The sequence below is a fragment of the Watersipora subatra genome, chromosome 3 (assembly GCF_963576615.1).
Source record: "Watersipora subatra chromosome 3, tzWatSuba1.1, whole genome shotgun sequence".
In the NCBI taxonomy this organism is placed as follows: domain Eukaryota; kingdom Metazoa; phylum Bryozoa; class Gymnolaemata; order Cheilostomatida; family Watersiporidae; genus Watersipora; species Watersipora subatra.
This window is the reverse complement of record NC_088710.1, coordinates 36,288,906-36,360,994: the sequence shown is the minus strand read 5'-3', so window position 1 is coordinate 36,360,994 and position 72,089 is coordinate 36,288,906. Positions and strand designations below refer to the sequence as shown.

General features: G+C 37.4%; 3 protein-coding genes and 1 long non-coding RNA gene across 5 annotated transcripts; 1 reads left to right on the top strand and 3 right to left on the bottom strand.

The window, feature by feature from the left end:
- Positions 1-16,171: 16,171 nt before the first annotated feature.
- LOC137390564 (uncharacterized) lies at positions 16,172-17,233 on the bottom strand. Its single transcript, XM_068076893.1, has one exon. The coding sequence runs from the start codon at positions 17,231-17,233 to the stop codon at positions 16,172-16,174; it is 1,062 nt and encodes a 353-aa protein (XP_067932994.1).
- Positions 17,234-26,616: 9,383 nt separating this feature from the next.
- Positions 26,617-28,802, bottom strand: LOC137391617 (uncharacterized). Its single transcript, XR_010978137.1, has 3 exons — positions 28,216-28,802; positions 27,554-27,725; positions 26,617-27,359 (listed from the first exon to the last, which is right to left on the bottom strand). It is a non-coding gene; the product is annotated as an uncharacterized lncRNA (long non-coding RNA).
- Positions 28,803-32,043: 3,241 nt separating this feature from the next.
- On the top strand, positions 32,044-71,889 carry LOC137391498 (3-keto-steroid reductase/17-beta-hydroxysteroid dehydrogenase 7-like). 2 transcript variants are annotated; one of them, XM_068077996.1, is made up of 13 exons: positions 32,044-32,146; positions 33,941-34,003; positions 34,429-34,553; positions 36,523-36,601; positions 40,286-40,381; positions 41,636-41,750; positions 60,297-60,412; positions 61,239-61,314; positions 61,836-61,940; positions 64,032-64,088; positions 68,323-68,421; positions 70,339-70,469; positions 71,452-71,889. In XM_068077996.1, exons 2-12 carry the CDS (start codon positions 33,966-33,968, stop codon positions 70,438-70,440), a joined length of 1,008 nt encoding a protein of 335 aa, XP_067934097.1. In that variant the 5' UTR covers positions 32,044-32,146; positions 33,941-33,965; the 3' UTR covers positions 70,441-70,469; positions 71,452-71,889. The 2 variants fall into 2 exon arrangements, with proteins under 2 accessions (XP_067934097.1, XP_067934098.1); XM_068077997.1 differs by lacking the exon at positions 32,044-32,146 and adding an exon at positions 32,289-32,354.
- On the bottom strand, positions 45,826-55,295 carry LOC137391401 (melanocortin receptor 5-like). The gene is made up of 4 exons (XM_068077863.1): positions 55,081-55,295; positions 53,769-54,042; positions 50,235-50,474; positions 45,826-47,380 (listed from the first exon to the last, which is right to left on the bottom strand). The coding sequence occupies exons 1-4, from the start codon at positions 55,188-55,190 to the stop codon at positions 46,709-46,711; spliced, it is 1,296 nt and encodes a 431-aa protein (XP_067933964.1). The 5' UTR covers positions 55,191-55,295; the 3' UTR covers positions 45,826-46,708.
- Positions 71,890-72,089: the final 200 nt, after the last annotated feature.

Below are 72,089 nucleotides of genomic sequence, written 5' to 3'. Positions count from 1 at the left end.
TTTTGTTGCAAGTCAACTTTTAAACTAGTAACTTGAGCCAGTCTATATATTTACTATAGTAAGAGCCATGAAGCCAGCTTGACGTAGTGTGTTATGATCGCAATCAAACAGGATCTTTAAGCGAGGTAGTAGTAGCCAATAATATTTTCAGAACTTAATGACGCTCTTGTTATAGTAAGTTAAATTACTAGCTTATAATTTAATTATAGCTAGCTTAAGTTACTAGCTTATGTTACTCAAATTTATTGTATAATTATTTTATTCCCGGTGGTGTAATGCCGGGTATTCAGCAAGTCTGTGATAAAGTAGACACAGATTTTGTGAGCTTTTAACAGGAGGTAAGCCGGTGGCACAACGCGAGTAATGTACTTACAGTCGTGGGTCAAATGGGTTGTCATAGAAAATAGTAGTCTTAGAACTGGTAAAGTAAAAAGGCGGACAGGCATTGGCAGGTGCTGAGCTCAGAGGTCGTCGAATGACCTTATCTTCGTCTGTTTGGCATATGCCTTTTCCCTGGTTAATAAATCACAGTAGTCTGAGCTGAAGCCTCTAAACTGCTGCAGGTGTACCAAATAGGCTATATACACGTATGACTGAACATTTCAAACAAGGAAACATTTGTAACAACTGTCATAAAAAGAGCCACTTACGATGCCATGGTTGACTCTATCAAAGTTTGATAGGTCTCGGAAACTTGTACATGGGTTTATTAATCTGTAAATGAATCACACCCAGCTGCATGTAGTATTTCGTGAAAGGACTACATTATTAATTGTTTTTATTGCGGAAGTCGAAAAACAAAATCGTATGCATGTGAAGCGACACAAGAGCCTTGGGTTACATAAACAGTTTCAGTGTGCACACCTTTAAATTGTAGCAGAAACATTTGACCTGCATGCTGTGAAAGACAAATTGACATCCACGTACAAGTGATGAGGAATGCGAGTAATGCACCAAGCCACGTAGATGTTTAGATTCAAAAGCTAACAGGACACCAAATATTTTGCTTTTATTAAAAGCAAAAATATAGTTATGAAACTTACTCAATACCAAACAGTAAATACAAACAATAATTATGCCTTTGCATATTGCACCTGGAAAGATTGTTTTGATGAACTGTTTTGGAAAAATCTCACATCATGTTCTCAAGTAATTATAAGGCCCTTTCAGACTTTTTGAGCCTACGCGGTGCTGAGCCTACATTTACATTCAGCTTTCACTAAGATAAACTAACATGAAAATCCTTCTTTATTGATAATTTCTTTATTAGTTTACTTTTTCTCACACCATTTAGTTTTCAGATTTTTTTTCTTGTAGTTATAATAAAAGCATTCATTCAAATACTATGTGTACTTTATCAAAACATTAGTTTAAGTTTTTGGGCTGTAGAACAGATAATACAAAACATTTACAGTGCGCTATTAGTATGACAGTTTTGAAATATGATACAGATCTCAGACCTGATTGACCGCGTATGCAGATGTTTGACTGTATTTAGCGACTATTAAATGACTGGAGATGTTTTTCAAATCGTTATACAAAATGAAACAAAATAATGATAGTATGCATATAATTTTGGGCAAAATATAAAGTTTTGATAATTTACTCATTAAGAAGTTTAAAACTACCTGTCAGTGTGTAGCGAATCGTCCAATAACTCTGATGTCTCCTCGATATGCAAGTCAGTATTTTCGTTAGCAGAGAGATTCCCGAAAGCATCAGCAAACACTGATGAGTCAAATCTCTTGGCAACATCATCCGTCATGAGCCAGATTCGGCCACAGATATATTGAAACTCATCGCAGTCTGTAGATGACCAGAGCGTCGATGCATAGAATGACAGAACCAACTTGGCTCTATCTAGATGGTTGATAATCATTTAACCTGTAGAGAAAAAGCATATTAGACAAACATCTCACAGAGTAGCAAATAATGTTTGGAACAAATGGATTCGTGTGTGCTATTTCTCATACTGCTGAATCTGCAATACCAATTGAATTACTAATATTTGAGAGTTTTCTATCATACATACCAGCAAAGATGGTAGAAGATAGCCAAAATTATGCATTACTAGCTGAATGCCCGGCGTTGCACGAGTAGTAACAAAAAGTTTTATACATGAAATTTACTTATAATCATCATATACAACATTTATCATTCTATCTTTTAATTGAAGGTGTTTGTTTATTTCTGTTTACTGTGTTTATTTCTGTGTATTGTGTTTATTTCTGTGTAATTCATACTGTACCAGCTGCAGTACAGTGCACTTCAGGATACGATTTTAATCCATTCCTGGGCTGGCATCGTATGGTGAAAAATCGTATGGAGAGGTATAGAAATCATAGTAATTATATAATGCATACATTCCCTGGGAAAAATCATTGTAAGTTTATAGAAGTACTGTATATATGAAAAAGTAGTAAAAAAATACTATGTTAACTTTAATAACGATAATTACCTACAGTAACTGCAGTATATTTAGTGTATTTTTTGGTTATGAACTGTATTAAAATGTAATGTTGCAATGTGCAGTACGTACCAGAGAGAGTTCTAACCGTCATGACAGACGTACAGTATAACATAAACTTTGAATTTACTTTAAATAAGTTTAGCTTACTAACACACACACTTAAAGCTCAATTTTAGCACATACTTTTAACTATTTCACTGAATTTCAATTATTTATCATTGAAATTTTATCACCTATTAGGTTCTGGCTTCGTTTTTAATATAATTTTAGCCGCTCTCATTAAAATCTTTTTCAACATAATTTGGCAAGAAAGCCGGAATTATGCTGTTTTTGTAATGAAGTGGATGTTCATTAGCAGATTAAGGAACGTTGTCTGACCACTTACCTTCTGTTTGAAGGAATTGCAACTCCAACTTTGCTACTGGTTTTAAGGGGAAAATATTACCGTTTTACACATGAGAATTGCTGAGCTGAGAGAAATTAGCCATCGTGTCTCTTTCAGGCATTGTGAAAATGTTTTCGGCAAACATTATTTCGGCGCCTTTGTTACTTTGATGTACGTAACAAGCACACCGACTGCCAAATTTGAATTCAAGTGAAAATTTTGTTGCATGCGTATGTTGAAATAAGATTCGTATGATGAGGTGAAAAAATTATCTTATTTCACTTAATAAAATCAAAAAATCATATATCAGGGCAGTCGTATCCTGAGGGTGCACTGTACCTACTACAGCTCTATACTGATTGATAGAGTATACCATACTCTAACAATATACCATACCATATAGAGAAACCTCTGATTATGTGTGAAACCATACTCTATCAATGAGGTATGGTTTCACGCATAATGCTAATTGAAGCCATGACAGATTGGCAGGTGTATTAACTGTGTGCACAATTTATCCATAGTATAGCCAGTTGGACAGTGTAGTGTATTGGATAAATTAATGTTTGTAGGACAGGAGGTTCAAGTTCAAATCCAGTAGAAAGTGAATTTTAATTTCCTAAAACTTCATCACTATAACTGGACACGCAGACAGACAGACACAGAGATTTATATAGATTATAATTATTATTATGAAGTTAGGTGACATATTTTATGAAAGAAAAATGTGCATTAAAAATTATTTATAATAAAATGTTGAGCAACAACGGAAAGATTATACGAGGAAGTTACAAGAGAAAGTTTCGACGCACTCCTAGATGAACCGTCTGTCCTAGATGAACTTTTGTCTGTTATTTCAAGTATTTTGGTAATGATGAAAACATTACATTTAATCGGATTATTATATCTCCAAAAAACTTCTTTTGAAAGTAGGTTTGCACAGTTTTACACCACAAAAACTAAAAACTAGTTCATACTGTGGGAGATCTCAAGTTTTATCGAACTGAGAATTTTTACAAGTTCACTTTTATGTTCATGATATGATAAAATTACTTATTGACCGTTATTAACTCTTTGCTACTGAAAAACTATGAATAATTGTAGAAAATTGAAGCAGCTTTCCCGTCACGCTAATAACATCTACAACAGCATGCGAACAACCATTAAATTCTATGAGATTAAAAAGAAAGCCTGAATGTACATTCAGCGAAAATAATAAAATATGGTATAAAGCTTGATGATGCCTCACAGTTTTATCAAGGCTTGTCAGTTTAATTTATTTAAGGTTGATAACTCGAACACATTGAATGCAAGTTAAAAAATTTAAATACAACTAAAAAGTTAGCATGTTACTGATATCAACTAAATTCTTGTCACATCATGAGAGAGTTGGAAAGTTAAAAAGTAAGAGTCAATTAGAATTAGAGTCAACTAATGTCGAGGGATGTATGAATGATCACTAGGTTATATTTCCTACAGTATTGTATTAATTACATGTTATTTTATTGTAACTTGAGTTAACAAGACTTTAATTTCATGACCATAAATACAGTGCTGGACAAGTCTGAGATATATAGAAAACTAGATTTTGACCTCCAAGTTTGAATTGTGGCTACTTTATTGTCTTGAAGTTGTCAAAACTATATATCATTAGAACCAGAATTTTATGGGTTTTCCACTGAAATATGTATTACTTGCATTCTTCTGTCACACAGGAAACTTAAGGCAAAATAACTGTATAGTGAGCTACACCAGAGTTTGCTAATCTTAGAGTTTGTGAACAACAACTTTTGGTATAGTTTAGTGGCCATAAAAAGGGCTGTTTGGGTTGTTTAAAGTGTTAGTATCTGATGGAGCCTCATTTTGTCTTGATCACTAGGTTACATCGTCTTGGCATGTTACATGTCAGTTGTTTCTTCATCACAGTGTGGTTCCAGGCTTTGGTGATTCCCTCTATGAGTTGAGTTTTTGTGCTTGGCTTGTATTTGACTAGATTCTGGCTGATTTCTTGCCAAAGATTTTCAATCAGGCTGTGTTCGAGGCTCTGAGTTGGCCAATCTAGTTGCTCAACTTTATTTGTCATGTGCCAATCTTTTACAATCTTTGCTCGGTAGCATGGAGCATTGGCATCCTAAAAGAACCATCATCGCTGATCTGGAGCAGATCTCTAACACTTGGCAGTATTTATTCTTCTAGACTTAGCTCTTGCAAGGAAAAAATGCTGACGAGCATTTTAATGTACTAGCATTTTAATGTACTTTGTTCCATTCATCATTCCTTGATAAACTTCTAGCCCTCAACACTATCTGCAGCCATGCAGCCCCATACCATTACGGAGGTGGGGTGCTTGACCATGAGCTGCAGGCATTCCGGTTTGAATTCCTCTACAAGTCATCTTCCGACATAGGAGCTAACAGAGTGATCGTGAGTCTTGAAGGTCGACTAATTCGAGAAAAGAACTCGTCTCTACTGTGCGTTGGACTAGAACTGGCGTTCCTTGGCCTACTTTAATCTTTTCTCCTTGTGCACTTCTGTCAGCAGCAGTTTTTTGCGCGCTCAGCATCCTCGCAGCCCATTCTCTAGCAGCCTCCTCCTGGTTGTCCTTGAATGCACTTCAGTTTGAGTGCTTTCTTTCCACTTCTTGTTGGGGTTTGGACTAGTTGAATGCCTGTTGGTGAGTGAGATTCTAACCATGGTGCGGTCAGCACGAACAGATGATTTTCGCGATCTCTCACTCCTAAGCCTGGCGTTGAATCAACTGGTCTCCTGGTACCTCCTCTCTACTGCATAGACTCCAGTCAGACTCACACCCACTTCCTTTGCGATCTCAGTGACATATTTGCCCTTTTGGTGAAGGTGAACAATCACTTCTTGCTTGTGTTTAGGAATTAGTTTGCCCATTTCACCTATGACGCAGCTGATGACAAGCTCAACTTCACATCAAATTTTATGTCATAACACAGTGCCTGACATGTCTCAAATCCAGTCACTGATTTCCGACACTAATGAACTTTCTTTAACATGTTACAGAATTGCTCTACTCGCTTCAAATGGGTTTTACAGCTGATTGCATTATAGCCTGGATTTGCTTCATCTCTGAATTAACTAAGCCTAAACAATTATAGCTGCCATTAATCCCATTATATAAATCTCATCATAATGCAGCATCAATAGGTTGGTAGATAACATTGTAAGCTTTTTATTGATACAACATTTGACCATGAAGGTATCATGAAGGGATAAAGGACAGCATGCGTGAACATCAGCAGCTGAGTGTTTACATGTTAAGTGTAACACACTTTTCTGGTCAGGTTGTTAGGTCAAGCCAGTTTTTCGAGGTTTGTCCTAAACTGCATTGCCAGGAATTTCGGCTAACCTTCTCACCTCATTAGTGTTAATGTTGTGAGAGGTGTGGCCCTGTTCAACTTGTGCCAACCCCTGGTTAACCCATTAGTGGGTTAAACTGCATAGCATTTAACCCACAAGTGAGTGAGCACAAGTTGAGCGAAAACTCTGTTGAACATTTTTTTGCAGTGTGTCCTAGCATTGTCCAGCTGGCCCGTTAGGTCCTGCTGCAAAGATGATTAGCCGATTGTAGGGCGATTTTGATGTATTGAGTTTACCTTTCAACTTTAGCTGATGTTTGAATACATTAAAACCATCACTTACAATCACCTCCACATACAAAATTATCCATGCACATGAAATTTGTGTAAATTCATTTATCGTATGAAGTAATTTTAAACATACAATGTCAGACATTTTTTACAACACTAGACATTATCACAGTAATAATTTAGTTTATATATATACACCGTTAAACCTCTATTTGAGCTCTATCTTTATCTGACCTCTACCTATAATAAAATAACACTATATAGAAAAGTTGAAAAATAGAGCATAACCTTCCAATTCAATGCCACCTCTCCTAGACCACGACTTTAGCATTCTTTATATGCTCTTTATGAACAGTAAAAAGCGATCAGTGGAAAGTTACCTTCAACACGGTACTAATAATGACTAGATTACATCGATATTAATTAATTCTTTCATTGCCATTGTTTTTGTTGCTGTGGCTTTAGTATGGAGCCTTACAGTGCTTCGCATTCCATGTTCTCAAACCGAGTTGTTGAACTTGGGTTGCTGTTCAAAGAACTCGGGCTGGGTTTTTAATGAACTCGAGTTGTGTTACGCATAACTAACCCAGTTTTGTAAACAAAAGTGAAGTGAGTAATTGGGGTGTCTCATTTACAGAACCACATTTGTGCATATTATATAAAATTTAATAATTAATTAATAATAATAACTTAAATATATATACATATTCAAGTTATATACATTGGCGATATTTGGGCGTATTTATATGAATATAAAAAGGCAAAAAAAATTGTAGAATGTACAACGCAAACTAAAAAAACAATTTATGTGGGGGCCGGGCCACTTCTTTTTCAAATGAAAAAAGGAATTCTCTTTCTAGAACCTGACAAGAAACTGAATGAACACCAGAAATGAACAAACATAAAAACTATATCAAGGACGTTTCATGATGCACCAAAAGAAATTCCATATAAAAATATTGCTAGAGAAAATGAAATGATGAGAAATGATGAGTTGTTTAGAGCGAGTTGGATCATTGCCAACTCGGAAACAGTAACTCGGGTGTTACAACTTGCTTTCGAGCAGATTTTCCCGGTTTGCAGAAGCCAAGTTTTTCAAAATTAGTTTATAACTCGTGCGTTGTAAACTCGAGTTCCTGGTAAAAGCAATAAGTTTTAGTTTTACAGTACATACATGCATAGTTTAATTTCTATTAGCTAACAGGTGCTTATTGATGTACCATTGTTAATATAACCAGATCTACGGTTTTTATGGTAATTTTACAAACTCGAGTTTGTAAATATAACTCGGTTTATCAACTCGGGTTGCGAACTCGGGGCACTCTAATCCGCCATACTTTAGTGATGAGTGTGCTTGAGAAGATCGATAGTCAGTATCATCATATTATAACTACACTCTGATTCAAAGTCACTAAGGTTTAAATTTGACCACATATTTTCAAATTTGTCCATAACGTGGTTTACAACCTGATCTGAATACTTTAGAATGGTCAGATCAGGGCTTCTTGAAAAGCGGTGCTTGTGCCCTAAAGGGATTGAAGTGTTGTTCACAGAGGTGCAAGAATCAACTTGTTTAACCCAGCCTGATACTTCGATGTACATGAAAAAATGTTTAAAAAAATTCTGAAGCCAGCAACATTAAGATCGGGCGCCCATTAAAGAGTGCAAAACATAGAGAACATAAATCTCATTTCATTTTTCAAAGAGTTAAATTTATCATTCCACAATTCTGACCATTTACTCGAAAAACAGAGAGCCCATCCTCTAATCAAACCCTGCCTCTAATAGATGGCCAGGGGAAAGGTTTAAAATAGAGCACTGTGGTTGTCAAATAGAGGTTTTACAGTGAGTGAAGTTAGTCCATTTAGCTTTTTATATAATTTTAAATATGTTTTAATTTATTTATCAGTTTTTGGAATAATTAAAAAAACTATATATTTTTATATGAGTGTTTGCACCAACATACCAGCTTCAACATACAATGCATGCACCTGATGTCTATCGTAATCTATTTGTTGTGACACTTAGTAGTTGGCTTGTCCTGCTCATCTAGTTGGCTCTTTCTTTGGAAACCAGAATTATTTAAAATATATTTAACCTCTGCGTAAACCATTTGGCTGAGATCATAGGCAATGATGATATGGCAATGATGTGATAGATTTTAGTGCTAGCTGGTAAGGCATGAAAGTTGAGCCATCCTGAGCGTAACCGTGCTAGCTTTTACATACTATCAGAAGTGAGATACGATAGCAAACAGAAAATTGAGCAAAATTTTGATTATGGGAATACCATTATTGAGCTGAGAAAGAGAGCGGAGAAAAGATCCAAAGAGAGCGGAGAAAAGAAGCAGACATCTAAGAGCAAATTTGGCATGGAAAAGAAAAAAGTTTAAAGCAAAGAAAACTGGAAGCAAGACACGCTTGTACTGTAAAGAAAGAGCTCTGAAATATTCTAGAGTAGACAATTTCTATACAAAAATTTGTTTCAGTGCCCCAGCTTGCTGGAGAAGAGAACATGAACAATTTGGTCAATTAAGTAACTGTGATTTTGGTGAAATGAAAAAGGTTCACTGCCAGTTTGCATTAGTTCTTTTGTAAATTAATGAATATAACTTTGAGAGAAAATAGAGAAAAGTTGATCTACAGTTGAGAATAATTATCAAGGCTGCTTAAAGCAAGGTCTACTGCTAATAGGGCTTTTGAAACTTTTGCATGAAGATCTACATGTAGCAGCATGCTGAAGGTTAGGAAAAAGTATAAGAAACTTTACTAGCATAACTTGCGCTGCACTGATACTAATAATTTGTTTAGTATTACAAGCTGGTAGCCTCTGATAATCAGACGCTTTAAAAAATATGTTAAGCTATGAAGCTCTTAATTATGAGGGCGACTATAAAAGTTATAGCAAAACATCTAACGGAAACAGCTCAAAGCATTGTAGCGACAATTTTCGTTCATTAAGGAGCAAGAAAAAATTCAATGTGTATAAAGTTATTAATAAAGTCAGTAGTTGATTGACTTCAAGATATTTATTTAATTGGTAAACTAATTACAGTCGAAACACTAATGTCAGCACGTGCTAGAAAAAACGTCCGTGCACAATAGCCAAGTGACCACATCACTTCCGGTCAAGTTAAAAACTAAAAACAAAAACACACAACTCCAATATTGGTAACACAACTAAGTATAACTATTTTGTTCAGTCCATTACATCTCCCTTTTCTCTTTGTGATCTATTCTTCTCTCCAGCTCGTCACCATCTAAAATCATAATCCTTATGCCAGATTGGTTTCTTATGAACTCGCATTGGTTTAGCCTCATGTGACTCGCCTGCAGGCATGGCAGGTACAGTTGGAGCCGCTTGCTCAATATTACAGTTCATGGCTGAAGTATCTTCTGGTTCAATATTTGTGAGTAAGTCATTGGGATTGTCACTAGAGTTTGAAGGTGTATCAGTGATACTGTCTCTCACTCCTAACCCTATGATAGATCTAGTAGGTTTGTCTTTCACCTGTGACTCACGCAGATCTTTGCGATTACGTCTTAACTTAAATGCCCCAGCATCAATCTCATAAGACCTTTCACCCAGGATTTTGGCAATCACCCCTGGTCTCCACCTCCCTTGGGCAGCCTTGTAATAGACCTGTTGGCCTGGTTTGAGCACTGTCTTCAGTGGGCCGGCATGCGAGTCATGGTAATGTTTGTTGGAACTTTTTATAGCACCTAACTTTTCTCTTATGTGTTCCAAAGAATAACCAGTAACTTGATATCGGTCTCTACATACCGGGAGACTGTCTCTTATATATCTGCCCTGCAAAAGCTCAGCCGGGGAGGGTAGACTACTGGCTATAGGGGTATTTCGTAGAGTGGTCAAGCCGGTTAGCCAGCTTGATCCATCTTCTATACATTTCTTCATCATACCTTTCACTGTCCCAATGGCCCGCTCCACCTGACCATTCCCCGAAGGGTGGAGTGGTGAACTTGTATTATGTACTATACCAAGCAAAGAACAGAACCGCTTGAACTCTTGCGAAGAAAACTGAGGACCATTGTCCGACACTATTGACTCAGGCTGGCCAAAATCAGAGAACACTTCACGTAAACACTCAATCACCACAGCACTACCAGTACCAGAGCCTAGCTGTTTCACCACAGGCCATTTTGTAAGATAATCGACCATCATGAGATACGATTTCCCACCTATTGCAAACAAGTCAACTCCTAATGTCTGAAATGGATAAGCAGGAATAGCAAACGGAATCAATGGTTCCTTTCTTTCATTTCTCTCCACAGACATGCATGGTTCACAAGAACGACATTTCTCTTCCAGCCGATGACGAAGGCCAGGCCAAAAAACTGAATTTGAGGCACGTTGGAGAGTCTTAGTCACCCCTTGGTGGGCACAATGTAATGTATCAACAACTTCACTTTGTAAGGACACTGGTACAACTAGTCGTCTACCATAAAATACTACATCATTCACAATACTTAGGCTATGTCGTAAATTGAAATATCGGAGAGCTCTCGATGCACATGATTTCTTATGACTAGGCCATCCCTCCTGAATATATCTCATGACTACCTGAAGCTCTTCATCAGCTAATGTAGCTTTCTGATATTTGGTCATGACATCAGCGCTACGGATGACTACTGAACAAACTGACAACAGAGGATCTGACCCCAGGTCATCCTCTTGGCTCATTTTTGCTGGACAGGATCGTGAGAGGGTATCTGCTAACACCATCTCTGAACCTGGACAGTATTTGAGTGCAATTGGATACGGCAGCAACTCAAGTCTCATAGCTGCAAGTCGAGGAGACAGTTCATTAATCGGTTTGTTCATCAAGCCTAGAAGTGGAAGATGGTCTGTCTCCACCTCAATAGTTTTTTGCCCAAGACAATAATATTTGAAGCGCTTGCAAGCAAAGAGAGATGCTAACAACTCCTTCTCTATTTGACTATAGCGGTTCTGACAATCTGTCAGCGCTTTGGCTGCGAATTCTATAGGGCGGCCGTCTTGAAGAATGACAGCTCCGAGACTACTCTTAGAGCTGTCCGCTGAAAGATAGACAGGTTTTTCAGGATCATATAGCTTAAGAGTTGGGGCTTCTACTATCAGGTTACGAATGGTTTCAAAAGCCTCAGATTGAGCAGGTCCCCAATAGAATTGAACATTTTTCTTCATTACTTCTCGCAGAGGTAGTGTGTGGTCGGCGAGGTTGGGAATAAATTTAGCTAGATATGTCACAAATCCCAGGAACCGCTGAACTGCCTTCTTGTCCTGAGGTTGAACCATATGCTGTATGGCTTCTACTTTTGAGTGGCACGGGGCAATGCCTTTACCCGAAAGCTCATGTCCTAGGTAACCAACTGATTGTTTCGCAAACACCACTTTGGCTGGATTTAGAGTAAGACCAACCTGTTTGAAACGATCCAACACTTTCCTAAGACGAATATCATGTTCTTCACGAGTGGCAGCATGAATTAAAACATCATCAATGTACACCTCAACACCTTGAAGATCTTCAACTGCATCAGCCATCCTCTGATGAAAAATCTCAGGGGCATTACATATGCCCATTGGTAATCGTTTATAACGAAACTTACCATACGGTGTGAGGAAGCTAGTAAGCATGCTTGACGTCTCTGTCAAGGGAATTTGGTGGAAAGATTGATTTGCATCGAGGGTGGTGAAATACTTAGAGCCAGACACTTTGGAAAATATCTCCGTAGTGGTAGGTATTGCACACTGAGCACGAATAAGATTTTGGTTCAAATTGTGGGGGTCTAGGCACAAGCGGACATCACCGTTGGGTTTGTTAACTATTACTAGAGGAGACATCCACTGTGAGGGGTTTGTGTCTCTTACTATCACACCAAGCTTAACCAACTTATCCAGCTCCCGCTTCAGGGGTTTCCTCAATTTATGCGGTACTAACCTGGATGGTACAGTTTTTGGCTCAGCAGTAGATTTGAGCTCTAACTCTACTGGCTTTCCAAACCTACCAAGTCCTGAAAAAACTATATCATACTCAGCTATAAGTTGCGACAGCTCTGCTGGCATCTCAAGACTATTTGATGTAACCTGATTTACTTTGCTGCCTTTTACTCTGATCAATTGTAACTCATCAATTGCAGGGGCCCCAATCAGAGTTTCATTATCATCATCTGTTACATAAAATTTTACCACGCTTTCTTTCCCACTTGGATCTACCACGGGTAGCTTTACCCTTCCTATGACAGATATATGGCTCCCACCATACCCTGTCAGTTTAGCCTTAGTACGAGTCACACGAGTACATCCAATGCTAAGGAAAGTAGGCTTAGACATAGTACTAACAGCTGCAGCTGTATCTATTCTTGCATTAATAGTTTTACCTTGTATAGTAATTGGAATGACATACCTATCATTTAGACAAGTGGTGTTGCTGACTGCCTGAACATGGAAATAATCATCATCTCCAGAATTAGAGGCCTGGTCATGTTCAAGAGAAATGCTACACTGGTTATAGCCTCTATCCGATTTAGCATGACCTGATTCACATACTCTTTCAAAATGACCCATCCTGCGGCAGTTTTTGCAACGCTTACCATAGGCAGGGCAACGACCACGCACATGACTGCTCCCACAATATCGACAACTATCAATCATTTGACCAGACTTTCGACCACTTGTCCTAGTTTCTACTGATTTTGATTGATGCTGATACTTAGCTGGTGGTGATGTCTTTGGCCTAGTGCTGCGTACTGCCATCACCATGTGGTCGTCCTGCTCCGCTTTCTGATTGGCTAATATTATCTCCTTTGTTCTTAGTTGCTGCTGTATCTGTTGGAGTGTGATATTTGCATTCAGTTGCAATTCACGACTCAGGTCTTTGTCTCTCATGCCTGCTAAAATGCGAGTCCGTATCATATCATCTCTGTGATTTTGGTCCCAGCCAGTGCATTTTGCTGCCATTTCATGTAGGCTACGAATAAACTGATCATTTGACTCCTCTGGAGCTTGCATACGAGAGCCAAAAAGCACTGCATAATGCAGATGATTATCTCTAGGATTGAAATATGTATCAAAAGCTTCCACAGTTCGATCAAATAGGGTTTCATCGGCATCCTCCGCAGGTATATTGTTGTCTTCATCTGCTTCCTGTGGAGGTCGAACTTGTAGGTGTGGAATGATAGACTCAGCCTCCTCACCCATACAATATATTAGCATGTCAACTTGTTGCTGTGCAGGCTTTTCTGATAAACCTGAAGCACTACGATATCGTAAGAACCTGCGCTTGTACTCAGGCCAGGCCTTTTGTGTATTTGAAAAATCTAGTCCCTTCGGTATTTCAAGTCCACCTGGCATCTTGTAGTCTGGAAGTAATTTGTCTGGAGATTGTTTGAATGCAAATCTCAACACTTCAATCGATCACTGTGCACCGGCAGCTTCCAATAGTAGCGATAGGAACCAAATTAACTACAGGATTGTCCAATAGTATTTTATACAATCTAATGTCATTGACATTAGATCCTGCCTACGACGCCATAATAAAGTCAGTAGTTGATTGACTTCAAGATATTTATTTAATTGGTAAACTAATTACAGTCGAAACACTAATGTCAGCACGTGCTAGAAAAAACGTCCGTGCACAATAGCCAAGTGACCACATCACTTCCGGTCAAGTTAAAAACTAAAAACAAAAACACACAACTCCAATATTGGTAACACAACTAAGTATAACTATTTTGTTCAGTCCATTACAGTTATAAGAAAAAATCAAAACTTGATAACTTACAAATTGATAGGTTGTGATGTTAACTTACCGGCTTTAGTACAACAGAAAAAGTTATAGTTTTTGCATAAAAGACTTGAACAGCTTTTTAAAAAGGGTAAAAATTTATTTTAATCATGTTGTGGTTGTGTTGCTACTTGTTGGAATTAGTAGCTTACACACATTAGCTTTTAAACCAAATCGATATTCGCAACATCGTGCTACTCACGACGCGGTTCCTATAGTACAGGGTTCCTTATCTGACTCTGCTCAACAACGCGACTAAACTATCGGCCTCCGTTTTCAAGTGAGTCCACAGACTAAGCAACAAATGCACGTGTTCGTAGTTCCATTAGACTTGGTATACGAATCGCTCCATTTGATTAAAATAGTACTGTATTTTACGTGAAATAACTAATTTAGTTACATCTTGTGTGTTTGGCAAATCTGAATTTTATTTCAAATGCATAGTAAATGCGAAAACCACTAGGAAATACAAATTACAAGTCGCTTGTATCGTCATCATTATTAACATTATTGATAGGCCAGTGAAGTAGATTTTGGTTAGCAGGCTGTGATGTGTGGTATTTAAGGAAATTACTCACTTGAACACTGCACTTACATCAGTGATTAAGAACCATGTCCCGTTTTAGCCAGACTATGCGTTTATGATTAATGTCTCAAAGGCAAAGCGTCTTGTTTTGTTATGGTTATTGAGAGTACAATTTATAGGACTTGACTCAGATCTTTAGTTGCAAGTCTAATTATGCTAGTTCTCAGATGTTGATGTAGCAATAGGAATATTCTTTATTCTCATGAACCAAAACCTTATACATAAGTAGCAAAATTCTAAAATAAAGCCAAGTTAACTGTTAGCAATATAACGAGGATATTGCTGCGCAGCACCAAGCTGCTACGATGACACACCAACCTTCCCTTTGCCACCAGCCTTCACCACCACAGCGATACACGTCCACAGCAGAAAGCTGTCACCGATCTCACGGCATTAAAAATCTGCCAAATCAGCAGCCTCACTGCTACCCAATGGACTCTCAAGTCTGATCTCCACAGCGCAAATTGCTTGTCAGTAAAAGCACGGCAATACAGATGATCAGCTCACTTGCTCTCCACTGAGCCTTCTCCAAGCATCTGTTTAATGCCTGCTTATATAGCGAGACCTGTTAGTCCCCCAGCTTTCCTTGCTTTAAGCTGGCGTTTTTCGCGAAAAGCCAGCTTTTCAATAGCCCTGGCTTCCCAAGATAGCCAGCCCTTTCATTACCGGCTAATCACTGAAAAGCCTCGGATATTTACATAATATCCCACATCTCCCCCAGCTTTTTACAAAGCTCACAAGAAAGATGCATTGGTCTCGAGTGACTAGCACTCATAGTCATCCAAATACGCAGGACGCCGTCGCAAACGCTGCAACCGTCTAGGCGGTTCAGGCTGCTCAGGCAGTCTGGCCGCTTCGACCGCTGGCCTGTCTGCATTAGCCTCAGGTTCGACTTCCTCAGCTGGCAGCTGCACTCCGTCGCCTCCCTGATTTTTTGCCGTCTCCTCATCGGCCTCACTTAGAGGCCCAACAGGCAGTACAGGGTCAATAGCCAGCTCCACCGGCGGCATATTGACGGCATCCACTTCCGGAAAGTGGTTGCCACCTAGACCCAATGATCTAGGTCGAATGTCACTGACAATTTCATGGCTGACATGGTCAGTACCTATGTCATTGCCATAGCGCCGTCGCCTGACATCCCTTACATGCCTAGGCATGCCATCCACACACACTGTGTGCTTAGAGACGACGCTGGTAACCTGACCTAGCATCCACTGTTTTGTGCAAGATGGGGGTATGGTTCTACCCACACCTCATCACCCACACTAAAACAGCTCTCAACATCTTCCTCAGATGTCTTACTGTTGATTTCAAAGGGCACTCGCCATTGTTATCGAAATAGCACATTCGAAGGAACAGAGGTCTCCTCCATTTCCTTCCGAGGTGTTACATTATACCAAAAAATCGCCTCCTCCGGGGTGATCCCACCCCTTTTGGCACTCCTCTTGATTGTCCGATGATTTCTCTCAACTATTCCATTACCGCCAGGGGCGTAGGTAGTTTGAAAACAAAGAGAAATTCCCCACCTGATGAACTGATGAACAGCTGCTGACCTGAACGCCGCTGAGTTGTCCAGTAACAACTCATAACACGGCCCGCGCTCAACCATGGTGCTACACAGCTGAGTCACTATCTGGGCTGCAGACTCAGTTTGCAGCCTACGCCAGATGGCAAACCGCGACGGGCCACAGTCCACCATTGACAGAAAGAGACTGCCACCATAATGAGTCACATCAATAGCAACTTGGCACCAGTTCTCCTCTACGGCCAAATCTCCAACGGCTACAATACTCTCGCCCTGCAATGCAGGATCAATGCGCTGGCATGCCTCGCACCCAGCCAAGTTAGTCTTTACCTGTTCCCGTGACGGATCTTTACGAATCTGTCGTGCAAGGTAAAGCATCCTGTCAGCCCCCAAATGGTGCAGCAAATGTGCTGCGCAAATGGCGTCTTTAGGACTTTTGCCGCTGAAAATCACAGCTGACACCTCAGCTGCTTCACAGTCAGCTTCTCGGTACTCTAGCCAATGCCTTGGTACCCTGGTCATCTGATCAGCTTTATTCTCTACGGAAGGAACAAAGTGAACAGACACTGCAAGTCCATACTCGGCTATAGTGTCACGGATCACCCCCAAACGACGCTTCACAAGCATCTCCGCAACACCCTTTGTTCGGACGCTGTTTTGTCCATCAATGGTGTTGGTCAACCAGTTAACAACTGTAAGCAAATCAATGGCCCTCGTGAAAGTTTTGAACCCCCACGCAATTGCCAAATTTATCCCCCGACCAACCGCCTCCAACTTGGCAACATTGATGTGCTGATGGTCAGACTCCTTTCGGAGCCATGAAGCATCCTCCACAATGTTGCCATCGACCTCCAAGGCCACATCCATGCCAAGAGAGCTTGCATCAGTCCACACTGCAACAGAACCACAAGGGTTCACCCTTCAAACTCCTTTGACTGGGTCCTCGCGGCGGGCTTTTGCCAAGAGCTCACCAGCCAGACTGCCGACTGTCTTCCCGACAGGAGAGTCCCAAGCTCCACTGCAGCCCAGCCATTTTAAAAAACTGCACTGCGGGCGCAACCACCCTGCCACAGGGTAGTGGCCAACCAGTCGGCCACATATCGAAAACAGCTCCCTCTTCGTGAGCGCTGACGGCTCAAAATTGTACTCAGAAAGAGCTGTTCCTCTCGACATCTGCAGATGCCCGCTGGAATCTTTCTGCAAAGCAACACCTAGCAACCAGCCTCCATTTAAAGTCTCAGGCTTCTTTGTCTCGAGCTCATACCTAGCCAAGTGGTCTCTCAATCCTTGAGCACTCAGTACGGACTCTTGAACCACTATGTCATCAATATAGCGATCAGTAACACGATGAACACGTTCGTCCAATGACAGAACTTTTTTAAGGATTGAGGTCATGATCCTTGGTGCACATGACAGGCCAAAACCCAGTCGAGTTAAGGCATAGTGCACACCCTTGTACCTCACGACCTGGTACTTCCACAGGTCCTTGGAAATGTGGATCTGCAGGTATGCGGACTTAAGGTCTACCACCTTCAGCTCGCTCCGCAGCTGCCAGTATTTCCTAATCTTATCAGCGCACACCGCCACCACGTCATCACCAGTATGACACTCGACAAATGCATTCAGCTCACGGTAATCCATGACTGGGCGCACTTTGTCATTCGTTGGCTGAACCACTGCCAGCAGTGGAATGATGCCTTCTACAGGCCCGTGCCACCGCTTCAGCCAGCCTTTCGAGATCCATCTCTCTAGTTCGGCGCAACAGCGCTCTCGCACCTGAGGTGCCTGAGTACATTTATACTCAGAGATCCTGGTCTGGAGCCCGTTAGGCAGCTCCCCAGACTACCGCCAACTTACAGTCCAGTGACCTTTGGCAAACTCGGCGATAAAATCTGGGTCCTCAACCCACAGAAGGCCCTTACTGCTGCAGGTTGATGGCTCAGAGTCATCCCCAGCCTTGCTGGCTGCACTAACAGCGGGCTCTTTTCGAGAAACTCCGCAGCATCCTTCTCGATGAGGTTTCCCCCACAGGACACTGTACTTCGAATATACACCTCTCCCAACAGTGACACCACCCATGTGATCGATGACATCACCGCCAAAAAGGCAGTCGACCCCGAGATTCCTTAACTCACTTATTACTGGCGCGGTGACACGAAAGCAGTGTTCATGCAAACCAATAATGACTCGACATCGGCCTCTCATGTGAGAAACTTTGCCATCGGCCGTTAACAAAAGCTGGCCTGGCCTAATAGGAAGTCCCACCACCACCCGCGGACTCACCAATATCCGCTCGCTTCCTGTGTCTACGAGACACATGAAACAACGACTGTTGAGAACAGCCCGAACAACTGGCATACGACTACTGCACATAGCCCTACCAGTTGCCCCAGACAGTACCAAACTGTCCGACCGCACACAGGTACCAATGCGTGCTACTCCGTTTCCATTGAAGAGCTCGCGCCGCCCCTGTCTGCGCCCTCCTTGTGAAAACCCGATCCACCACTGGCAGACCCGGCAGCTAAGTCATCACGGGCTTGCTGTCTAGGACAGCTAGCGGCAAGGTGCTCAGTGCTGCCACACCTAAAGCAATCTCTGTTGGCAGAAACCTCTGACTTCTTTCCTGCGGCGCTCTTACGCCTGAGTCTGCTCTGTTGACAGGCTTTTCCACGGTGATTTCCACTAAACCGAAAACAGCTGGAACTGCTTCCCTGCTGCTTAGAAACAGCAGCGAGACCTTTTGTCGAGTCTCTACGTGAGCGAGCTTCCGCAGCTCTCCGCGAAACCAAGCGATCTTGCACACGGGCCAGCACTAACCCAAAATCGGCCGTGTATGCGTGTTCATGCGCAATAGTCCACTCGCAAAACGAAGATGGGAGCCCCTCATCGAACTTGACTCGAAAGCCAAGATCATCTGAGGACATCCCCAGTCTCTTCCCAAATCGCTCCAAACGATCCAAATAAACGTCAACTGCATCGCCAGCACCAAACTGGCAGTTGACAAATGGTTGCCATGCATCCTGTCGAGGCATGGCATACTCGGCTACCAGTGCAACCTTAACGATCTCCCAGCTGGAAGCCTCTCCCACCATCATAAGGCTATATAGCCGGGCAGCCCCGCCTTGCAGCATATACGGGAGAAGTTCCACCGGCGCAACTCTTTCCAGAGCACAGAGTTGCTCATAGTCAGCGATACACGCAGACACCTCCACTGGCCAAACCGGGGCAACTAGGGGCTCAGCCGATCCAAAATCGGCCCACGTGCCTAATTGAGAATACTTGCCAAAACACCAGTATCTAACCGCATCGAAGCAGGTGCCTGTGCACCTACTCCTGAAGGACCAGCATCAGCAGGCACTGGTTTCGGGCTCTCCTGGCCCTTAGGGAGAGGACCAGTGCCCTCGCTCCCTGACTCCATACGCTTAGGTATGGCCGCCAACTAAGTTGGCTACTCGGCTTCAAAAGCCCTGACTAAGGCCGAAATAGCTTGTTAGCAATATAACGAAGATACTGCTGCGCAGCACCAAGCGGCTACGATGACACACCAACCTCCCCTTTGCCACCAGCCTTCACCACCACAGCGATACGCGCCCACAGCAGAATTCTGTCACCGATCTCACGGCAGTACAAATCTGCCAAATCAGCAGCCTCACTGCTACCCAATGGACTCTCAAGTTCGATCCCCACAGCGCAAATTGCTTGTCAGTAGAAGCACGGCAATACAGATGATCAGCTCACTTGCTCTCCACTGAGCCTTCTCTAAGCATCTGTTTAATGCCAGCTTATATAGTGAGACCTGTTAGTCCCCCAGCTTTTCCTTGCTTTAAGCTGGCGCTTTTCGTAAAAAGCCAGCTTTTCAATAGCCCTGGCTTCCCAAGATAGCCAGCCCTTTTATTACCGGCTAATCACTGAAAAGCTTCGGATATTTACATAATATCCCACATTAACAATAAGTAGTAAGCTAAGTAATAAAAATATATCTTACGCCAACAGCTAGCTGGATCCGCTTTTAAGCTCAGTCTTTTACGTCTACGAGTCGTCAATGTCAAAAGAGGATGAACTACTATAAGTATTCTTTTTTATAGGCATTTGATTAGCCTGAGGGTAAATGTATAAGTGTTCTGGGTTGTGTCTTTAGGTTACTGAAGTTGGTCATTGAGGGAGCACTGTCTTTGGGTACGTCATCGGAAAAGCGCTGTTCTTGACGGATGTTGTAGTTGACCAGAAATTCACCAGATTGATGAGATGATACATTCAAGTTATTTTGTCAATGTCCGGTGTTAGCTGAGAGGAGAATAGATTTCAGCTTCTTTTGGTGGTTTTTTTAATATGCGATTAGCTCATCTTCTGTGGTTGATTCTTCTCAGTTTTGAGTTTTTAATTAGCTTGGTGCTCCTTTTTAATGATTTGATTTTGGATGCCTTCAGGGATCTTGTTGCTGGTGTGGCTTGCTAACTGTACGTCCCATTGTGTGCATTGCATATATACGTTATCTTGTTGGGCTTATTTCATTCTTTATTTATGTCTTAATCTCTCCAAGCAACAGCATAATGTATGTATATCTAGTAAGGTGCCCCATTCCCTGTCAGTATCAGTTTTAGTGAAACGTCATTATAAAAAGGCTAAGGGAGGCTGTCCAATCCCTGACTCTCAGTTCGTAGGAATCAAAACTCCACACTTGCTGCTGGACTTTGAAGGAAAAATACCACTTCCTCTGGGTGCTGACAAGTGGAAATGGGCAGGAAAATTTGAGTTCCACAGGGCTTTGTTTTAAGTACAGCATTGTTTTCCCTATACATGAATGACATGACTGATATAATTAAAAATTCAAAAATCAGACTGTATGCCGATGTCTTGCTTTACCGTGATATTAAACAAAACAGGATTACATAGAATTTCAGGATGGCCTTAATAGACTTGAACATGGCAGATAAATGGAAGATGCAGTTAAATCTTGTAAAATCATATGTTATAATGATTGGACAAGATATGCTTGAAAATTACCACCTGTGCAGACGATCTCTGAACTACATGTATGTGGGAACTGTAAAATATATCATTGTGAATATCAGTAGGGATATTATTTGGGATGGGCATATTGAAAGTGTGTGAAAAAGCAACTAGGATGCTTGAATTGATCAAACATATACCTATTCAAGCTCCCTCCCCCAAAGTGAAGTATGTAGCATACCTCTCTTTTTGTAGACCGTGACTGGAATTTGCAATGGAAGCTTGGGATCCATACAAGGTAAAGTATATCGATATGCTTGAAAGAATTGAGTTACAGGCTATCAGGTTTATTGAAAATGCAACGGAGAGAAGTTTCTCAGTAACAGTAGCAAGAAAAGGCTTAAATCTAAATTTGCTAAAAAGTTAGGATAACTCGTGCCCATAGAAACATGCTTTTCGAAGCTCTTAAAGGTTTACTTGCAACAAAATTCAGATTACAGTTATTTGGTGTCAAAATATTTACCATGTCTTACAGTGCTGTGTTGTAAGTGCAAAATATGTGGAAATGTGATTACGAGCTTTTAAAAGCTCAAAAACGAACAGTTAATCGCCGCCATCTCAAAAACGACGTTGGTTGGAATCAATTTATTTTTTGGACATACTCAAACAATTTCGTTATTGTTTTGACATGTGATGTAATCACGTGAATTGAAAGGCCAATAAAAGGCTCGATGTAAAACATTTCGTAGCACTAGTTTATGACAAACACTTCGGGTTTTACAGAAAAGCCCGTATTAAATATAGATGCTCGCTACTTTACAGTTTTGTTTTGGCTTGGTCTAATCGCCAGGAACTTCATTACCAGGAACTGGTGATTCAACTAGCACCAGAAATCGTAAGTGCTAGTTGTGGATTGGTCGTAACAGACATCCACAAATATTGGCTTGGTGTCCGAGGCCTCACTGTGACCCTGCTGCCCTGTGAGTTGTACCATTATAATGGTCAAGGACTAAGGGAGAGTACCCTAAAGGAAAACCTAACCCATTGTCCTGTGGGGCAGGTTCTTGATAGAGCTGTGGGTTGAGAGAAAAAACTTAAAAGAAAATCAACAACTCCTGAACCATGATGAAATCAAATGATGAAAATAAAGATACCGATGTGAATGAAATGTATAGCTATGGTAATCATCTGTAGGGCCTCTATAAGGAAAAAGGCTCTCGCTCAGGTCATTAACTCTTTTAACTGTAGCTTCTCGATCTTCTATCCTCTCTTTACTCTCGTATCTCCGTAGACAGCGATGTCAATCAACAGACATTTTTTGGTATCCTTGTTCACATATCCTTTTTCCAATCACATAGCCCTGGTACCTTTTTTACCAGGAATCTATCAGGTCTTCTGGTCTCAATCACATGACTTTGGTATCTTTCTTCAACAGAAATATATTAGGTATCCTGGCCTCAATCACATGACTCTGATATCTTTCTTCACCAGGAATATATCAGGTCTTCTGTCTTCAATCACATGACTTTGATATCCTTTTTCTCCAGGAATATCTCATGTCTCCTGACCTCAATCACATAAATTTGGTATCCTTCTTCACCAGAAATATATCAGGTCTTTAAGCTTTAATCACATAACTCTGGCATCCTTTTTCACCAGAAATATATCAAGTCTCTTGGCCTCAATCCCATGGCTTTGTTACCTTCTTCACAATGTCTTTTGATCTCAATCACATGATCTACGAAAAAGTTAAAATCCCATTAGAGTTTCGCCTTCACATTCTTGATTGTTGGTTCTGCTTGATGTTGTGCCATTGATCGCTAGCCGGAAATCCAAATTTCTTTGCCAATCGCCAATGTAACACAGTTGCTCCTTGATCCCGCTTTTTTTCATACACTGTTTAAGCAGATTTTTTACACTCAGGCACTATGTGATTGACAGTTTCCTTAGCTTTCTTGCACATTCTGCACAAAAGAGTTTGGCCATCCTCTTTTATTTTACCTTCTCTGCAGTTAGTCCTGGAAACCTGGTCTTGTGCTGCATACATTAAACCTTTTGTCTCTTTTAAAAATGGTCTTTTTGTCAATATAGCCAGGTTCACTAGCTATATTTTTTTGTCTATCTGATAAGCTGTCCACGCATACCACTATTGTTGTGGTTCTGCACAGCTGATGTTATGCTAATCGGTTTAGTGTTTTGGATTTGAGTTGGAGCACCTATTTCAAAAAGATGCAACACTTTTCTGAGGCTCCTAGTCAATCCATGAAACATTATTATTAATATCCTCATCATATTATGCTTTCATATATCAAAGCACTTATTATGCAGCACATTTATTTCTAAAACCACACAATGGATGATTTTTTGTCAAAAGTATTTCCTGGTGCAGAAGGGCTCCTGAGAAGTGAGTAAAAATGACCAAAATTAGCTCAAAGATTTTTTAACTTACACAGACTTACATGGTTCAGTCCAATATTTTCATTTCATATGCAACATTTTAGTCTGGATAAGATGAGACGCTCATCATCTTGTAGCAGACAGGTTGAATAATTTAGGGAAGTTTCTGTTGACTTGGATCCTGACTACCAATAAATTCAGTAATGTGATCAGTTGAAAATGAGATTTGATTGGTAAAATAGAACCATTAAAGATGTGTTTGATGCTCTAATGTAGAAGCTATACACTATGTTTTCACCAAATGGAGTTGACCTCAGTGTCCTATAGATGCTTTTATTACCGATTCAAAAACAAATTACAATGGTTCGAGATATTTCAGGTGTAACGATAACTGAGCAGTCGATGGTTGGTGTGACAAAGAGTAAAGTCAAGGAAATTTTGGGAAAGGTACAGCCTGTGGGACTATGCGTGCAAGTCAAACTAGGATTCCAGGTGACCATATTTTGATATTTCTAACACCTTCATGATGCAGCATTCAGTTAAAAGTTGTTTTTAAGTCGATATGTCACCAGTTAAAATTGAAATTTAGAATACTTGTTTGTTGGGTCATATTAGGGTTGCAAAAGATCCAGCTTACACAAACAAGAACTACGTCACCAAATGGAAAGTGGAAGTGCCGAATTTGACTCTACTATGCACTATGTTTGCTACAAGAAAAGGCAGTGAATGAGAAGAACGAAGCAACAAAGCAGCATCTGCCACCACTACATCTAAAATGGTCTCTTCTAGTAGCAATGAAGCTTGTAATTCATTGGTTCAATCACATGAACATGTCTTATAACCAATTAGTCGAGCAAAACCTAGGCAAAGCAAAACAGATTTTGTGCAATATGTACTACGAAAACTGCAATTTTTATATTAAAAAGACAGTGTTATTTCATTTAAGCTGGATGAATAGGTTGATTAGAGCTATAACGGTAGAGTCAGTGAAGAAAAAAACATTAGTGAACAAGATAAATCAGCTACATACAACGTATATCATCAGCTTGAAGTTTTACCAAGGTCTCTAAAGTAAAGACTGGGTTGACTGGGCATTCTAGCCAAGGTCTCAGCTCTCTTGGAAGGAAGAGGGAGAGAAGCCAACAAGAAAGAGCCAATGACAATTAACAAATCAACATATTAAAAGTAAAACGACTTCGACTAACTGAGACATCTTCTGTACGGAAAAGGTTTTAGACTAGTCAACAAGCTGTTTATAGTAGTGGTGTAAATTGCGATTCAATTCAGAGTTGTTTTCTCTTTAAAGTGTCTTTATTTGTAAATTGTCTTTGACGCTCTCTTCTCACCGCTACCCACCTATCCTGAGAGACCTAAAGTCAAAACATTGGCTAGAGCATACCCTGGCTAATTTCTCTTTTTTACAGCTTGAATGTCCATGTGTTCAACGTTCTTACATGTTCATGTATAATATTGTTCTCACTTAAAACTATATGCAGTGCTGTCAGCATGCAGAGTGGATAAGTGCTCCGGATGCAGGCAAGTGAAGACCGCAAGAATTAGTTAAAGTTGACTTGTTCTTCTTACCTTTTGAACACAGAAGGCACTCTTAATATGGTATGATTAGAGAATTGATGAAGAACTGTAGAAGAGGTCTTTGGCTCAGACTGTCTATATGTTTATATCTATGATGTTTCAGATGAAGCAGTTTCTTTTACAGAAGTGCATTGGATTGATACTACCAACAATCCTGCCAGTTTTAATAAGCTTTAGGCCCATTATGCCTCAAGCTACACACAAACTAAAAGGCTATCTATCAGACTTCAGTACAGAGCGGCGCAGCCAGTGAAAACATCAAGCATCTCGATAGAGGAGGTGAAGCTGCATAAAAAGCTTGACTGAAAAAGCTGAAGACGATGATCCTGATCATCCTGAAATTTGAGATGACACAGCTATAACTATATTATTGTGATGGCGGCATTTTGTATACAGAGTACACTTTAAACAAAGAATTAAAAAAAGGAAACCAGATTGAGTTGTTGTGCCCTAGCACCGAATAATGTACTGTAGTTGTAATAACAGAGATGATAAACAAGTCACAAGTTTAGCATAATATCTTTAGCATATCCACCCATGCAGTCTGTGCTAGTGGGAAGGTGGTAAAATTACCACCAACTATTCAATATTTGTACCACAGTTGAATGGATGAAATTGATGTATTATAGATGTAATAGCCTCTGACACATCAATTCCTGCGATCTAACAGTGTGAGCTTAGTTGCCCTGGAATTGTTTGGTAAATCAGTTGTAGGGGCTATATGCGCATGCATGATGGCAAAACTTCAACAGAAGTTAGTTCGGATCTTGAATTTATTTTTATGATACACATGTACAATTTGCCATACCCTGGCTCCTTGCCTTTTTGTTCATCTTCAGATGGGATGCTAATGAAAGGTTACAGTTCATAGTTGGTCCTTTTTACTTTCTACTATCACATTAAATGCTCATTTATGTGTGCATATTTGTGGACTTTTTTAAAATAAGCGCAGATTACCGTTCCTTAACCAACTGGTGATGAATGTATATACATATAAATATACATACAATCCTTGCTGAAACTGTTGATCATACACCTTTTATCTCAAACACTAAACCATGCTTAAATGATGACACCAGTAAGTACAATTGGATGTATAATGTACAGTATATAGGTAATAGACCAACCCGAATTGAGTGAATTCTATTCAGCATACTCTCAGTTATATTGTAGAACATTGTCATACAAATCTCGACATTCGCTCGTGGTGTTAGGCCTATTCCGACCATAAATGAACATAACTGAAAACATACATTCCAGAAAACTAGATGTAAGTCTTTACTACATCCGATGATCACACATCAGGGTTGTCAAATATACTCTGTTCACTGGCTTTCTTATTTCTGTATACACATGATGTTCTGGGTGAGCAAAACAAACGTTTGGTACACCAGCTGATAGCTGCATTTTTTATCTCTACAAATTTTATGTGTATTTCAAGATTGTTATAGTAAATTCAAAAAACAACAAACAACAATATATACCGTATATGTATATAATGTATATAAAGCAAAAATACAAGCATCACATTTGGTAGGTATCTGATCGATCCAATATGACAGCCATTTTCATGCCCTTGAACTTGCATAAGTAAATCTGTAACAGCTGCCTTTTTAGATAGCTACAAAAAACCTCTGCGTTAGGCTTTGCTCTATGGACTGAATAGTTTTGAATACATAGTAGCCACTTATGGGAGCCTGTCATTATTGTCACTCCTCATCAGCATCCGCACAGCCACAATAAGAAGGTTCTCAGTGCTTTTTTCACACTTGATCTCTCTTGTTACTGTTGAGCATTCCTAAGGTAAGATAGTGGCTCAAAACAGCCTCTTAAATGTTCGTTTGTTGGACCAACATTCAGTCAGATTAATTTTCAGCTGAGACCATCTATGAATCGACAGAGCTCAAAACTAAAAGGGTTTACTTGTAACTTCCATCCATGTCTCATATATGATTTAGTTCCATAACTTCATACGTATGACGCTCAGGCAACCTCTTCGCAAGTTTTCAGCGCGTTATGGTTGCAGAATTTGCATCATATCTCTACAGATTGCCTAAATAAGAAACAAGGTTATGTGATAACTGACACAATTACACTCAGATGCATGCTTGATCACGCACAATATTATCCCTTGCTGAGATATGGGTCAAGCATGTGTGCTATTTTACCTTGGTACCATTACTACAGCAGCACAAAAGGCATAGATGAGAACCAAAGCGGTCACACGATATCATGCTCATAGCTTACCTTTTGTCGTGGATGTTCTATTCTCGATGCAAGGTATGCCAAATAGCATCAGCACCACTGTCAAATTCAGCTAACTTGTTTTTTAACAGCATTGACCAATTGACTGTCTATCTTATCAGCTCCTTTCGCTAGCAGACCAGGTCTCGGGAGGTGACGACGCGCTGTACGCATACTAGATACAAAAAGATACACAAGGTTACAATTATCACCATGCCAATGTATCAAAGAATACGCTCACACACGCAAACATGCACAAACACACACGCGCGCGTATACACACACGCTCATACACACATATGGACATACACAAACAGTTATACACAGATACGGTCATACACATATATGGACATACACATACAGTTATACACAAATACGGTCATACACATATATGGACATACACATACAGTTATACACAAATACGGTCATACACATATATGGACATACACATACAGTTATACACAAATACGGTCATACACACATATGGACATACACATACAGTTATACACATATATGGACATACACACATACAGTTATACACAAATACGGTCATACACACATATGGACATACACATACAGTTATACACATATATGGACATACACACATACGGTTATACACATATATGGACATACACACATACAGTTATACACACACGCGGTCATACCTTGTCTGAACACCTAACTTTTGACTAACAGCTCTTGCTATCTTTTTAGTATTTAGCCCGTCCCGAAATAATATCCTTAAAGTATCCTCATCTAGATGGATGATAAAATAGACAAAGGAGTACAGTTGTAGGTTTCATATTGCATCGATAATCAAGTTAGCAGTCTAAAAAAATTATTGGAAGTATCCCAACAACTTATCTCAACAACCTACCAACAATTCCAATACTAGTTGTATTTACAGTTACAGAGAGTGATGTGTAGGTGCTGCTAAGAGCTAATTAACTTAGAAATAAATTGATGACTATCATGAACACTAACAATGGTAATGCGTATTTAATATAGGCATACACAATAATAATATATAATAATTGATACACACTTTGTTTTTATACTTATACTACCCAATGACAAACAAACAATGTAACATTACCTATTATCATTATGCAACAGTAATAAAATGCATAGATTAAATATTAATACAGTATTTTGTTGTGGTTCATTATTACTGTATAATTTTAAAATTTTGATTGTTGAAGTAGATTTTGGTTCGCAGGCTAAGGGAGGTTGTTCGATCCCGGACCATCTGTTTGCAGAGATCGGCGACTCCAAACAAATTCCAAACTCCAAAATAACACTTCCTCTGAGTCCTGTCAAGTGAAAATAGCCAGGGAGATATAACTGTTCTGCTGGTGCAGTATGACGCTGGCGCAATTTAGGAAATTTCCAGGCTAGTTACTTATTGAAGATAATGCTTGCTGGTTCCCTGTGCTGCTGGTGGAGTTTAGAAGACTGTCAACCTAGTCAACTATTGGCAATGATGTTTGCTAGTGCCTTATGATGCTGGTGCAATATGAGATGCTGTTGCAATTGGAGCAATTGCTAGCCTACCCTAGGACACTTATATTTCGCTAGTATTTAGTTTCGTGAGTAGCTCACAGAGTAAAATTTCGAAGCAACTTAATTTCGCAGCTCTGATGAGTGCGAAAATATAGTGATGTGAAAATAAATGCAGTGGAACAAACATAATTAGATTCCTCAGGTTCAGTTCACCGATAAAAAAAAATTTCAATTTGCGACTAGTTTGTAATTGTGAACCGCAGGTAGAATGGTGTGGGCAAGGTCGATAATGCAATTTGATCGCTTGCTGCCATTCGTTTCTTGGACTATCAACAGGCCCGTTTTCACTGGGGCAGCTGGCCGGCTGAGCCGCCCCAAACTTTTGGGAATTTTTTACGGTAAGTACAGTCCAACTCGGATAACTCGCCCTCAGATAAAATGTAACATTTCATCTCAAACACAAAGTTAACTCTAACGGATTCATTTGGTCAGTTCCAACGTAATGATAAATTCCTTCAGATAACTCGACCTCAACATCATTTATTCGAAAAGTTATTTGCCCAACGGCCATGGACACGGTTTTTATCGTTGTAGAATATCACTTCATTCCAAGCCATAGAGACAAACATCAACTTCTAGTAGTTCTTAGGCATCATTATTATCATCATCAGAGGCAAAATATTTTTGTTAACGACTTTTATAAAGGTTTGCAGAAGATTAAGTTTTATCAAACACCCGCTTGGCCATGTCCCATCAAAAGCGTAAAAGCCTCCGAATGAACTTAAAATAAAATCCGCAAAATTGATCTTTGTTAAAACGCTCAAAAGAAAAAGATGTCTCTTTCTGAGCATTTTAACTGCGGTCATGTTTTGCCTATTTTAATTTAAAAACGTCTCGTCAGTCACATCACTTAAAACAAAACAAATCTCAAAAAATTACAAGTTATTGAAGAGGTGTCAGTGGTGAATCCAAACCTTTCCAGAGCCATGCTGCTTGTGTAGTACTGCGAGTGTCAGTGTGTCTTATTTTCTTTCAACACACGGTGCTCACTGCATTGATTGATGTCCCCAGCAAACGATAACGCTACTAACGCGGGTGCATTGACATCAAATTCCTATCATTATAAATTATTCTTAATGGGAAAATAATCATAATTAATTGCAAAATAATAACGTAATAAATTTTGACAGTCAAACTATTTTGTTGGTTTATATTTTAACGATGCTATAGTGGTCGTTAAAAACGTTAAAATAAATGTCGTTATAAAATTCCATTCTACAGTATCAATGAACAAAGCTATTTAGTTTCGCTTTTTCGCGCGTTTGTTATGATAGTTTAGTTTCGCACCTGAAACTTTCGCGAGAGGATGACACCGCGAAAACGCGAAAGTTAGGTGCCGCGAATACATAAGTGTCCTAGAGTAGTTGTTTTTTGAAAATGATATTTGCTAGTGGCCGGTGCACTGTATAGCTGGTGCAATTTAGGAGATCTCCAACCTAGTCACTTATGGCAGATGATGCTTGCTGTTGCGCTGTAAATGCTGGTGCAATGTGAACCATTTGTAGCTAGTTGATGCTTGGTAAAAAGATTTGGAGAATATTGTAATATGTCTTGTATTGAGGACAAAAATGAATGTAAACATACATGTACATGCAGAGGCACTGTATTCATATTCTAACGGGTGGACCTTAGAAAGTGCAAGAGGGTGAAGAGGATGGCTAGTTATATATATGGCGCCTTACAGTGCCTCGCGTTGCGCGTTCACAACTCGAGTTGTACAACTCGAGTTGCACAACTCGAGTTGTGAACACGCAACGCGACTTTTCAAAAGTAAGGTGCAATATATCGGTATTACAGTAGCATAACCGTAGATCTGGTTATATTAACAATGGTACATCAATAGGCACCCGTTAGCTAATAGAAATTAAACTGTATGTACTGTAAAACTAGTTTCTGAGGACTGCTTTGACATTGTATAATAAAACAAAAATTAGCATAAAACATAGTTTAAAACATAAAAAAACATAAAATACAAAGATTAAAGTGTAAGCTCAAGCCATGCAGTTATTGTTTATGTAACATACTCAATATTTTTATTGTAGCTCGAGGATGTACGCATGGAGGCTCTCTTTTACTCTGTACTGGCTCTCTATAGGACTGGATGGCTGCTCAGCTCTCACATCTCTCTTTCCGATGTTTATGCAATATTTTGATGAGTTGTGTTGAATCTGAATAAGCATATAAATAAATGTATATATTATGGTGAGATACAGTGATTTATGGTTTTCTGTCCAGTTAGCATCTGACATCCTGGAGTGGTCTGTTTGTTGCGCTAAGATGAATAGGTGATTAAATTTTCTTTCTGCGTGTATTGTTGTCTTTATAGATCATAGTAGTGGCTGGTTTCATTGGCAAAATAGGTTCTCCTGGTTTTCTTCCAGAACTGATATTTGACACACTACCGTGCTGCAGGAACAAAATTAGCAACAGAAAGCTGATTTGTAAACAAATTTACCGTGTATGATGGTGTGAGTGAAATATATTACATCACCATAACCGGAGTAAAACTGGAAAAAAGAAATCAGAAAAACTAGCAAACTAGAAAATTCAGTCAGTAATCTGGCAATCCGACATAGAGATTTGGCAATCTAGATAGGCTGTCGGGCTTTCTGCGGAAGCCAATACGCGTACTATTATTATTATATAATGCATGTCAGAGTTGTATAGCTTCACATCTTCAATAAACCCTATTATTCGGGCTTATTATTATTAGGGTTTACTATACCTATGCTGGCCTATGCTACCCAATGCGAAACTATACGACACAAATACATGTGAGGAAGCGAATGGTACATAACCTTGGATTCAACATTGCCATAGAGCGTAATCTTTACTATAATACGAGCGGTGTAGGACTTGCTTCGCCTTTACGAAGTAGCGGTTGGAGGTTGGAAAAAGGCGTGCCCATTTGGTCTCGCTGTGATCTTATCGGCACATCGGACGATCTCTGCACATCAGACGATCAGACTGCACGCGACACTGCTTGGATACCAGTAATACATAATTTTGAGTCTGTCGCTTACAAAAGACGATGTAAGTCAACCTCTGCTTCATTGCACCTATTTGCTCACTATGCTTTAATCTCACGATATCAGTAACTTCTTGAAGGCTCCACATGCGGGTTTGTCTCAGACATCGATGTAATCCGAGTTTCAACAATTGAATTTATACAGCAACTAGTACAGCATTTATAACGTGTAAATGCCTTATCTGACTAAACTGGCGGCTGGTACAACTCTTTGTAAGTTAAGTGATAAGTTTTAAACGCTGCAAAAACATTGGTTCAAATACCTAGGTGTGTTGGTTGATAGATTAACTTTCAAAATATCATACAAAAACATCTGTGCACCAATAACAGCACCCAAGTAAGCTTGTCTTTACATAGAGCATAGATTTTCACCAATTCACTCATGGTTATGTGAGATTTCATCATCATCTGCGACATCGTGATTTGTTCACTTGTCCTGCCAGGTAGCCTTCCCCCTATCTTATTACTTTATTCCTTTCTATCCTTTCATTGATGGGGGTTTTTCGGCAGTCTTAGTGCATGTATCTTTATATCTCAGTCACCACTTTCTAATAACCTCACACCATGGTTTTTCCTTGCTGAGATTGTATAGCTTAGGGATTTGAGAGGAATTATATTATACACAATCCGCATCCACATGTACATCAGGGCTGAAGTTGCCTTGCCATCATATTTTATTTTGATTATATTTAATTTTTGCACTTTTACTTAGCTTGTAGGAACTGAATTGATCATTACTGGTTTAGGTATTAGTGAAAGTGTTAAGCTATCATAAACAATATCAATATTTGCCAGTAAAAGATATTTCTATAAGTCCAACAAGTAAAGTACACAACTGAAAAGATTCTGAGACAATAATAGACCTACTAATGACAAAAGGTTAAAAATAGCCAATGAAAGTTCCGCCCTTGCTTGAATGGTTGCCCATGTTCTTTCATCACACAGTCCCGTACATCTATGAGTCTCAACGGTCTAAAGATCGTCACAATAGTCCATAGGTGGAGAGGCTCAACAGTTGAAGTAGGAACCTCAGCAAACAGAAGGGAAAGAGGCTCAGCAGACAAAGGAAAAAGAGGCTGAGTCATTGGAGCTGTTCTCTTTTATGGATGTCTCTGTTAGCCTGTGAGAAGGTGTCTAGGCGCTCGGGTTCCGTTCTTTATGTTGTAGAGAATTAATATTCGTGGACTTGTCTTGAGTGTGTCATAGGATTTTACTGATTAAAAATGATGTCTAACACCCATTATTTTGGTCATGTCTAGTAGAGGTTGGTCAAGTTTTATGCAGCGTACTCATTATTGCCCCTAATTTCTTTTGCCGGTTTGCTAGTAGGCCAGTTGATGGATCTTCTCTGATAGATTCCTTCCACTGAAAGTTTCTAATCTGTTTGTTGATGTTACTATCATTATTTTTTTTTCTGATGGTTTTTTGTTAAACTACAGTATGTATATTTTTCATTGCAGTATTGCGTATATCTACTGTGGTGTAGGCCTTGCTCCCTTTTGATATCTTCCTTTGCAACACCGTTTCAAAACCTGTATCCACAATGTAACTTTATTATATAAATCTATCGGTAAAAATAAGCAGTTACGTATGATCTTACATACGTACAACATTAGGAATTACCTTGAATCAAATATTTGCTGAAGTTCTATGTCTAATGACATCTCATATGACCTGTTATATGGCATGACATATCATGTGTTAAATATATTGTATGTCGAGGCGACAGTAAGTCAAATTAGTGTTTAGCTTTTGGGGATTTGAGAATCAGTTCGACCTGCTTATTGAATCTTTTGTAGAGTTAAAGTAGCAGTAAACCTCGCGATGGAATCTATCACAGCTATAGTCACTGGCGCAAACAGGTTGGTTGCACTTATTCTCAAGCTCAATATGGTCTCTCCTTGATAGCATATATATGGATCACTGTCTTTATTTATAGAACTGTTAGTTTTCACCAAACTTGATCCCTGCAATGGCATTGTTGTGTTACTTCCACAACCTTAATTATTTATTGTCATTTAAATACTCCGGTAATTATGTATTTGTGTAGATTTAAATATTGTCTTTATGAAGGCAGGAAGACATCTCACTTGTGTCACGCTGTCATTTTGTTTCGACACATCAGTCTACTCTTTGTGATATGCTAGAGATGCTTGGTGGTTAACAAGTTTTGTCAATATAATTTGTTTTACATTCAATCATTTCATAAAAGCAAACTTGGCTTGTTTCGTTTACAACTTAAACTGAGCATTTTGTTGCCACATTATAACGTCATTCATATTTTCAGTGGTGTAGGCTTTGCTCTCTGCAATCGTCTTTTGGATGACTTTTCTAACATGCGGCTCTGCATCATATGCAGAAATGAACAGAGGGGCACGGATGCCTTGAATGCCTTACTAACTACTCATTCAGGTACATGTGTTGTATTGAGTCAGTACTAACTACTCATTCAGGTACATGTGTTGTATTGAGTCAGTACTAACTACTCATTCAGGTACATGTGTTGTATTGAGTCAGTACTAACTACTCATTCAGGTACATGTGTTGTATTGAGTCAGTACTAACTACTCATTCAGGTACATGTGTTGTATTGAGTCAGTACTAACTACTCATTCAGGTACATGTGTTGCGTCGAGTCAGCTTATGTTTCTGTTTACAATCGATACACAACTTGGGATGCATTTGTATTGATAACATTGCTAGCTTATAGCTCAGTTCTTGGTTACACTAGGTATTAACCAGTTTACAGTCTATTTGTGTAAACATTTTTACCTTAATACTTTAGTTGGCATTATATACCTGCTACCAATTACAAATTGAATTAGATGTTTATGAGTTGTAGATTCGTTCTCTCTTGATCTCCTAATCATGTTGTAGTAGTGCTTCATACAGACCTACACATAATAATTGCAAAAGAGTCACAGAAGAGATAGAATCTTTACACTCGCCGTAAAACATCTAATTGAACACCATGGCGCTCTCTTTTTTTCAAACTTTCCTCTATATTGGCAGTCAAATAGAGGTGGCGTTCAAATAGAGGCTGGCGTTGTATTTTGCAAATGGTTTGTCAGCAATTGGGAAGACAAATTTAGCCCATTTACGGGTGAAGCAAATGTCGCCTATATATTACTTTCTCTTTCCTGTGAAGTGATGTTAAATCTTTTGGATGCTATAAATCTGCTAACTTACCTCCAACTTGTCAAAGATCTCTTAATAAATATGCATTGAGGAACTGAGAAATATCTCCATCAGTTGATATCTATTGCTTGCAATTAACCATTGATAATATTATAGCCTGTGCCCTGCTTTGCAATCTGTTTGAGTTTCCAATTTTTATTTCATTCTAGATTTGAAGACATATTTTTATTTTATAATCATATTTAACAGTGTTGCATGAAAGCTCATTGCACTCATTGATATGTTTGCTACAGTTTGCAGCCAAAACTAGTTTTTTATGTTTAATAGAAGAAGAGTTACGAGCGTCGATTCATTGTAAGAGCAGATTACTGCAATCAAATATGCTATCCAATAATATGCTATAAATCTGCAAATTTAGAAATTAATCAAATTATATAATGAAAATCAATCAAATGCTACCAATATATATTCATGAACAAGTGACATAAACGAACCATACTCATAATACACGCAGAAACAAGAATTAACGTTTTTAGAACAAAAATAAATGCATCATTTGCTCGGCTAACTACATTCTGATTGTTGCTTTTGATAGAGCAAACATATTCTGGTTGTCCAATACTTTCCACAATGTCTTTTGACCTCAAATCTTTTTCCTCACTACTGAGCTAGTCGATATTAGTGTCCAAACAATTTTTTGCCAGAGCAAAACCTTTATGCATTGCATTTAGCACAGTAACGTAACAGATTTACTCGACAAACGCAACTTTTAGCCTAAAACTAGTTGTTCATCTACCATCGTAAATGTAAACCGTTTTTATATAAATGTACTTGGAAGTATCAAAACCACATTAAACAAGGAACTACTGTTAGCCTGAGACAGTTATTAATTATTTTTATGGTCTGCTTTCAAAGTTGGAAAAGAAAAAAGTGAAAAGCTCTGGTGTTGGACAACAAGAGAATTAATTGTTATTGATGTAAACGATTCATTATTAATACGATTTTGTGGACACTTTTAAACTGATCACTTGATATTATGGGCTCATAAAGATCAAAAATTGTCAAAGTGGTGGTCAAATGAAGGTGGCGTTCAAATAGAGGTGGTGTTTACTGAGTGGTTTTACGGTATGTCCTCTTATGAATTCGACCGCATTCTACCTCTGACTCATTGCACTCAGATTATATATATACTATAGACATTATGTAGTTTGAAATATTGATTTGATGCCCTTTTTTGCTGTAGGTGCGGCAATTACTTTGGTCTTGTGTGACATTGGATGCATTTCTTCTGTAAAGAAGTGTTGCCAGGAGATAAGGAAGTTGTGAGTAGTGTGGCCTTTAAATGGTTTACCATACATACATACACACACATATATATATATATATATATATATATATATATATATATATATATATATATATATATATATATATATATATATATATATATATATATATATATATATACATATATATATATATAATATGCATAAGTATCTGTATATATATATATATACATACACCATTAAAACCTCTAACTGAACGTCATGGCGCTCTATTTTTCAATCCTTCCTCTATAGTGGCGGTCAATTGGAGGTGGCGTTCAAATAGAGGCTGGCGTTGTATTTTTCAAATGGCTTGTCAGAATTTTAGGAAGATAAATTTAATCATTTTACGGGCGAAACAATGTCATCTATATTTTGCCCTCTTTTTTTGGTGGAGCGATATTAAACCTTTTGGATGCAACAACTCTGCTAACATGACTCCAACTTGTCAAAGATTTCTTAATAAATATGCATTGAGAAACTGTGAAATATCTCTACTAGTTGATATCTATCGCTTGCAATTAACCATTGATGATATTATAGCGTGTGTACTGCTTTGCAAATTTTTAGAGCTTTTAATTTTTATTTCATTCTGGATTTGAACACATAATTTTATTTTATATGCATATTTAACAATGTTGCATAAAAGCTCATCGCACTCATCGTTATGTTTGCTACAGTTTGCAGCCAAAACTAGGTTTTTATGTTGAATAGAAGAGTAGTTATGAGCGTCGATTCATTTGTAAGATCAAATGACTGTAATGATGCTATCAAATAATATGCTATAAATCTGCAAATTTAGAAGTTATATAATGAAAATCTATCAAATACAACAAATATTCTACTCATGAACAGGTTACATAAACAAACCATACTTATAATACATGCAGAAACTAAAATTAACGTTTTCAAAACAACAATATTTACATCGTTTGCTCGGCCAGCTGCATTCTGATTGTTGCTCTGAAGGAACAACCATTTTGTGGTTGTCCAATACTTTCCATAACGTCTTCTGACCTCAACTTTTCTTCTGCGCCACTGAACTCGTCGATATTAGCGTCCAAACAATTTTTTAGCAGAGCAACTTTTACATGTTGCATTTTACACAAATAATGAAAAAATTTTAGTCTCATGGGCGCTACACACAGCGTTTAGCCTAAAACTAGGCATTTATATACCATGTAAATAAATGTAAAGTGTAAACCGTTTTTTTCATACATGTACTTCGAAGTATCAAGACCACGTTGAACAAGGAACTACTATTAGTCTGAGACAGTTATTAATTTTACATTTGTACACCATTTTTAATTTCTATGGTGTTGCTTTCAAAGTTGTAACGAAAAAAACGAAAAGCTTTGGAGTTGGACAATGGGAGAATTGATTATTAATATAAACGATTCATTATTAATACGATTTTGTGGACACTTTTCTACTGATCAATTGATATGAGTGGTTCGTAAAGATCAAAGATTGTCAAAGTGGCGGTCAAATGGAGGTGGCGTTCAATTTTCCAATATTTTTCTCACAGCGACGGTCAAATAGAGGTGGGGATCAATTAAAGGGTTTACTTTATAATAAGAAATATATATCTATATATACATTTCTCAAAGTATGCGTGTGTTACTCTGGTTATAGCTATAGCGCACATTGATTATTTTACCAGTGCGACCCCGCGTTACGACACCCCTGTTAAGAAATATTTATCTGTAAGGTTCAATTACTATATCTGGGGTCAAGGCCAATTCTTCTCATGCGGATAATTATATTGTCTCTGTGGGAAGAGCTTCGACATTATCCCTCTGTTTGGCAGAAGACAGTACGGCATCTCATTTTTACATTTGTACCAGTGTCGAAAGGTACCAGTATCAAAGTATCGTTGTATTCAAAGTTTTGATGGATAGCTTCTGGAATAGTAACCTTTTTTATACACACACACTGCTATGTAAGAATTGCTATTATTAATTTTACATAGTCAGGATTTTTAATTTGTTTTCTCTGTTCGTATTAATTGTATCATTACCGAATCATCTCTTATTGTAATCGTAGCAAAACCGACTTAATTTGGCTATTACTTGCTAATTATTTCACATTTACATCTAAACCTTTTTATAGTCGTTTTATTTTTTAATTTATTTGACCTGCACGAAACATTTTCCTCATGATATGAAGTTTAAATACTGTTTGGCAACGTCTGAAAACCTTTACAGTTGTTTTTATTTTCTCTCTTAATTTACTTCAATTACACAAAACACTTTTCTCATGATATGTAGTTTGAAAGTTAGAATGACAAATGTTTTTATATACATGTTTATACATACAAATTCTCTGTCCAAAGACTTTTTTATTACCCGGGCAACGCCGGGTTGTACAGCTAGTATCTATATACATTTCAAAGTTTGTGTGTGTACTTCGGTTTGTTTAGCTATAGCTATTAAAATCTAGGAAGTAAGAGCTTGGCTCCCGCTGGATTGGAACTTGGAACCTCCTATTGACTAAGCAAATATCTTACCAATTAAGCTACTTGAGATTATTCGATTCACTAGGTGATATGAGTGATTATCTAGGTTAAACTACCCATTACATTGCGGCACAACATCAGCAAAGCTTGCTCTCCCAGCCCTTTTTAGTACGTTTAAATTACTAGCTTGCTCAAATTAGCCATTGGCAATGTGCCAGGCTAATAGCAAGTGGCAGGCAGATACATTTCCTGTCACTGTTTATAAGTTAATTTTTAATACCCGTGCAATGCGGGGCATTTCACTAGTACATGTATATATACATTTACCTTTAGACAGCCATAACTGGACACATGTTTCAACTTGACAAATTTTTTATTTGAGTCTGAGTTCAAGAAAAGTGTTCAAGTTAAAAATAACAATATCCTTTCGGTTTTTTCATTTCATATATAAAAATTTTGGTCGTTCACATCGGTATCATTGCCGTTCTTGTCATCAAGTAAAAAGGAGTTTTACTTTTAAAGTTGAATAAAGAGGCTTTCCTAGCCGCCTTTACCTTTCTTGGCCGCATTTATTTGTCATCAAGTTAAATAATATCCTTCCTTCATTTATAAAATAAAACCTTTTCTATGCTTTTTTTCATGCATTGGTAAAATATATGCTAGTATTTATTGTTTAAAACATGTTTATTTTCATAACTCACATCGTTTGTAAGATGGATTTCAAATCTGAAGCACAATAATTCTATTTCAATTGTTTTAAATTAAATGAATTTCAGTGACATATGAGTTGATCGATGTACGAGCAGAAGAATTAAACTTTTATTTTGAGGTTTTGTTGCTGTACCATTTTGTGGTGAGAAGATGTTATTGATGTATTAGGAGTTGTTCTCTTTCCCTGATTTGCTAAGGTAGATAACACTAGAGATTGCCATTCATTACAACATACCTTAGTCATAAGCTCTGCTGCTGATGTATCAATTCCAGTTACACAGTAGAGCTCGCTAATGTGGTCGGCTCAAAATATTTAAGTTTCCAAAGTCCTCGATAAATATCCGTTTATAATACTCTGTATAAAGATAATGTCTGTATTGTTTTTAAAATCACTGAAGGTAATTTTGGTTTGCAGTTTAAAGTATTCAAGTGTGAGCTTTTTATATCTAGTGTAAGTATACGTCTTACGAGGGAGTGGCGATATATCTATAATAAGGTGGGATGTGTTACAGGTACAAGCATATCGACTTCCTCTTTCTCAATGCAGGGATTATGGCAAATCCCAAAGTAAAAGTGGCAACCGTCTTTACTACACTACTTCAACCTAGGTAACATACCACTCATACGACTGTCTTTAATACTCTATTTCAACATAGGTAATATACCATTCATATGTTTGTCTTCAATACTCTATTTCAACATAGGTAATATACCATTCATATGACTGTTTTTAATACTCTACTTGAACATAGGTAATATACCATTCATATGACTGTCTTTACTACTCTATTTCAACATAGGTAATATACCATTCATATGTCTGTCTTCATTACTCTATTTCAACATAGGTAATATACCATGCATATGACTGTCTTTAATACTCTATTTCAACAAAGGTAATATACCATTCATATGTCTGTCTTCAATACTCTATTTCAACATAGGTAATATACCATTCATATGGCTGTCTTTACTACTCTATTTCAACATAGGTAACATACCATTCATATGTCTGTCTTCAATACTCTATTTCAACATAGGTAATATACCATTCATATGACTGTTTTTAATACTCTACTTGAACATAGGTAATATACCATTCATATGACTGTCTTTAATACTCTATTTCAACATAGGTAATATACCATTCATATGTCTGTCTTTACTATTCTATTTCAACATAGATAATATACCATTCATATGACTGTTTTTAATACTCTACTTGAACATAGGTAATATACCATTCATATGACTGTCTTTAATACTCTATTTCAACATAGGTAATATACCATTCATATGACTGTCTTTAATACTCTATTTCAACATAGGTAATATACCATTCATATGTCTGTCTTTAATACTCTATTTCAACATAGGTAATATACCATTCATATGTCTGCCTTTAATACTCTATTTCAACATAGGTAATATACCATTCATATGACTGTCTTTACTACTCTACTTCAACATAGGTAATATACCATTCATATGTCTGTCTTTAATACTCTATTTCAACATAGGTAATATACCATTCATATGTCTGTCTTTACTACTCTACTTCAACATAGGTAATATACCATTCATATGTCTGTCTTCAATACTCTATTTTAACATACAGTAGGTAATATACCATTCACATGTCTGTCTTTACTACTCTACTTCAACATAGGTAATATACCATTCATATGACTGTCTTTAATACTCTACTTCAACATAGGTAATATACCATTCATATGACTGTTTTTAATACTCTACTTCAACATAGGTAATATACCATTCATATGACTGTCTTTAATACTCTACTTCAACATAGGTAATGACTCTTTAATTTATTTATTGTTCTAATTAATTGTCTCCTTCAGTAAACTGATACACAGATTCAGTACTGGCTCAGATTTGCTACTCATCGATGACAGTACTACCAATGAAGGATTTAAGTCAACCTTCGCTACTAACGTCCTTGGCCACTTCTACATGGTGAGTCTGTTCTCTGTGTCTTCAGTCACCATTTGCTAGTGAGGGAGATAGGTGTAGGAGTGAGAAAGATAGGTGTAGGTGGAGTGAAAGAGATAAGTGTAGGAGGAGTGAGAAAGATATGTGGAGGAGTGAGAGAGATAGGTGTTGGAGTGAGAGAGAGATAGGTGTAGGAGTGAGAGAGATAGGTGTTGGGGTGAGAGAGAGATGGGTGTAGGAGTGAGAGAGATAGGTGTAGGAGTGAGAGAGATCGGTGTAGGAGTGAGAAAGATAGGTGTAGGAGTGAGAGAGATAGGTGAAGGAGTGAGAGAGAGAGATGGGTGTAGGAGTGAGTGAGATAGGTGTAGGAGTGAGAAAGATAGGTGTAGGAGTGAGAGAGATAGGTGTTGGGGTGAGAGAGAGATGGGTGTAGGAGTGAGAGAGATAGGTGTAGGAGTGAGAGAGATAGGTGTAGGAGTGAGAGAGATAGGTGTAGGAGTGAGAAAGATAGGTGTAGGAGTGAGAGAGATAGGTGTTGGAGTGAGAGAGAGATAGGTGTAGGAGTGAGAGAGATAGGTGTAGGAGTGAGAAAGATAGGTGTAGGAGTGAGAGGGATAGGTGTAGGAGTGAGAGAGATAGGTGTAGGAGTGAGAGGGATAGGTGTAGGAGTGAGAGAGATAGGTTTAGTAGTGAAAGCGAGATGGGTATAGGAGGAGTAATAGAGATAACGTAAAACCTCTAATTGAATGCCATCTTTTTTTAATGCCATCTCTATTTGACTGCCACGGTAAGAGAAATGTTAAATAATACAACGGCACCCTTTAATTGAACACCACTTCTATTTGCCAGTCACTTTGACATTCTTTGATCTTCACAAAGCCATAATAGAAAGTGATCAGTAGAAAAGTGTCCACAAAATAGTACTAATAATGACTCGGTTACATCAATAACAATTTATTATTTCATGGTTGCTGCAGTGGTTGCCATGATTTTAGTGATGGTGTACCTGAGAGGACTGATCATCATAATCATCAGAACTAGACTGATTCCAATTCACTAAAGTCTAAATCATATCAATTATTTTCAGATGTTTTCCATAATGTGATTTATAATCTTACAAGAAGACTTCAAAGCATTTTGATGAACAATGAGAATACTCTTCCGGAACACTATGACGTAGTAGCAGCCATTATTATGTCGTATTCCAACTTTAAAACATATTTAATACTCTTAAACTTGATGTTCGTTTTGTAAATCTTAAGCTTTACGGTTTTTTAAAACTGAGAGCGACACCATTGGAACAGTTAATAACACTGTGCTACTAGTTGACAATAAAGGTAGTTCCTTGCTTACTCAGTCTGATACTTTGACGTATATGAAAAGAAGGTTTTACCAAAAATGTTGACACCGACACCATTAATGTCGATCCACTTGAAGGAGAGTGTAAAATGTTCAATAGAATCGCGTAAAGTAGGTCGCCTACATTTTACACGATGAATAAGCGTTAGGGTAACTTTATTTTCTCAAAATTCTGACAAGCACGTCGAAAAATACAGCGTCACCCTCTATTTGAACGCCGCTTCTAGTTAAATGCCGCCATCAGGGAAGGGTTGAAAAATAGAGCGCCCTGGCACTCAAATAGAGGTTTCACGGTGAGTGTAGGAGTGAGGGTGATACGCATAGGAAGAATGAGGGAGCTAGGTGTAGGAGTGAGACAAATAGGGGTCATTAACAGGATTGGCTCAGTTTAAACCCAGGGTTTAAACTGAGTCAACCCGGTTAAACCAAACGATTTAAAACCAACAAAAAAAACAGTTTTTATGATTTCTTCATTATTTTTTGTGAAAAATCTAATATTTTAAGCTCCTAGTGGTTCTTGTGTGGTAGAAATGCAATTCTGTGTAATTATTAGCTGTGGAAGTTCATTTAGCACAGTAGTAAGGTGGTGGTAGAGCTCAAGTTGCAACTACATGAAATCCTAGCACAACAATGAATTAGTGAATTTCGTTTCTAATTGCTTTTATCAAGTGGTACGATGGTCTCTTCACTGATGAAATATAAAAACCATGTGAAATATACTAATTCCATCATTGTCTCTAATGATGAATAAAACCTTTCTCATTTCTTGCTAGCGAGAGAGGATTGCTTATAATTAGAAATTAAAACAATGAAGTCCTTTTGAGGCAATAACTTTAGGTTTGCAAACTAATATTTCATTTAGTGGGCACAAGCCAAAGTAGTTGGATTGTTAGAATTCAGTGTATCAAGTTTTTTGTGTTTCGAAAAGTTAAAGTTGTACCTTGAATTTCCAACATGCCTCGCAAACAGGATCCCGTTTGGCAGTTTTTCACTCGAACTGCAGAAGGCAAAGGTTTAAGGCAAAATGCAATAAGTGTGTTGTCGTAATGCAAGGTCACGCGGATAGGCTTAAAGCTCACATAACAGAATGTCAAGCTGCTGTTCACTACTACACAATTAATCACTGGGATTAAGATTCCTACTTATACATAGGGCTATATGTAATATATTCACTTTATGCGATAAGATTTCTGCTCTGTATTTCTTCATTCATGTTTTATTAAAAGTTCATTCTGAAATTTCTATAAGTTTTCTCTACTTTTTCATAACAACCCCCACAATACCATCTTTAAACCATAACTGTCACGTACAACTTTTATCGTATTTGCTAGGTAAGTCAGACACACTGATTCCAATTTTGTACTCAAAATAAAGATTAGTCCACTAACTTTCAGAGTAATGAAGGCTTTTTTACAGCGTTTTAATATCGGTCTCGAAAACAACACGATCGGCACAACAAGCTCAGCCCATAAATACGTGACGTAACCTAGCTTTTTAGGAACAGAAGTTATGTAGGGATGTTTAGATCGATTTAGAATAATATAGATGAGTGTTTTAAAATTCATTAACATCTAAATTCAGCCTTAAAAATAATCTCGGTCTTTTCTGAAAGGTAGATTCATAGATATATATACATATGGTATAGGTATATATATCTAGGTACCATAGGTATATATATCTTTGGGTAGATTAGTTATTTAACATTGCATATTTAAAAAAGCGCAATAACAACGCCAGCTTGTGATAAAACCGCCCTTTTTGAGCTCATTTTTCTCGGCGTCCAGCCTAGTTAAACATCATGTAACAAGCTATGAGCAATTTTAAATAGTTTATATACCTTTCATAAAAGACTGCGATTATTTTACAGGCTGGATTTAGATAATAATGGGTTTTAAGACACCCATCTCTATTATTCTAAATCGGACTAAACATTCCTAACTTCCGTTCCTGAAAAAGCTAGGTTTCGTCAAATATTTATGGGCAGAGCTTGTTGCTAATGCCGGTTGTGTTGTTTTCGAAACGGGTATTGAAACGCTTTAAGAAAGCTCAAATGACTTTGAAGGTTAGTGGGCCAATCTTTTATTTGGAGTACAAAATCGGAATCAGCGTGGCTGATTTACCTAGAAACTAGGATAAAAGTTGTACGTGACAGTTATGGTTTAACAGATGATTCCACATATGTATGTTCAATACTCAATCATGCAGCTATAGTAAGTGATGTTAATTAGACTTTTGATGTTGCAAAAACCTTGTCAAATTATATAAACCATAAAAGCCGGTTTAAACCATAAAAACCGGTTTAAACAAAAAACCAGGTTAATTCAGTTTTTTCATAAAAACCGTGGTTTTTTCAAAACCTGATCATTAATAGAGAGGGCTGGCTTAACTTTCAGCTTTTAATAATAATTCTTAGCTTAATCCTTCATCTAATCTTACTGAGTCCCTTTTATTCTGTCATATCCTGTTATTGTATGTCAGCAGTTTTGAGAAATAACTTAACAGCTCTGTCATTTTACATACAGTAACGATACCGAAACGTCTCATCTTTGCGCCCATTTAAACAGGAGCAACATATATTATATGTATATTTTATAGCATTTTCATTTGAACTTTCGTTCTACTAATTATAAACATTTCTCAATCATATTAAAATAGCGAGTTAAAATAGTTGTATTTTTGTTCTTTACAACAGGCAACATATAATAAATATATGAAAGTATGCAATCCTACTCTTTGCCACTCTCTTTTGGATTCCAAATTGAAGAATAGATATGGAACATTCAGTTGGATGCAGTTGTAACCTCATTGGCCACTTTTCATGTTGTCCTCTTATAGATGAAACAGAAACTAAAAATATTATGCCATTGAATTCTTATACAAGTGTTCTGTAATTTAGTTTTAGTGATGTTCTCTCCATAAATTTGCAACCAATCAAATAAGATATTTGCCCGATCTACTGGAACAAAACTATACAACAAGGTATTTTGTATATGCTACAGGGAGTGGTGGTAAACTCTAAAATTTAACACTGCAACTGTATCTATTGCGTGTCTAGTTGTGATTAGATGCTTTCAGCATTAGCCTCTTGGCTGTGAAATAAACAGCCGGCTAGATGACTCTTGTCTTGACTCCCTCCGCTTGTATGTTTAGCTACATCCTGCTTTCTGGTGAGGTCATCGAGTTACATTCTGTTGGCTATAATGAATTCTATTGGCCCAATCATATGCCAACATGTATTGCTGAACAGTCCTTTTCAAGTTGCCTTCTCTTGAATTGTTGCTTTTATGGCTAAATGGTATCTGCGCAGGTTCTTGTTACTAAACTAACTGTAATGCCATTGCGGGTTCGAAGTTCGGTCTGGCGGGGCCTTGGGTCACACAATTTTGATTTTTTGACATTCTATAAACTTGCTCAATAGTAAAACGAGAATACTCAAGCGTAAAAATGCGGAATATCGTAATTGTTTGATTTTTTAATGCCTGGGTCAATTCTGCTCGTAATAGGGGATTCGCTATAGATTGGTATTTGGAGCTTGTGAAACTTCCTTTATCCTGTTATTTTATCGATGAAGGTAGGCGAGTTGTTTCTGCAAGGTACCGTCTGCTATTAGGGTAGTCAGATTGTCAGTTGAATTCAAACTGCATCATGCTGGTATTGCCGCTCAGTGGGGTGTCCTCTGTCATCTCGCTCACCTGACTTGTCATTGTCCCCTTCCTGCTAAATGAGGCTCGCTCGCTGAGAGATGCCCCGCTGTAGATTGTCGTGCTTGTGCTATTATTGGAGTACTGTCTGCGTGTGTATTTTACTGGGAATTTGTAATTATTGGATGATCGGTTTCGCAACGCTTTGCCAAGACTGTTCATTTTATTCGAAAATGTTGGCCTTTGGAATCGCAGGAACGTTTTTAAGCCTGCTTGAATTTCTCTCATTCTCAAAGCGTAGACAAGAGGGTCACAGACGGCATTCATGACAACTAATGCATATAAATACAGCATCAATTGCTGATGCATTTTTACAACACTCATGTCATTTGTTATCTTCATTTGGAGAATCGTATATACGTCCAAAATGCAGCTGGGCAGCCAGAGAATGGCAAATATACCGAGGATTATTAGAGATGTGATCAGGCCTCGAATGTGCCGACGAGCTTTTCGCTGCGGGGCTGTTGTGTAGCCTTGCCTCTGATAAGTGTAGAGAATGCTCATGATACCCCCATACATGGTTGTCATGATTGCAAGGCACATGACCACTACGCAGAACATAATGTGCTCTGCCTCGTACTTGGAGCACCATACCTGTAAATACAGAAGATTATGTTTGCCGTCGACTAGCCTGCAACTTCACAATGATCACAATGATGTGGATTACTTCTTAGAGATGTAGAGATAAAGATGTGTACTATATTTAGTGCTATATCATACCACTATCGGCTAGTACTATATCATACTACTGTCAACTAGTACTATATCATACTACTATCAACTAGTACTATATCATAATACTATCAACTAGTACTATATCATACTACTATCAACTAGTACTATATCATAATACTATCAACTAGTACTATATCATACTACTATCAACTAGTACTATATCATACCACTATTAACTAGTACTATACCATACTACTATCAACAAGTACTATACCATACCTATCAACTAGTATTTACTATATCATACTACTATTGACTAGTACTATACCATACTACTATCAACTAGTACTATATCATAATACTATCAACTAGTACTATATCAAACTACTATCAACAAGTACTATATCATACCACTATCAACTAGTACTATATCATACCACTATCGACTAGTACTATACCATACTACTATCAACTAGCACTATACCATACTGCTATCAACAAGTACTATACCATACTACTATCAACTAGTACTATACCATGCTACTATCAACTAGTACTATACCATACTACTATCAACTAGTACTATATCATACTACTATCAACAAGTACTATACCATACTACTATCAACTAGTACTATATCATACCACTATCAACTAGTACTATACCATACTACTATCAACTAGTACTATATCATACCACTATCAACTAGTACTATATCATACCACTATCAACTAGTACGATATCATACTACTATCAACAAGTACTATACCATACTACTATCAACTAGTACTATATCATACCACTATCAACTAGTACTATATCATACCACTATCAACTAGTACTATATCATACTACTGTCAACAAGTACTATACCATACTATTATCAACTAGTACTATATCATACCACTATCAACAAGTACTATACCATACTACTATCAACTAGTACTATATCATACCACTATCAACTAGTACTATATCATACCACTATCAACTAGTACTATATCATACTACTGTCAACAAGTACTATACCATACTATTATCAACTAGTACTATATCATACCACTATCAACAAGTACTATACCATACTACTATCAACTAGTACTATATCATACCACTATCAACTAGTACGATATCATACTACTATCAACAAGTACTATACCATACTACTATCAACTAGTACTATATCATACCACTATCAACTAGTACTATACCATACTACTATCAACTAGTACTATATCATACCACTATCAACTAGTACTATACCATACTACTATCAACTAGCACTATACCATACTGCTATCAACAAGTACTATACCATACTACTATCAACTAGTACTATACCATGCTACTATCAACTAGTACTATACCATACTACTATCAACTAGTACTATATCATACTACTATCAACAAGTACTATACCATACTAATATCAACTAGTACTATATCATACCACTATCAACTAGTACGATATCATACTACTATCAACAAGTACTATACCATACTACTATCAACTAGTACTATATCATACTACTATCAACTAGTACTATATCATACTACTATCAACTAGTACTATACCATACTACTATCAACTAGCACTATACCATACTGCTATCAACAAGTACTATACCATACTACTATCAACTAGTACTATACCATGCTACTATCAACTAGTACTATACCATACTACTATCAACTAGTACTATATCATACTACTATCAACAAGTACTATACCATACTAATATCAACTAGTACTATATCATACCACTATCAACTAGTACGATATCATACTACTATCAACAAGTACTATACCATACTACTATCAACTAGTACTATATCATACTACTATCAACAAGTACTATATCATACCACTATCAACTAGTATTATATCATACCACTATCAACTAGTACTATATCATACTACTGTCAACTAGTACTATATCATACCACTATCAACTAGTACTATATCATACTACTATCAACAAGTACTATATCATACTACTGTCAACAAGTACTATACCATACTACTATCAACTAGTATGTACTATATCATACAAGTAATGGTACTTTGAGTAGGGTTGAGTTTGCTCTTAATTCATTTATGCTAGCTTTAAGAATATTTCACATTCCTGTTTTACTGCTCTCTTAGCATTGTCTACTCATTCAATATTTATAATTCATGATTATTCGCTAGCAGCCTTTTATACACCCTATGTATTTTGCAATTGGAATGTTAATATGATAGTGCAACAGGAGTGTGTTTAGTACAAAGATTATTTAGTCGTGATATTAGCAGATTTACTATAGCCTAAGTTTTGATGTCTGCGCTAGAAACTGTCCGACAGAGTTGCATGTTTCCTCTTAATAGATAGAATTACACGTATGTCCAACGAATCTGTCTAGTTAACAAATCCTATTAAAGATATGTTTGTGTTGTTATGGATATGCGCTTGTGTGGTATCAACTACGGATGGGAGACAGAGTCAACTGTTCTCGTTATCAATTGTAATGCCAACAGGCCAGTTGATCAAATTGATAAAACTTAGTCAATTTCAATTCAAATCTATTCATTTCAAATGAAATTTTGTTGAAGGTTTAAAGGGGTAGATCAATACTAGACCAGTTGGGTAAGATTCAATTCTGTTGAAAGGTAATGCATGTCAAACAGTCCAATCGAAATTGTGTTGGCTTTAAGCCAATATAGATGATAATAAGAATACATATTAAAAGCAACAAGCAAGAATTGTTGCTAGAAACGAGCAATTATTCACGTACCCTTTCACAGTAGCCTCCCGTGGAATCAATGTAGCAGTGTTTGTGTAGAGGAGCCGGGATAAAAAAGTCTGAAAAACCCAAGATGAAGGATATTGTCCAGAACATAGACAGTGTGATGTGCACTTTTCTCTTTGACATGTAGAGGCTATAGGTCAGGGGTTTGGCTATAGCGCAGTAGTGGTCCACGGCAAGGCACAACAAGTTGAAGAGTGTCGCATTGTGGCCTGTCAGTATTATTGCCTATAAACGATTGACAGTATTTTCAACTCATCAAATTGTACTGTTTTTAGAAATGTGGGCTTGGTGAATTCGAGGGTTGGACAGAAAAAATAAATATTGTGTAAGGGAAGACCTTAGAACTCATTTAGAAATAAGCCCAGTAGGGAAAGTCGTAGTTTTTTCTCTGTCTTTTTGCATTTTGTGCACATGGCTACAGGGTAGACAACTCCACTTCAATTGAGAGTAATTTATAGTGTAATTTGGTTGAGTTGCCCAAGAGCAGTGGTCAAAGTCCTGTCATAATAGTAAGACAAGTTTTTACTCTACTAAAAGAATAGGTAATATGGCAAGGCATTATTAAATCATTTTTTGTTGAAGAGCTTCACTGATAGCCAATACTTTCACAGATACAAATCTCATCAATATTATAATTGTTAGTACGTTGGCAAGCCACCAGAGCCTTCAGGACGCATTGCTGAAAAATTTAGGTCTATTCATTTGGCTGCCTACCAAAATAGGTAATGTTATATCACTATTGCACTAGCTCCAAAGTCACCAGTTTAATATTACATTGTACTTGCATTTATGTTTTGTTTTCATCAAACTTAACAAATATTACAAAATATAAAAACATGGCCATTTTTTAATTTTTCTCAATTTGCGCATACATGAAGTATCGTGTAGTTGGCATTTAAAATGGTGGGTAATCAGCATTTCAACAGCCCATTGAGCAAAGGGAAGACCATGGGGTGCAGATCTATAATTGATTTAGGCATTAATCTAAGCAACAATAAGTTGTTGCAGTCTGAAGGTGTTGAAATTCTTGCGCTAGTCCCTCCTTTTTCTAGGAATGAATGACAACCTTTCTCTCCTCACTATCTCAATGGCTCTTTTAGATGCATCCAGTTATGTCTACATAATTATTAAAAAGTCTGCAGTGCCTTTAGTCTTTTTATTATTTTTAGATCTTTATATTAAAAAACAATCAAATACATTTCTACCGTTTCCAAATCGATTGATTAAAAAAAACATTTCCCACCCTGTTTGCTTATCGACAATAAAAACAAATTAAAGTATGAGATGGGTAGTTAATAATTAGTAAATAAGTTGTAATAAGTTGTTGAAGGCTGCTGACTCACACAAAAACATTACAATAAAACTATGGCTGTTAACTGGTTATATGTAACAGTCACTTGCAGATATGAAGCACCTCATTACTTGTTATGCATGCTGTATGGCTCTTTTCTACATAAAAAAGTGAAAGTCACTCTCAAAAGTGAAATTTTGGTTCAAAACAAGTAAAAGCTACATGTCTACATGGCTACATGTCTACAGACAAAAAGACAGAGATACAAACATACAGACATACATACAGATATACATACATACAAAAAGCAGACGGACATATAGACCAACAGAGAGACAGTCAGACATACACGCAGCCAGACACGTATGGGGAAAGGCAAAGATACATACAGACAGGGTGAAACGGGCTCACAAACATGCAAGTGGAGAGACGGACAGACAGACATATATGCAGTCATGGTGACAGGCATACAGATAACATATAAACAGGGGACAGACAGGCATTCAGATAACATGTAAACAGGGGACAGACAGGCATACAGATAACATATAAACAGGGGACAGACAGGCATACAGATAACATATAAACAGGGGACAGACAGGCATATAGATAACATATAAACAGGGGACAGACAGGCACACATACAATCAGAGAGATAAACAGACAGTCATCAGACAGATCAAGAGCCAGATAGAGAGACAGACAGACATGCATATAGACAGAGAAACAGGTATAGAAAGACATACAGACATCTGACAGGCAAAGGACAGATGAACTGACATGTATACAGACATACGCATACAGACAAAGAGACAACCATACTGACAGAGAGAGACAAACATACAGGCAGACCAAGAGATGAAGTTATTTGTTAAAATCCTTAAAACCTCTAATAGAACACCATTATGGGAGAAGGGTTGATAAATACAACACCACCCTTTAATTGAATGTCACCCATATTTGACTGCCAATTTGACATTCATTGTGGAAGTTATAACAGAAAGTGATCAGTAGAAGAGTCCACAAAATAGTACTAATAATGACTCAGTTACATCAGTAACAATTAATTCTTTCGTTGTTGCTGTAGTGGTTGTCATGGTTTTAGTGACAGTGTACCTAAAAAGATCGATTGTCACAATCATCAGAAATACCCTCTGATTCGAAGTCACTAAGGCCTAAGTCCGATCCATTGTCTTCAGATTCGTCTATAAAGTGGTTTACAATCTGACCTGAAGACTAAAGCTTTTTAGAACGATGAGAATACTCTTTAGGAACCGCGTATGACGTAATAACAGTTATTGTTATGGCTTATTGAAGTTCGTTTTCTAGCTCCAAAGCATCACAGCTTATTTTTTCTAATTTTTAAAGTAACTTCATCAAAGTGAGCGATAATTGTATCCGGCTAATTCAATCAAAGGAGTTCCTTATTTAACGAGGTCTGATACTTCGGTCGGTGTACATGAAAAACAGTTTAGCGAATATGCTGAGGCTGACGGCTTTATGTCGCTCCACCCGAGGAAGAGTAAAAAATACAGGCCATATTAGCGTCGCTGTGCCAATTAAAGGGATTAATCTATCTTACCAAAATTCTGACAAGCTAGTCAAAAAATACAGCGCCACCCTCTATATGAACATCAAATCTAATAAAAGGCTACTATAAGGAAAAGGTTGAAAAATATAGTACCATAACATTCAAATAGACGTTTTATGGTACATGTACGTAAACAGAGGGAATATTTTGCTGAAGGTATACTCAGCTAAAGGTACCTGAAAAAGTAAACTACTTGTACACGTTAATTGTACTCATGCGTATATAAAATATGAATTACATTGCATCTTGGATCATCGCTGTCAAATATCTCTTTTTAGATTATAGAATTGCACATAAACCCTACCATGTCAGTAATAGTCAGAATGCTTGGCCAGAGAATAATAGTCGATAGAGTGGAAATACTTGATTATGCAGAAGCAATCTTAAGTTATCATACTCTCCTACTCTGTCCTAAACATGCTGTATGTAAACCAAGCTATGGGTACTCCATGATGTGTGAATCCCATGTATGCCACGAATCCCTCTGGCCCAGCTATATTTGCGCTTTTATTGCAATCCTGAAGAAAAACTGTTCAACTGTTGTAACTTCTGATAATCATGCATTATGTTAATCAAATCCTACAGTCGCTTCTCCTATTTCTAGCAAGATAAAGAAGTTGGCAGCAATATGACATACCCTTGTTATTTTGTACACACACTTTGCTGCATATTGCTGCTCCACTGGAACCATAAATATTCCAAAGAACTGTCGGTTCAACGTTACAGCGAGTATTCCGACTGCTGAGAGTAAATCAGCGCAACATAAACTCAGCATCATCGTCTGATTGGCTGAAAGTCTTTTACGTATGACGCAAATGGCTCCGAGTGCGAGGCAGTTGGTTAGGAATGCCGCAATGCTGAGTACAAGTATCAAGACATGAGTACCATCTATCCTGTTGCTTGCATACTCTCTAAAACCAGTAATTTCTATTACATGCATATACTTGCCAATGTCAATATGTAATCTTGCATAGACATATATGAGCAAAACGATAAGGTTATTGGGCAGCAGATCAATAGATAAATCACATGAAAGATCAATAGCTGGATTGATAGATTTTTAGAACTTCGAGTTTGCTCAGTTAGTAAAAGAAAATAAGTTAACTTTAAAGTTCAAAACTTGGCTAAGGTTGTTCATTGTAAGTTTTATATAACACGCTTGAGGTACATTTATACTGGAGCAGTCGTCATCGGCAGGTGAAAAGGAGAATACCAGAAGTATCAACTTGTGTGGTTAATGATCATTATAATCCTTCGGCAATAGTAATAATCATAGCAAATGCAAGACTGACTGATTGAAATGACATGCTAGTCATAGCCAATCAGTGCACAGGCGAAATGGTACTAAATGAAATTTATTAAGAACATAGAACAAATGTTTTTGGTAAAGGAATACGCATAGCCTGTTCACTTTGCTGTTCACTCACTCTGCAATTACAGAGGCACCGTCAGTATGTGCAAATGATCTCATTTGGCTTGCCTACAGTAAATTGTTTGTGTAAATTTTATGCTCTATTTGTGCAACGACCGCAGTCAATGAATTAATGTTTAATACAAACATGGAAAGTTAGTTTCCTCTAAACTTCTACAACTTAATATTCTGGGAGGCTAGATTTGATATAAATTGCTGCTTCTGACTGACTAGTTCTATGGCTGAGCTCACTCGCTTGTTCAGAGGGGGAAACTTGATCAATCTCAATTTTTGTAGATCTCGCTGCACTTCTTCCAGTGCCTTATATTTGTTATTTATTGATTTACGAGCGTATATTTACATTATTTTCTATATCAAAACAACTGACAATGCTAAGAAAACTACTCGAATAGTTTTTAGAGGCAGCAAGAGTAAATATAGCTCCACACAATCTGAAAAAATATTTTAAAGACGAAGAGAAAAAATAACAGAATGTATAAAATTAACCACACTTAATCTTGGCTGTGCGTTTGCTTACCCATTAGCATTCAGAATATCTTGAAACTCGCCAAAGTCTTCGTAGCTATAATTACCGTCACTCCAGTTCATGCCAGCTCGAAAGCTCCAGTAGAGCTCGGTATCATCCATCCTTATGCTTGAGCATATAAGCTTATTCTACAATGTTCAATATTAAGCTGTCAGGTCACCTCTGTCAGGTCAGCAGTGATTTGCTCCTCTTTTTCTTGTCGTCTCCTTTCCTCATCAAAAGAAATGTCAGCCTTGACAGCGGTAAGCTGATGATAGGGAATTAGTTTGAATCAAGTATTGATGTTTGTAAGCGGCAGCAGACATATGAGCTAATAACTGAGCGCTGACATTCAATGTCAAATCGACAGCATGCCATGAGCTTGCCTGCACAGCTCTAGCCTATCGCAACGATAATACTGACTATGCAATAAAGCTATAAATACAGCTTCTCCTTTCCCTGTTTTGGAGCATCCATTCGGTGAGGCAATGCAACGGTTTGACTAGGCAGCTCACACCAATTCATTTCTTCGTGTTGTGAACATGTTTTTATAGAAACGTTAGGTAGTGTCAGGCGTGATGTTTTGACCTTTTCTGATAAACCGTTAAATTGGGCAATCGTATTTCTGCTAAATAGCGGCCCATATTATAACAACATGATGTCGATCCTAACAACAGCTGCTTGGCAATGTTATTTCATCATTTCCTTGTATTAACATTAACAAAAATATATTGTTTATAATATACGATTTTTATTTTTTCTTCTAGAATCGAACACATTCAAAAGTCAAAATGATCATTAATGTTTCAAGTTTGCCAGTGACAGTCTTTAGTGAGAGCCTACTGCTGTTAGCGGGGCTCTGATAATGAATGTTTAAGCAGCTTGTGGATATGCATCAATATGATATATTAATATATTTACTTTATTTAATGTTTTGTCATATGAAGTAGATGAGAATGCCATATATCTATGGACAAATTTGATCTGCTGTATTTTCTAAAGATTGCCCATCTAGTTAAGCCATGCCAGAAAGATTTACACCTTCACTTTCTACATCAAAATTGTTAACAAAAAATTATTGATTTTGGTAGAGCGTTATACAAACTACGTGTACATAGCGTTTCAAATTACAGTCAAGCCTTGTCTCCTTTCAGAGCTGAAATTGATGTCGTAATGTTGAAGAATTTGTGTGTGGAGGTCATGGAAGCCGAGTTTGAACACAGTGTGATATTACTAAACCTATCCTATATAACAACAAGTATATTTGGTTACTAATAGAGCCTTGTTCAGCTCCTCTCCTAGGTGTAGGTTAACTTACAGTTTATTATTAGTTGTCTATTGTTACCAATAACGTATGTATATTTACCAGTAAGTGTATGAGCTCATGTAATATTTCATTGTTGCTTCAATGTACTTTGTATGTATGGCATAGGTCTATTTCATTGGCTTTACAGATGCGTTTTATAAGGGTTTTTCTAAATTCAAAAATTTGTGTTTTAGTTTAATATATTTATCATTCCTGGAGTAGATGTATCGCATCCAAACCATTGGACTGATTAGAGCAATAAAGGGATATGTAGGAAAGCTTGAATAGCTAGAATTAGCAGGTCTCCTTACAGTCCCCTTGCTATTTTTGTTGAATTATAACTCATTCTAGCTCAGCAACTGCAATTAGGGTACAATTATCTTACACTCTTTTTTAGCAACCGTTCTCTAATTTCCATAATGAAATGCTAGGAGAGCACGGAATTGAAAAGAGCAAAGCGGTGTAAGGCTGGAGCAACATGGCAGTTTATACGCTAGTAATCTTGACAATTCCTATGTTTACAACACTTGATAGACTATGTACGAACAACTACTCGTTCACACTGAATGTTTGCGAGTGGTCGGGCTTGATTCGTCGATAGTGATTATTTCATAAAATTTATGATGCAGTTTTATTGTAAAGCTCGTATTGCCCTAATACCAACTCGCCAACAGTTTGTCAATTTTGCAGCATCTGTCAATATCATAAATTGCCAAAACACAAATGCTAATGGAACTGCGTCATCAGGGTTTGTGCCAAGTTTGAATATTATAGACAGCTGAAAACATCGTTGTTTGTCTTAAGTTATCGACATTGTAATTATTGAGCTGTTTGGCTCTCGCAACCTTTGCTAAGCAATTTCCTCCTCTCCGTGTCAGATTGTGGTCAAGGAAATCTATATATGGGGTAAACAAGTGCTCCCAACTCCTCAAAGCAAAATTATAGAATTATGCAAGTTGGTCTATGAAGGGTGGTGGGTTTATGAAGGGTGGTAGGTTTATCAAGAGTGGTGGGTCTATCAAGGGTGGTGTGTCTATCAAGGGTGGTGGGTCTATCAAGGATGGTGGGTTTATCAAGGGTGGTGAGTTTATCAAGGGTGGTGGGTCTATCAAGGAAGGTGGGTTTATCAAGGGTGGTAGGTTTATCAAGGATGGCGGGTCTATGAAGGGTGGTGGATCTATCAAGCGTGGTGGGTCTATCAAGGGTGGTAGGTTTATCAAGAATGGTCTATCAAAAGTGGTGAGTTTATCAAGGGTGGTAGGTCTATGAAGGGTTGGGTCTATCAAGGGTGGTAGGTCTCTCAAGGGTGATGGGTTTATCAAAGGTGATGGGTACATCAAATGCTTAAGTAACAGATACAGTCTAGTGAAAAATATATCAGGTAGGCCTATACTAGACATGGAAAATAGCCCAAATAAGGTTATTCACGCATTGTAGAGTTTTTTACCTTCACCCACCCGCTTTTACTTGTCTAGATTTAACAAAATTGAGGTATTAGAACTCTTGTTTAGTCTCAATCCTTTTACATCCGCAAATGCTTGTCTGTAATGAAACCATTTTTTCTATCTGAAATTATTCTAGATGAATTTTACTAACTTTTGTAAATACATGTATGTTGTCATAGTTGCTAGGCAATGCTATGAAGTTATACCTATTATATATCAAAATGAAGCTTGGAGTTTCCCCTATTCATATATGTTATAAAAAACAGTCTAGCGAAATGTCAGTTTTTGTCGATGAGTTTTCATTTTGTCCGCTGTTATTAACCAATGAGCGATGGGGACTAAAAGAGAGTTATTATGGAAACTAACAGTATATGTTCAATTTAATCAGTTTCATTAGTGCTGATGGTAAAGTGAGTTTGCTACTCCTTTTCAGTTGGCTGTTTTCAACATGTGGTAAGTCATTAGTTTTTTTCAATGTGGTAAGTCATTAGTTTTTTCAATGTGGTAAGTCATTAATTTTTTTCAATATGGGCTGTCATTAGTTTTTTTCAATGTGGTAAATCATTAATTTTTTTCAAGATGGGGTAAGTCATTAGTTTTGCATCTTGATAGATTCTGATGAAGCTCACCCCTTTGAGGGATGGGCAACAGGTAACAGTAGAATACAGTGAGATTTTACAAGCTATACCAGCAGCTAAAGTGTCTAGAATGTAAGGAACAGTTTACATATTAAATTTAATCCACTTTATTTTCATCAGTATATCCGTATCAGTGTTTATACACCTTAAATTCTAGTCTTCGCAGATGTCCCTCCCCTTATTTTGTTTGCCTCCTATAATCATTAGCATTTTACCGTCTAATTATCATTTATGCACCCCACGTGTGAGTCTCTCCATTTTTATGCCTCGGAACACGCTTAATAAGTGTACTAGATATAATCATTGCTTGTGGTCTGCTTGTCAGCACATACACACATTTTAAGAATGAAACAAGGAAAGGCCACTGAAAGGGGGCATCAAGCTGCTAATGAGTTGTTACTTGTATAGGACGAATTTGAGTGTGCGTGGGGAGTCTTATAATAAACTGCCAGCTGCCATAAACGATTGTTTCTCACGTGATTAGCTGTACAGCAATAACTATTTATTTCTCCTACCAGTATACTCAGGTATAGTTTGTGCTTTAGAAACATCATAGCGCTAACTGCCGTTATCATATATTGCTTGTTTATTTCTTTAACAGAGTTGTTGCTTCAGAAGACTTTTACTATCAGTTTTAACTTGAACATGTCTCTCAGATGCTCTATTCTTAGTATTACAATCATATTGGGAAAGGGCAGGCAATTCTTGTATTTTATATCTCTTTGCTGAACTTACCTGAACCAATAATTCTAAAATAGTGTTTAATTCGAAAGATTGGTGAAGAGAGGTGTGGCCAACTCTATTAGTTATACATCTGAATATCACTGTATTTTGTTTTAAAAAAAACGCTCTTTCTGTCCTCTCGTGTATTACTACATGAATATCTGTTACAAATGTAGCAATACTATTCAATTATGTTTATAATTCACATTTTATAAGCAGTTTATTTCAATGAGTTGCCAACTCATATAGCCTGTGGGAAAGGTATTCTGAGGTGTGTTCTTCCACATCTACCGCGTCTCCTATCGTATTTACTACCTCATCTCCTATCGCGTCTCCCACCTCGTTTCCCATCGCGTCTCTTACTGTATTTATTGGAAAAGAATAACTCATCTATTAAATGCCCATATCTACCCCAATAGTCTTATGCTAGGCATGGCAACTCCCATCTCTCAAAGTTATAGGCATGCTTTTAGACAAGTTGAAAGTTTTACTCAACACATTTTCTGTTCAGCATAAACTTATTATGCTGTTCTGTATAGTTGATAATGTTATGATTTTTACACATTATAGACATCTTAGACACATTATAGACATCATTAGACACTCTATAGACATCTTAGACACAGTATAGACGTCATTAGACACAGTATAGACATCATTAGGCACATTATAGACATCATTAGACATTTTATAGACATCATGAGACACCTTATAGACATCATTAGACACATTATAGACACCATTAGACACTTTATAAACATCATGAGACACATTAAAGACATCTTAGACACATTATAAACATCATTAGAAACATTATAGACATCATTAGATGCAGTATAGACAGTTTAGGCACACTATAGACATCATTAGACATTTTTTAGACAGTTTAGGCACATTATTGACATCCTAGGTACATTATAGACATCTTAGGTACATTATAAACATCTTAGATACTTCTTATACATGTTATAGAAATGATTATACACGTTATAAACATCATTATAGACGTCATTATACACAGAATAGACATACACATTCATTGTGCCCATCATATGTATTATATGCATTACACCCATCTGAGCTGTACATTGGTTGCTATCACCTTTTTTGTGGTAGGTGAAGGAATTGAATGAGGTGTTGGGAGGTGTGAAGCCTTCTCGAATTGTATGGACTTCATCAAGAATGGCATCGAAAGACAAGTTTACTATAGATGACATTCAACATGAGTCAGGGTAAATCAAACTGCCTGTTACTCATTTTAATTGCAATCTAAGTAACCATTACAGTACTCAATTATAAACATTATGAATCTTTTTCTGCTTCATGTTTTCTCTACTTTTTTTAACAGTCATACTATTACTTAGCATATCACTTGCTTCAGGCTGCTTTTAATTATAAAACACACTGACTACAATTTCTAAGCTTTGTATGTTGCTCCTTGCAAGCGGGCACAACTTGAGAGCAGGACTCTTTAAATCTTTACTTATCACATACTTGTATATCCTTTGAAGAATGGATTCAACAAAAGGTTGAAACTTTAACTATAAATAACGTTAAAAAGACTCCTCACTACAAACTAGCAAACAGTAATATACCGAAATTCTGTGTCACTTATAGAATGTATTCTTGACAGTTTAGTATCCATGCGACTATTGTAGCTTTGCCACAATATTATAATCGTCTATTATTTGTAATATGTTGCTATCTACGATTGTTTCTGTATGTTTAGAAATCAACCTTTAATTCTTTTTTGTGTGAAGTTTATGATTTATAATTTATACTGAGGGTAGTTTGAAAGGATGAAAATGCAGCTCGATTGACCCATTGAATTCGCTTCATCATCACCATTGATAGCCCAAGAACTGAAAAAGTATATTTTTGTTTTCTATCTGTGATTAGGTAGGATAAAATACAAAACCGATGATATGGAGAAAAAAGCGTTGCATCAATCGATGTCATGGAAGCGTAAAGATTGAAAAAATGTGCTGTTTGCGCAATATTGGCCTGTGGCCTTTCTGTGGCATGGACCTGCTCACATCGTTATTTTTGTTATTCCAGAATTGACCCATATGCCTCTTCCAAGTACCTCATTGATGCTCTCTCCATCTCTATGAATGACAAACTGAGAGATAAGGTCTGGCAGAATAGATAGTGATGAATATTAGCAGAATAGATAGAGATGAATATTATCAGAATAGATAGAGATGAATATTAACAGAATAGATAGAGATGAATATTATCAGAATAGATAGAGATGAATATTATCAGAATAGATAGAGATGAATGTTATCAGAATAGATAGAGATGAATATTACCAAAATAGATAGAGATGAATATTAAAGGAATAAATAGAGATGAATATTATCAGAATAGATAGAGATGAATATTATCAGAATAGATAGAGATGAATATTAACAGAATAGATAGAGATGAATATTAGCAGAATAGATAGAGATGAATATTAGAGGAATAAATAGAGATGAATATTATCAGAATAGATAGAGATGAATATTATCAGAATAGATAGAGATGAATGTTATCAGAATAGATAGAGATGAATATTATCAGGATAGATAAAGATGAGCGTAAGCAGAAAGATTGAACCTTGTTCTATTTGCACATTTATTTAGCTGTACAAAAACTTTTGTATTTCAGAACATTACAGCCGCTACTACGTGTCCAGGCATGATGCGATCAGGCTTATCCCTCGGCATCCTGTCCTGGTGGATTTGGTTTCTTCTTGCGCCCATTGTCAAACTGGTAGGTGACTTTCTTAAGCTCCTGTTAATGTAGCGTTTTAGGAGAGCTGACTGCACTTGATAGATACGCCTTAACCGCGCTCTTTCACTTTCAGCTTTAAATGAATATTTTTAGAAATTTGTAAGTCAAAGGACGCTTTTTAGTGTAAAATATACAAAGATCTGCCGAAGCGGTTACTATGTCAATTTTGACTAGCCAATAGACAGTATCGACACGTAATCTAACTGATAGAGCTCGAAATCACTTAGTAGCCACGCCTTAAGATACCATGAAAAAATTGAGGAAATCTTTGACTCCACCTCCATGTAATTCCGGCATATGTTTTGTCAAGGTTTGGAAAGCACTGCAGTTTCATAGATCACAGTTGAAAGGGAAGTAAGTTTCAAACAAAGTGTATGAAGCTAATACAAATTGTATAAATTTATTTTAATTCATATAAGTAATGGTTCTCCCACTCTTTAGAGTAAGATAGACTGAATATCTCTGTCCCGAACTCTGCTTCAGACACCTACTCTAATTTAAAGTAAGTTAAGTTGTATATCTCTGTTCCTAACTCTACCCCATACACCTACCCTAATTTAGAGTCAGTTAAGCTATATATCTCTGTCCCTAGTTCTACTTTGGTTTTCTGAGGTAAACTAGTGGAAGAGCTACTCTATTTATTGGTCAGTGCTGTATGATTTTAGTCTTTTTCTTGATGCTGCAATTTTCTGTCATGCTGTTGTTTTAATGCTAAAGAACTATCATAGATCTTAGCTGTTAAAAATGAACTACGGTGTTTTATTATGGAATCATTTGCGCTAACAAATTACAGCTTTAACATATAAAGAAGGTTTTAGAACAAATTAACTCCGTATGTAGAGATTGCTATTATGCCTTAAAAGGAGGATAGTTGTTGGCATATTTATAGCTGGCTGGTCTGCTCAGGCCATGTCGTATTGTTATATACTATTTCCCTTAACTGTCACCTTTCTATACTACTGTTTGATCTTTAGCTTTAATATCATGCATTCAGTTGGAACACGAGATTGACATATATTGTGTAGCCAAAAATGTTGATACTATTCTACCAGAATTCACAGTTCGAAAATAGACTCGTGCAAGTTCGTGTAGCCGCTGAACGGTTTTATTTTGCATAAGGTGAGATGATCAAAAATGTACTCGTAGGTTCTCGGCCTAAACATCACGTTACTCAGTTAACCCTAAAATCTATATCACTCAGTTAACCATAAGAGTTATATCACTCAGTTAACTCTAAGAGTTATATAACTCAGTTAACCCTAAGAGTTATATCACTCAGTTAACCCTAAGAGTTATATCATTCAGTTGACTCTAAGAATTGTATCACTCAGTTAACCCACAGAGTTATATCACTCAGTTAACCATGAGAATTATATCACTCAGTTAACCTTAAAAGTTATATCACTCAGTTAACCATAAGAGTTTTATCACTCAGTTAACTCTAAGAGTTATATAACTCAGTTAACCTTAAGAGTTATATCACTCAGTTAACCCTAGAAGTTATATCACTCAGTTAACCTTAAAAGTTATATCGCTCAGTTAACCCTAAGAGTTATGTCACTCAGTTAACCCTCAGAGTTATATCACTCAGTTAACCATAAGAGTTATATTTATCAGTTAACCCACAAAGTTTTATCACTCAGTTAACCATGAGAATTATATCACTCGGTTAACCTTAAAAGTTATATTACTCAGTTAACCCTAAGAGTTATATCACTCAGTTAACCATAAGAGTTATATCACTCAGTTAACTCTAAGAGTTATATAACTCAGTTAACCCTAAGAGTTATATCACTCAGTTAACCCTAAGAGTTATATCATTCAGTTGACTCTAAGAATTGTATCACTCAGTTAACCATAAGAGTTATATCACTCAGTTAACTCTAAGAGTTATATCACTCAGTTAACCTTAAGAGTTATATCACTCAGTTAACCCTAAAAGTTATATTGCTCAGTTTACCCTAAGCATTCCGCTATCAAACTGTATTCAAACAGTAAGACTGGTGCCCACTGTAGCATTGTCACTTGGTGAATCCATATATGTGTTACTTCTTCATTTTTCCTTTGTAGTTGAGACTGTTTATACCAGCATTTACTTGGGAGCCAACGATAGGAGCAGAAGCCATGGTCAGTGCTATATATTTTGTAAAAAAAATTTCCTGGGCAAGTGAAAATGCAGACGGGAAATATTTGTAGTATAAATCCGAAAGGCTAAGCTACAGTGGTCTCTCATCGTTGAATTCTATATGATCTATATAATTATATATTATTGCATATATTGTTATCTATACTATTATTTATATTATGTTAGGTAATTCCATCTATATCATCATCAATATCATCATCTATACCATCATCTATATCATCATCTATATCAGACTGGGGCATTGTACGGCCCGCGGGTCAAATACAGCCTGCGAGTCCATTCTGACTGGCCCGCGAAGGTTTCTTGGACTTAAAACTTTGAACCATAACGGCTGGTATTCTGGCATTGCGTAAAGTGCGTCAGAAACCTAACGGCCAGAATACCGGCATTCACATGGCTATGTTTACAAAAGCTGTTTCTAAGTAACAGCGTACACCAATCAACTTAATTCTTGCACAAGATGTTGGCCTAAAATTTGTAACATTATTCAAATTTCTTTATCTATTTCCTTCGTTATAATAACAAACTTTATCAGAAAAAACTGATACGACTCGTTCATTAGTAGGCCATCAATTAGTTCACAATCATAAATGATTGCGATGCAATTGAAGAAGTTTATGATACTAACGGTAATTTTCTAGTATATTTTGAGTCATGAAGTGATGATGAACATGGGTTCGATGAATATGATACTACTGTAAAGATTTTTACCAGTTTTTAAAATCATACAAATTTTTAAAGTTTCTGTATGAATAATTTTTAAATACTGCCTTTGGCAGATTGATGATATTTGCTGTGGGTTGCCCGACTTTTTCAGCAGTGTTTTATCAAATATCGTTGTATTATGAGCACATTTAGATATATTTAATAAAAGTTTAACAACATCGGATCATTGGACAAATTTTCCAGGGTTGCTGACACACATTAACCAGAACGGCCAGGGTTCAGAGAGTTAGGAAAATTAGACCTACTTTCAAAATTGTTATTTTGTTATCAGCAAAATAAAAGATTACTAGCGACTTTTAAAATTGTGCATAATGCGTACAGTAAAACAATAGTGCTTTTACTTTAAGATTACTTTAAGATACTTTAAGCTTTACTTGTACGGTGTCCATGTTCAAGTAGTGAAGCAGTCCGAGTGTATGTGATTAGCAGCATCTTATTGTAATACTAACCCTAAAATGTCTGTGTACGTCAAAAAAAGAAAGGTGGATGCTGAAGGCCGTGGTTTCAAGAAAATCTGGACGGCTAAATATTTATTTACAGAAGTGGGTGGTAAACCCGTGTGTTTACTTTGTAGTGAGCAGGTTGCCGTGTTTAAGGAGTAAAATGTGAGGCGGCGTTACGAGACAAAACATGCAAAAAGATACGGACATCTGACTGAGGCTGGAAGAGCTCGGTTGTCTGAAGATTTGCTTGCAAAGCTAGAAAAACAACAAGGCTATTTTGCCAAGCTACATGAAGCCCGGGATGCAGCAACCAAGACCCGCTTTGTGATATCTCATAAAATCGCTAAAAACTGTAAGCCTTTTTCAGAGGGAGAGTTTGTAAAAGAATGCTTGGGGGACTCTGCAGCGTTAATATGTCCTGAGAAAAAAGAAGCATTTGAGAAAGTCCCACTGTCCAGGCGAATGGTGACCAGAAGGGTGGAGGACATCGCGGTGAATCTCAGATTTCAGCTGCAAAATGGAGCAGAAAGTTTTGACTTTTTTCTTTGGCTTTAGATGAGAGCTGTGACGTCCGCGACTTAGTGCAGTTACTCGTGTTTCTCCGAAGAATAACACAGGATTTCAAAATTACGGAAGAACTTGCAGCAGTGAGATCAATAAAAGGAACAACCACGGGGAGTGATTTGTTCAAGGAGGCAAACGCATGCATGGACAAGCTCGAACTAAATTGGGACAAACTGGTAGGAGTCACTACTGATGGTTGTCCAAATCTGACGAGGAAAAATGTAGGACTTTTGAAACAAATGCAAGGTAAAGTCACTGAACTTAACCTAGAGCATAAATTAGTGTTCATTCATTGTATTATTCATCAGCATGCGTTGTGTAAATCAGTGTTGAAACTTAACCATGTTATTGATGTCTTAACTATGACATTTAACTTTATCAGGGCACGAGCATTAAATCACAGGCAATTTGTTGCACTTTTAGAAGAGCATAACGAAGATGGTGACATCAAGTACCATACAGCTGTCAGATGGCTCAGCTTGGGCAAAGTGTTAAAAAGGTTTTGGGACCTAAAAGCAGAGATTCAAGAGTTTTGTGAGATTAAAGGCAAAAACATCCCTGAGCTCTTAGATGTAGACTGGATTGCAAATTTAGCATTTGCTGTTGATGTGACTGCACTGATGAATGAACTGAACACTAAACTGCAAGGCAAGGCTCTTTTTGTCTATGAAATGCATAACCAGGTCAAGGCTTTCATGAGAAAGTCGCAGTTTCTTTCAAGTCAACTAGAGAACAAAATTCTCACTCACACGCAAACCCTTAAAGAAGTCAAACTCTCAGCCAGTCACCTCTGTAAGTATTCATCGATGTTAGGAGACCTGTAAAGTGAGTTTTCAAGACGGTATGAAGATTTTAAAAACATAAAGAATGAAATGCACCTGACTTCCTTTCCCTTTGCATGCGATGTGGATAATGCGCCCACTGATGTTCATCTGGAACTCATAGACTCGCAGTCAGATACAGTATTGGCAGAGCACATTTAGTCAGCATCACTGCTGGTGTTCTATTCATTTCTCAGGAGGGAAAATTTTCCAAACGTGAAGAAACATGCTCAAAAGATGTTGGTTCTTTTTAGATCTACCTATACATGCGAGCAAGGTCCTCCCTTACTGATGACCATCTGTCGGATGTACTTCACTTCTCCACTTCAAGCATTCAACCTGACCTTGATGCTCTTGTTAAAGCTCAAAAGAGGCTAGATTTCTCTCACTAAACAAGATAAAATGCTGAAACATGTTTTTTCTGCACTGTTTGGCAGTTTGAGAAAAATGTTGTGAATTATGTTACATTGTTGTGATATCTTACTAGAAAGTTATGTTAAAATCTTTAAGGTTATGCGAAAGAAAAACAGTCAGAATGTGTCAATGTGGCAAACTAACCTTTGTTTTCACTGATTAATCTAATTAAGTCTATAAATTTGTTGTAGTATAAAACAACCTCACTCTCTCATTGTCTAACTATAACACATACTTTTACCAACTTCTGTAAATAATACAATTTACTTATTTCTATGTAAAATTAAAATTAATAACTAGAGTAGATTTCAAACTTGGTCCGGCCCTCCACTATATTTTTCGTTTCGCATTTGGCCCCAGGAAAAAAATAGTTGCCCACCCCTGATCTATATCATCATCTATGTCATCATCTATATCATTATCTATACCATCATCTATATCATAATCCATAACCATACAATCTTTTTCAAGACAATGTATGGATATTCCTGTATTCGTGACACTATTAATATACACTCTCTATCCATGCCACTATTAACAGGTACTCTATGATACTATTAACAGGTACTCTCTCTCCATGACACTATTAACAGGTATTCTTTATCCATGACACTATTAACAAGTATTTTCTATCCATGACACTATTAACAGGTACCCCGTGATACTATTAACAGGTACTCTCTCTCTCTATGACACTATTAACAGGTATTCTCTATCCATGACACTAAATGCAGGTACTCTCTATCCATGCACCATTAGCTTATAATATTTATCCGTGACATTATTAACAGGTACTTTCTATTCAAGGCACTGTTATTAGGTACTTGCTGTCCATGACACTATTAACATATATATTCGCTATTCACGACAGTATCAACAGGTGCTTTCTATTCAAGTCGCTATTAACGGTTACTCTCTATCCATGGCATTATCAACAGGTATTCTCTATCCATCGCACCATTAACATATAATCTCTACTCGTGTTACTATTAACAGTTACTCTCTCTCTAGGAGGGTTTTAATGCAAGGATCGGTTGAAATAACTAGTGAATGTTTTTCATTACTAAGATTTTGTGAGTAATTTCTTTCTGTTCAAAATATGAACAGAGTTATAAGCTTGTCAATAAGGAAGAGCTCCTGGAAGCCGTGGTATAACTTGCTCTTGATAGACATAGATAAAGAGGCTGTATGTCGACAGGCAGGAAGCGAGCTGATAACCTCTCATTATGTTGTCTCTCATGCTGCAGGTGTGGCTAAGCAAGCAAACAGCATCTTCCCTTGATCCTCGTGTTAAATACTATTCCATGTGCTCTTTCTTTGGCAATCCTTATACAACTACCTCTAAGGTAATTTATTGTTGCATCTCCTTTACTTTTCCACACAATTTTGATTTTAAAAAATACGTGACAAGTACTGGCATGTGTACTATTTCTCAGTATAACATGTACATATCAAGTACCAGCTTGTGTACTATTTCTCAGTATAACATGTACATGTCAAGTACCAGCTTGTGTACTATTTCTCAATATAACATGTACATGTCAAGTACCAGCTTGTGTACTATTTTTTAGTATAACATGTACATTTCAAGTACTAGTTTGTGTACTATTTCTCAGTATAGCATGTACATGTCAAGTACTGGTTTGTGTACTATTTTTTGGTATAGCATGTACATTTCAAGTACTAGTTTGTGTACTATTTCTCAGTATAGCATGTACATGTCAAGTACTGGTTTGTGTACTATTTTTCGGTATAGCATATACATGCAGGCCCGTATTTCTTTGGGTGACTGGGCGGCATTGCCGCCCCAACTTTTTAGTGATTTTCGGCGGCCAAGTACTCAGAATTGCAGTCTAAGCTCATTCACTTTGAATTTCCAACAACTAGTTTACTAGCATTCTATATTGTCCCTGTGAGATATCGCCAAATGAGTGATCTTGTGAGACTTTGTCCAGACTTGGAAACTGAACTTTATTGCTTATAGTGGGGTGTGAAGAAGAATCCCCAAGCTTGCGTTTTCCTTATCATATTAAACTTGATCAACGTAGAATCAAAACATCGATGAGGAGCACTGTGGGGCAGGCTCATCTAAATAATCTTCTAATATTACACATATACATGTATATATAAAGATGTTGAAATAGATACAGAATCAGTTGTGAAAGATTTCTGCCATGGACACATTGGCAGAACAAAAGCTATTGCAATAAAGAATAATAGCTCTTGTTCTGTCAATGTCCCTTACAGAAATCTGTAGTGTCATGAGTTTTATATCGTTGGTTGAATAAAGAAAATTTTGCCTACCACGAACCATAAACAATATATTTATGTAGATTTTGATGCTTGCAATTGATTGCATTTATGCATACTTTGAGGCTTGTTGATGCTTAAAAGGTCCAGAGCTTCGGGGTGCTGCCCCGAACCCCGTTGGGGGGCTTACACCACCCCCAAAACCCCCCACCCGGTGTTTATAACTAGTTGCCTAGCATTTGCCACCCCAACTTGCAATTAGGGAATACAGGCCTGTATACATGTCAAGTACTGATTTGATCATCTATTGGTATATTTATAGAACTCTTGACTGCCATATGACTGCCTCTGAGCCAGACGCAGTCTGAACCAGAGGCAGCCATGTCAGCCGGCATCATCATAGACTTGAGATCTCAGTTTGGGCTCATTATACATGCACTAGTTTTCTAGGTCTGATTCCACAGAGCAACCACTCAGACAGCAACAGTGTATTCTCATTTGACACGCTGACTGGCTTCTGAAGAGTTTTATATTATGATTTGTAACGTGCATATAATTAGTTAGTTAATAAGTCTCTTGTAGGAGTTAATATTGCTTAAATGTTATATAGAAGATGCATTTAGTTGAACAATGGATACCGTATTATATGATGCTATAGCTCAATGCTGTAGCTCAATGCTATAGCTTCCTGCTATAGCTCACTGCTATAGCTTCTGCTATAGCTCACTGCTATAGCTTACTGCTATAGTTGTGTGCTAGAGCTTTTTACTGTAGATTGCTGCTATAGCAGTAGTTCATCAGTTTATTTACCATCTAGTAGTAACACTCATTTGTGTTTTTAGTTTTTAACACAAATCAATCAACGTCATATTATGCACGATGAAGGTTCTAGAATATCTTAACCCATCTGGGCTGATTTAAGTTGATTAAATTGTTTTTGAACCTGATAACTTGCTATGCATATTATTTTATACCTATTAATCTTAGATTTATTTAAATCCACTTTTTTCTAGATGGACATTGACAGCGAGATCGCTGACAGAGCATACACCAAGTTGGAAGAGATACTAGAAGCACATCACTCTTCTCAACAGTCTGCATCAGCATGTTCATAAAATGTGTAATCTTGACTTCTGATTTAGGGGTGAGCAGGCGTGAAGCCATTTCAAAGACATTCTTCAACCTTTGTGAGAATGCCTTTTTTGAACGATATAGAGTCTACATAAAATCCTATTATATAGCATATAGCATGTGCTCTTATTATGTAGCATATAGCCTGTGCTCTTATTATATAGCATATAGCTTGTGCTTTTACAAAGTCTTTCATTTTGTTCTCCAACTATCTTATGTCTTTCAATTGAAAACGTACTCCTATTTATCTCTTTAGAACATCAGCTGTCATTTGCTGAAGTATTTCTATTTTTTTTCAACATTCTTACAACTCTTGTCATTTAGTAAATTCTCATCAATTTGTCTTCATGTTGTTAACATTGCTCACTCTTGCTTTAATGGATGATTTTATTTTGATCATTTGCTAGAATGTTTTACTTCTGTATTAATTAATCGTATATTTACTAATAACCTTCAATTTTAGGGATTCCCTAAGCAGCCGCAGATAATTTAGTATTACTGTAGAAGCACTAACCAAGCTGAAACAAACAGCTAACCAAGTAATGTCTGCATATATTTGGTATCTGGCATGACTTCTCTCATTAAACAATTCACTCACTCAACTGATAGGTTTATCACATTTTAGCGAAAGCAGTATATACAGTCAACCTTTGATCTCTTCATTGACTATCAAACAAGCGATGTCACTGCCAAAAATATGGCCGGTCGAAATACCCTATCTCTATCAAGCGGGGAGCCTGTCTAAAATATATAGGATTACATAATAGAGGCAGTTGTACCAAGTTTATTAGCCAATTGCATGTGATGACTTGAAGACCGTAGGTCAAAATTTGGTGTGCTAGAATTGTGTCTGATTACTAAATCAACATGGCTAGAGCTATCATGGAAGGACTATATTATATTATAATAATAATGTTTCGGCGCTGATATTGGCACATAACATGGACTTCACTTAGCCAACAATCTATTGATATGAATTTAATTCCTAATTGTAGAGATACGAGTTATTTACCTGTGATGTGGCCTGCCCTGTGGCACGCGCCATACGCTGTCTTATCAGCCCACCACCAAGGCACTAACAGGAGCCAGCTGCTTGGGGCATGTGCTGATGTTTGTCAAAGGTTTCCATATCATATTCAAACACTGATTAGGGAGCTTTTAGACTCTTTTAGCTGTATATAAATATAACCCACCAGCTTAACAAATTCTATTTTATCAGCTCTCCTACAAGCCTTCTCTTTCATCCCATTGCCTACTTTTTAATGAAGGTTTTTTAAACACTTAGTGTTACCTGTTTGAACAGATGTACAGGCTCCAGAGCCGAGTAACATGAATATAATGAGTAAATGTTTTATCACAAAAAATAGTGGATTTTTATGAAAGTGATGGCATTCGTTGTTTCCTTTTTAGATATGTTCTATTCTTCTATTTTAATATACCTTCTAAAAAGAGAAAAGCTAATACTTACCTTCAAGGATGAACACCGACAATCATACAAAGTGCTGCTAGTGATATGTCATATGCTGCTTAATGTGATCTTGACCTGAATATGTGAATTGGCCAATGCTGCCTCAGTTGTATGTTATTACTTGCTTATCCTGACCCTCCTCGTCTTCTAAAAGTTTTTGCCTCA

Excerpts from the sequence above, each read along its gene's own strand:
- LOC137391401 (XM_068077863.1), bottom strand. The coding sequence starts at position 55,190 with ATGGATGATACCGAGCTCTACTGGAGCTTTCGAGCTGGCATGAACTGG. Across the intron at positions 54,043-55,080 it reads GATATTCTGAATGCTAATGG|AGAGTATGCAAGCAACAGGA; the intron begins GTAAGCAAACGC and ends TACTGGTTTTAG. Across the intron at positions 50,475-53,768 it reads GTGTGTACAAAATAACAAGG|GCAATAATACTGACAGGCCA; the intron begins GTATGTCATATT and ends AATCGTTTATAG.
- LOC137390564 (XM_068076893.1), bottom strand. The coding sequence starts at position 17,233 with ATGGATGTGGCCTTGGAGGTCGATGGCAACATTGTGGAGGATGCTTCA.
- LOC137391498 (XM_068077996.1), top strand. The coding sequence starts at position 33,966 with ATGGAATCTATCACAGCTATAGTCACTGGCGCAAACAG. Across the intron at positions 61,315-61,835 it reads ATGACAAACTGAGAGATAAG|AACATTACAGCCGCTACTAC; the intron begins GTCTGGCAGAAT and ends TTTGTATTTCAG. Across the intron at positions 68,422-70,338 it reads CTTATACAACTACCTCTAAG|ATGGACATTGACAGCGAGAT; the intron begins GTAATTTATTGT and ends ACTTTTTTCTAG.